The sequence below is a fragment of the Ixodes scapularis genome, unplaced genomic scaffold, assembly GCF_016920785.2.
Source record: "Ixodes scapularis isolate PalLabHiFi unplaced genomic scaffold, ASM1692078v2 PGA_scaffold2__306_contigs__length_199485367, whole genome shotgun sequence".
In the NCBI taxonomy this organism is placed as follows: Eukaryota; Metazoa; Arthropoda; class Arachnida; order Ixodida; family Ixodidae; genus Ixodes; species Ixodes scapularis.
Genome location: NW_024609857.1, coordinates 91447498 through 91519586, shown reverse-complemented (window position 1 = coordinate 91519586; position 72089 = coordinate 91447498).

Genomic DNA, 72089 nt, shown 5'->3' with positions numbered 1-72089 from the left:
TTTTCTGGGACGTCCTCCAGCGAACTATTACAAAAGACTTGCACTTAACCCCATACGGCATTAGGTTTCTTCCAGTGGAGAAGGAAGTTGAAATCCCTGTCGATCTAGGCATGCTCCTGGGCCTGCATGCCATATGGAGAAGTAAAATGGCGGTGAGGCATGCTGATGGGGACGCCCGGCTAGTACGTATGCATTTCATAGATTCTGTCTGCAGACTGAAATTTGTATACGCCCCTTCGGATTGTGCGCCAGATTGGGTGTCAATTCTAAACGTACTTGAGACCTTGAAATAATATTATATTTTATTACCGCGCATTGGTAATCTCCACGAAGTGAATTTGACGGTGTGAACGTTTTGTTTTGTACATGTCCAAACCATAACAAAAAAGGTAAACGGCAGTTTAGCTTAATGGTAAGGTCACGGTGTCTGCCTAACATCCACCTGACCCCGGTTCGATCCATAGTGTGGGCTTACTTTTTTAATTTTTATTCTCGAACATTTTTTTTTTTGTCGAGGCATTTGGCGATATTTTTTCCTTTATTTTTTATGATTAACACTGATAAAAACGAATGTTGTCGACGAAACTTCGCTGAACTAAATGGTATGGGACTCCCCTTCGGAGGTGCATGGGGGTCAGTGGGGCTTCGGTTGCCGGCTGGACGCCGCGAAGCGGAGTGTACGGGGGAGCGAAGTGGGTTAATAGTTCTGTAATGAGCAGCCGCAGACTGTCGCCGCGAAGCAGCCTGAACGCAGGCGGGGGGCTGGGTTACCACGCTCTCCAGTGGGCGCGTTAAGTCCGTGCTCCGGAGCGCGAGAATTTGGCGCTCCTTTCACTAAACGGACAGGAGTGCCACCGAAAACTGACACTCGAGCCCGCTCTTCGTGCACCGAGAATTTCTCGGAGCGCGAGTAACTTGTTCGCGCTCCGTGACGTCATGTAAACAAACAAGATGGCTGCGCTGCTGTTGAGCCCGTCGAGACGAAAGGCGCAGCCGGACCGCTGCCCCTTTTCAGTTGATTAGTGCTTAATCCAGCAGGTAAAAGCGATTTGATTTGAAAGCCAAGACAGCAATTAGTGTTCCGAAAAAGGTTTGTTCGTGCAATCTCGCCTGAAAAAGAAATTCATCTATAGAGCGGTAGCGTGCCGATAGCACAGCGACAGAAAAGTTGTCGAAATGAGGAGACATTGGGACCGCTGCCCCTTTTATAATGCTTAGCCCAGCGAATAAATATACTTCGATTGGAAAGCCGAAACATGAGTTAGCGTCGAGTAAAAGGTTTGTCCGGGCGTCTTGCCTGAAAACGAATTGATCTACCGAACGAGCGTGCCGATAGCTCGGCGACTGAAAAGTTCTGATGAAAAGACAGTCAGATCACTGCCCTGCTCACAGTGCTTAGCCCAGCCCCAGAGCGAATAAAGATACTTAGATTGGAAAGCCGAAACACCATTTATAGCGTTTCGGGAAAGGTTTGTTCACGCATACCACCGAAAAACGAATTGACGTGATATCGAACGACGTTGTGCCGGTATCCGCGTAGCTTCCGTCTCGCTGCGAGACAGAGCCAACGCCACGGAATCGTGGTTCCGTTGGCCGAATTCGAGGGTTTTTTGAGTCGACAAGCGGGTTCACGAATGTTGTCTTTAATTAATTTCGGAACAGCATGCATGGTCAATAAATCGCTCGGCCAAGGTAACCTTCCACATGTGTGCATGAAGCAAGTCTTCAAACCTTTAAGGAATATTAAAACGTTCGTAGAAACTTCATAACGTCACTGTCCTTTTTGCTTTAGACTCTGCCGTTCCATATGGACCTAATTATATATCTTCGAAATATTTTCGGCTTCTGCCATCCGTATTCACGGTTGGAAGGAGCTCGTGTGGCTCGTCGATAGTTTCTGGCCGTGTTTCAAAACTTACTCGATCTAACTCTAGGGTAAATGTGGTTTTCGAAAACCCACCCGCGTCCAGCGTTTCTCTATTTTTGTTGTCACGTGACATAATCCGCCAGGGTAACTCGGATCCATTCAAGTAGGTTTGGAAAGGAGCCTCGGTGTGTCGCGCTTCTGAACGCTATGCGTCGTTTAGTTGCTGCGCTCGGAGTATGAAGCTCGGAGCGTCGGAGTAGGAGCAAAGGAGTGCGGACTTAACGCGCCGTCCGAATCGAAGTCCGAATTCCCGCGCGTTGCCGCGCAGCCAATCCGGAGTGAGCGCCGTTGCTAGGGTGTGTATCGTTGCTGGGGTGTCTTTCTCTCCCTCTTTTTTTTTTTCCTCGCCGCGTTGGGGTTCGAGCAAGTTCCAGGAGACCTTTGCAAAAAGAGCTCTCTGGCCGCCGCCTTTTTGCGAATCGAGCGACCCCTATCCGCCAGAAATTTCCGCCACCCGCCTGAGCTGTGGAAACCCGGTCAGCGTGACTCCCCGTTTGCATTGTGCATTCGGAGTTCGCCGGCTCTTCTTGGAAGTTTTTACACTATTTGCCTGCTTAGGATGCTTACCTATCAGGCACGTAGTCAGGATTTTGTTTAACATCACAAAATCTGTATAAGGGGGAGGGGGGAGAGCCGGTCCCAGCAAAATGGAAGATTTCGGTGGGGGCCCGGGCCCCAAGCCGTGGCAATCTACGAAGGTTAAGACCTTCGTAGATTGACACGGCTAAGTGTATGGTGCCAAAAAGAAAAAAAGGATCAACATAATATGAAACAAACATTCCAGTTGCATTTGTTCTGTCGCGCACAGACTAACAAAACAGTCTTAATTTCTTTGTTTTTGTTCCCAAAAATATTACAATGCATTCTTAAAAACCCAGAGAAATTATATTCGCCATAGAAAACCAAATAAAAAACATAACGCGGCAATGTAGACTCCACCAGCGTCCGGAAGTGCGTCTACGTAGGCTGCCACAGCCCACTGAGTAGAAATCTCACAGCCCAGCGCAGTCGGGCAACACTGACGTACCCTCTCAAAACCAGGGACGCGCGCTGTAAATCGGTTCGTTCGAGACTGCTGCTGGAAAGGTCTATACGCGTCGCTGCAGGCTACCAGGCTCCGGAGGGTGGGTTACCCAGTGGCAGGGCCGTATATGTACAGAGTTTGGCCATTCATGGGGAAGTATAGGAGACAAATGAGGAGGCGCCATTGGCCGAACGCGTGATGAGCGTGTTCCAGGGCGTCTTTACAAATTCGAATGTGGCCAACCAGAAGCCGGAAATAATACCCTGGCGGTGGTCGCGAGAAACGAAATTAATAAGCGCGTCGGAGTAACTCTCGGTGACTGAAAATATGGTGCACGTGATCTTCCAATCACGGTCATCTAAAATCATGGTGGAAGAGCGCTACTAGCGGCACGATCGACATAATCTGTACGTCAGGCGCCGAGGGCCGAAATTCTGCCGTCCGAACGGTCACACTCTGTCCGAGCAATACAGTTCGAGCGGCATAATCGTTTCCTACATCTTTCTGCATGATCATAATAGAAACATCACATGCACACTATTTTCAACCATGAAGGGTCACTACATTTAAAGGGGCACTCAGGTATTTTTTGGGGAAGCTACTTTTTGGTGCATGCGATGGCTTTAAGGAAGTGTCAGTGAATGAGTATCTTCAGTTTTAGAAGGCAGAACCGCCTATTAATCACGGAAGAATAAAATACGTGCGGACTCTTTTCTGTTCCTGCACCGTCCAATGAAATTATTGTATGCTTGAAAATTTTGGCGGCCTTTGTAAAGTTTCGCTAAAGAAACAATCTTCAGTTCATTTCGATATGTTGTGCATGATAATTTCACAAGACGTAAAATAGTTCTAGTTTAGAATACGCGATACTGCAATTATCGTTTCACAAACAAGGGACTACGTTTTCTCCTTGCCTTCCTCCGCGGGGGGTGAATTTCCCGTTCCCTCGGGTTGCGCGGAAGCGCACGTATCATGAACTCTTTCCCTCCGGGTTTTTCGGCAAGTGCGTTCGTGTCTCCCCGTCCTCCCGAGGCGAAAGTCAACGCGGTGACATCGTTTGACATCACGTACCAGAGGTTACGCTGCGATGCCAAACGTTTGTGGGGTTACGACTTTTCCCAACCGAAAATCGAAGAACGCCCGAAAAGGTCTGCGTTTCGTCGTCCTGCCGAAAGATGAACGTCGTAGAAGCACTAGCTAATGTGTCGCGCGGGCCGCCAAGACGACACACAGAACTTGGCTATGACGCCCCGTTTTTATCACGACCACTTCGACCAAATTGAGTTCTGCGCGGGGGACACGGGTCGTTCACAGCTTCGATGGAACGCGATGCCGACGCTTCTGCTTCCAGTCGAGGACGGGATCGAGACATCTTCACCGAAACGCCAGAAAGTCGTGGTAAGTTAGTTTTCGTTTTTGGCGGCATAGCTTTTGTGGGGAGTTCGGAAAATCTTAGAAGCCACGTGTTCGGAACCATGCAGTTGCAAGACAAATTGCGCGTGCACGCGAAGCTTATGAGCAGGAGCTGTCCACGTAAAGGGATTTATTTGGACAGTGAACGAACACGGAAGTACCGATACCCACGAAAAGCGCAATCGATACGTAATGTATAATAATAGATAATCCCAGTGCCAGGAGTGTCTTCAAGATCAGTCATTCCCTGTTTGATGGAGGGTTGGTCTCAGTATTTCGAACCCCGGAAGGGCGCAGCGTAATTTTGTTTTCACAAACAACAGTGTAATGTCGTTACTGTGCACACTGTGTGATCCGTCGGCACCAGATGAAATAGAACAGAGGAACGCGTGAGCGTCTTTTCACGGCAGTCTTTGGCGAAATAAGGGTGGGTAAAATATATGCGGCGTTCAAGTGCGTCTACTGTTTGCGCATCTCATGCGTTTGTTTACAGCCGACATGCGGCCACGTGCTTTTTTGCCACCTGAGGCCAAGGCGCCGCCACAGCCACAGGACACACTGCCTGTAGGCGGCGTAGCGGTAGCGCCTGAAAGAATAACCACAATAAGTTTCTGTAAGACGCAATATTCCAACCTTTTAAAACAGGCAAGAACACTACTCTTTACAACAAAAGATTGGGCAAAAGAAAACAACTACCACTACGCATGGCACAGGAACGGGAAGTATTTTTTTTTTATTTTTTTTAACGAAAGGAGTAAGGCGCGAGCACTGTTATAGTGAACACAAAAAGTTACCTCAGAGGCTTGAGTAACTGGGACTCGCCAAAAGAACGACCCAGGAGGAACCGACAGGGAGAAAGGACCCCACAGAGCCGACACCAGCCCAAGCCCGCGAAGGGGCACAAAAGGGCGACACCAGTGGGTCAATCATGTCGTATTACACCTGAGACTGCGGTGGAAGAAATCGGAAGAACTTTCAGTAGAAGGAACAGACACAGAGAACGGAAATCGGAAGAACTCTCAGTAGAAGGAACAGACACAGAGAACGTCTTGAGACGTTCTCTGTGTCTGCTCCTTCTACTGAAAGTTCTTCCGATTTCTTCCACCGCAGTCTCAGGTGTAATACGACATGATTAGCTACCACCAGCTAGCCTGCACTCTCACCGTCTTTTCAGCAGTGGGTCGACTATTGTCGAGGACAACAAGTGAGCCGAACAACCACCGCCGTAGTGATATTTGCCTTTCCCCTCCTCCCACGGAGAAACCCCAATGAAGGGCTTCCTTCGTGGGAGGTAGACATGGTGCCCCCTCAGCAGAGGGGGAGACCATGTCTACAGAAAGAAATAGGCGCTAAAATTTAGCTTCCGTATCCTTTTAATGACAGTTAACATCGGCCTGACTGCTTAATTCATGATATACGCTGATGACACGACAATATCTCTTTCAGGAGATGATTGCAACAGGATTATTAGTGCGGCTAATAACACTGTAAATAGGTTTATTGATTGGACTGAAGGTAACAATCTAGAAATTAACACAAATAAAGCGAAATCATCATTGTTCCGCTCTAGAAATAAAAATGCTAACGTATGCACTGAGCTTTTGATAGGTAACTTCCCGATGAGATTGTTTCGGAATTCAAAACCTTAGGAGTGATCTTCGGTGAACATATGTCTTGGCATTCCCACATCAAAAATATAATTAATTAAGTAGAGTTATTGGACTAACTTATACAGATCGCTTTGTGCTTCCGCCGTTCGTCGAAAAGGTTGTGTGTAGATAGTTATTTTGTGCGTATCTCAACTACTGCTATCTCATCTGGAGCACGACCACAGTGACCAACTTAAACAAAATTAATTTACTTAAAAAATAATGATACGTGTTATTTACAATGCCCCGTACGACTCGCATGCAAGAGAATTTGTAGACGGCTAGACATAATAACAGCTCATACCCTGTAAAATTACAGACCCATTTCTACCAACAAAAACATAGTACAACAATTTTGGAGTTATCAATGTTGACGAAAAATAACCCCGGGTACGAAACTCGGAGTGGGAATATTGGCAGATGACTACGAACAAAACTATGTACGAAAACCAAATGATAAGACACACTTTGCCTAAACTACCAAACTATCAGGCATCTAACTCCATAGATGTACATAGCACATCTCTTAAACAATTTAGAAAATTCATTGAGCCATAGCGTCGACGTGAAAGAAAGTTGTGCTCACCGCAGGGTGAGTACATTGGACACAAAGCTTATTTTGTATATTATGTGCTGCAGTTACTTTTTCAGTGTAGTTTAGCAAACAGTGTGTACTTGGATCATTTGTCAAACTACGTTCGTGATTTTATGTGATATACTACGTTGGCAAGTTTTTTCATATCTTGGAATGTGTCTTTTTGGCACTGTTTTTGGGGGTTGTTTGTCCATGTTTTGTTTATCTACTAAACACATCCAAGCATAAGCGCTTAGAACTGCGCTAACCTTTTTTTTTTTTTCTTGTATTGTTACCACTGCCTTGTAGGGGGCCGAGGGCCTCGACAAGCTGATCGATCAGCATTTTTCTTCGGCCGCCTCCATTTACACGTTGAATGGGAAATCAAATTTGATTAAACTTGATTTGTATTTCAGGATACAAACCCCCGGTTCAGATTTGATACAGTGTCTGCTTTGTTGGGACGATGAAAGGCGACCCAATATCCCAAGGGATTGAATACAAGCATTATTTATTGAACATATTTTTTAATTATATGAAACGGTGTACAGGCTCGTTTGGTTCGCTAAAAGGAACATCACGTTTACCGAACGCAAACAAACTACAAACCCGCATCCCGCCCCCTCCCCCTAAAAGTGCGCATTTTTATATTTTACGTAGATCCCGAAGAATATACTTTTTCACTCCCCCAAACTCTCTCTCCCCCCCCCCCCCCCCTGATTAAAAACAAGAAGAATAAAGAAGCTCGTGAGAACTTTGCGATAGAGCAAGTTTTTAAACGTGTGCGGAAAAGAGAAACTGAAAGTTTACCGTTTGTTCTTGAGTGGTAACAAAAACAAGATCCTGTCATGCTTATAATGCAATTAATGCAAAGGTGCATGCGAGCTGGTCAAGGATTACGATCATAATCCCCGGAGAGGAGAAACAAGGGGGACAAAAAACAAACACAAATCTCCAAACACTACTAGGGGACTGCACCATGCGGATTTTTTCAGTCGCGCACAGGTCACCTAGTTGTGTTTGGGGATTTTTTTGCCCTTTGTACCTTTTGTTCCCACTCTCCATGGATTATTTTTGTTATTCCTCTCATGCGCTCCAAGATTCAGTCATTCCCAATAAAATTGCAATTTACATTTTATCAAGCAGCTCATTTTGTCGAAGATAGCATAAACTATGTAAGTTAAATAAATGTCCAATATTATATTGACGTTTCGTTTTTGTAAGCTGTACCTACGTTTCTTCACAAGGCACCTGATTGAAAGCTCGTAAGAGAAACGTCGCCTTGTTCACTACCATCTTCCGATCGGTCTCTGAAACATCAATGCTTGTAAGACTACAAGTCCTTTTTTTGATCTCGTGAAGAGGGCGGCTCGGGTGACTTAGTTGACGAGCTCGGTTTGGTTGGTGAGCTGGATTTGGGTGATTTAGGTGGTGACTTCGATTTAAGAGATGAGCTCGCTTTAGGTGGCGAGCTCGATTTAGTTGACGAGATTGATTTGGGTGGCGAACCCAATTTGGGTGGTGAGTTCGATTTGGGAGGTGCGTTCAAATTAGGTGGCGATTGCGATTTAGGCGACAAGTTTGATTTAGGGGGCGAACCCGATTTTGGTGGTGAGCGCAACTTGGGTGGCGAATCGGATCTGGGTGGCGAGCTTGTTTTCGGTGGTGAGTCGTCGTTGGATGGCGAGGCAGACTCGGGCATCGAGGATAGTTGAGGCAGGGGCGGGTTTGAGATTTCTGACGTGTCCTTAATAGGATTCAAGAGGCCTGTATCCAAATTCTTAACCGACCCTTCTACTCCCTTTTTCCGAGAGGGTGCCGCCACTTGGCGTTTATTTCTTGATGATTGCAGTGGCGCAAACCTTCATGAAAAGAAAGTAAAAAAAAAGCACTTAGGTGATTGCAAAAACTAATGAAACAATTAGGTTTATTTTGGAGTCCCCCAGACTACACACATTTTTGAAATAACCGGGCTTTACATTTTCCGGGATGCTAATTGTAATCTCTAAAATTCAAAATAGCTGTTGAAAAACGGCACATGAAAGTTGTTTCAAAATCAACATTAAACGTTTCCCGCGCCTTCCAGTGAGGTGACGGCCCATGTTGTGCAACTTGCAAATCGAACAGGCCGTCTGTAAAATACAATGCGTTAGCCTGCAATTATTTCGTTTTGCTGGTGTGAGCTTCCTGGCATTCTTTTAACAACAGCATATTTGCTGTGAACCGTCGGTAACAATCTACACTGACCCAAACTACAACATTTGACGTCACGCTTTTGGTGCTGCCGGTAGGATCTCTCAGTCTCCAGATCAAAGTTAAAAATATAATACCTTCGAGAGAAAAACAAATTGTTGTGACTTCTTATTTGAGTTACTAGCTCAGATGTATTTATTAATTTGCTGAACTAATTCTGATTCAAATCAGAAACAAGTTAAAGAGGTTTTCGAAAAAAGCAAAACAAAAATACAACGAGTTAGATATGACTTCTGTCTTATCTTTATCCCGTGAATCTGAATATTACGTTCGTTTTCCCCGAAGATGTAACTAAACGCGAGAAAACATAAGAATCCTCTGACCAGTCGTTACTTCATGCTCAGGACTTTTTGGCCGCCAAGCGCGTGTCGGTTGTATGGGCAGCGCGTGCAACTGGAAGCTTGCCAGGTCTCCGCACTGACCCCAGTCGGGACGTCTTTTTCTGACCTTTTTTGAAATCAGCAAGAGTGCGCTTGCATAGCTTTGATAATTATGGAAGATTTAGGATCCGGAGATTCCGAAAACTCTGAAGCCTCTCCTTCTCGGGGCGGTACGTAATCTAACGCCCTGGGAAGGAGGGGCTTGTGGGGTACATTGAAAATGATTTTCTGCAGCCTCCGTGCACCAAATTAAAAAAAAAAAAAAAATAATCTCAAAATTTGTGATCCTGGAGGTAAAATTAAGACGATTGAAGTGTTTTTCTTCAAATACAAATTCCCTTCAGTTCCTCACCAAGGTTGAGGTGTGACGCAGTAAGACAGTTCAGAGCGACTGAAATAGCTCGAAAAGCAGCAACATAAATCCTTCTGCGTGAGGGAAAAAAGAAATGTTTCTCGGATGGTGGTAGCTCACACGTGCTAAAAAAATTCACTCGAATGGAATAGAGCCTGCTGACTTAGTGTCTCGATGACAATGATCCGACTCATCCTGGTTTCTCCATAGCGGTGCATCAATTATGGTCCCAACAAAAATTCACTACCACTATGGTAGTGATGCTACAGCCAGTAAAAAAGCAGCGGAGGATCATCCACTCTGGGCGGATCGTTGATGTATCCCCTGCCAACGTCTTGAATTGGCATTCAGACTGCGCCGGAGGTTTTAAATAGTTCCGTCTCAAGCTTCCTTCCTTGGTTTTTTCTGCACACAGCGTATGTTCTCTGTTACAAATCTGTTTTCATACAGGAGGACATTAAATCATATTGTCCTAAAATGTTACTGACTTCGTGCTAAATAATAATTGGACGAGGACAATTTGTTTAGTTATCTACGTGCTAGGCCACCTCTGGTTTTATTTTGTTTTAGGATATTCATAGATTGCCTGCACAATGACTTCACTTTAGGTCCCGGTAAAAAGAACGTTCGCAAAGTGTGCAGTGTCATCCGCGGCGCTGACAGGAGTGCCCGGAATGGCCTGTACCAGAGTCACTAAATGTTCCTGGAGTACCGAAACTCCCAAGTTTCTGTTCAGAACTGGGTTGCGGAGCAGCGATCCGGCAATACGCCCCTGCCCTGTGCGGTCGAAGCGAAGCGCGTAGCATTCGTTCTCATGTGAGCTCTTCAATCTACTTTCCTAGGCCTGGGGCGACACTGGTTTTATTTTTATTAAAGTTCTTCCCTTCGTTCCCAGCGGTGCGTGACTTGCTCCTCGTTGTGTCGTCTCTCTCTTGCTTCGAAACACATCGAAGTCAAGTGTTAGGATTAGCGCCTGAGGCGTAGAGCTTGAAACACAGCACCAGCCCAATCGGAGTGAGCAAACGAGCCGGGAATCTTTTTGAGCGAACCAAAATAGCGGCTACTTCATATTAAAAAGAAGAAAGACGTTTGAAAGTCTCTGAAAAAACAGTTAGGGCGCAGGCGAGCTGGTGTAAGTTTACCATTTTTTTAGACCACCTGAGAGACTGGGTGGAAGAAACACGACGACGTCTCAAACACAGCCAACCACTTTATTCAGTTCTCCCTCCTTTTATACATCCTGATCACAAAATCGTCACCATAAAAAAACACTCCAAACAAAGGCACCAAGCGGACACGTCTTAACTTCGCAGCCACAACAGTGCTAAAAAAAAAAATTTATTTTGCACACGCTTTTATATTGTGACTCGGTGTGAAAATACGGCATCACTGCGATCCTGTTTCTCGATCTTTCCTCCGCCTTTTCCTTTTCCCGGTTCATTAATATCATTTGCCTCCTGATGAAATCTCCAGATGAAATCTCCGAATGAAATCTCCAGATGAAATCCGGAAGAAGGCAAATGAGGCGTTGGATTTCCTGTTTGTGGAATGGACCGGGAATATTGGAAAGTTGAGAAAAGAAATTTGTGGGGTTCTTAGGGAAGAGGAATTTGAAGGGACGGCGAAAGGGATATGGAGCTCAAGACACTCAACATTGAGCCTGAAGTTTTTTCTAAAAGACCATAAACCTTAGCTTCCTTTCCGCACAGTGATAAATGAGAACGGAAATTGGCAGAAGGTGGTGTCTAAATTCCTGCAACAAGGATTAGAGTATGTAAGGCTTGAAGATTCGCTCTCACTGAGAAACTCAAACGAATTAATTGACATCCTGGAGGTCCATCATGGCAGGAAGTGTTCGATATTTTCTATGGACATAAAAGACCTTTATTATTCGTTGGAGAAGAGCAGACTGTTGAAGCGTGTAAAAGAGGCCCTGGAGCGTAATCTCGTAAAATTTGAGTCATGTTCGGGCATTTCGGTAGACTGTTTCCTGTCGGTGTTGGATTTGTATCTTCGTTCAACGGTGGCAGAATACGATGGGAAAAAATTTGTGCAGAAAGATGGAGTGTGCATAGGCTCATCGGTAGCACCAGCTTTGGCGGAGATATATTTGAACTCACTTGATTCTGCAGTGGTAGAAGGACTAGGAAAAATGCCGTCGGGTAGCTGTATAGTCTGGAGATATGTCGACGACATTGTGGTATGCACCTTTCAGAGTGGAATTGCGGAGAAGCTAGAGTCACTAATAGTGTCATCAGCTCCTGAACTGAAGTTCACAGTGGAAAAACCAACGAATAATAGGTTACAGTTTTTGGATCTAAAACTTCATGTGGGTGAAACCCTATGCTGGGAGTATGGAAAAGATGCCCCGAAACCAGTACTCCCGAAGGAGAGCTGCCATTCGGAGACGGTAAAGGCGAGTGTCATTAGATCGCTATTCACTAATGCTTTGAACAGGTCATGTGTTCATTTCGGTAACCGGACAAAAGCTCACCGGACAAAAGCTCACCGGACAGAAGCTCACCGGACAAAAGCTCACCGGACAAAAGCTCACCCAATTTTTGACAGACCCGAACAAAAGCTCACCCCTTTTTTTGACAGACCCGGGCAAAAGCTCACCTCGATTTCTTTTTTTTTCCTACCCGGGCGAAACACGGGCTCAAATAAAGTGCGGACGCAATGGACATTGGACCATTTTTAGGAGAACTTGTACCTCATCCACCATTGAGTTGCGAATTTTTTAAAAATACTTTGAAAAAGCGGGAGTTCGGCCTTCTGGAAAAGTACAAGAAGATGACCAATTTAAAAAAAAAAATTTGTGCGGGATTTTAGATAGGCTCGGGTTCCTTCCACCACAGCTTGTTCCACAAGAACAAACTACCAGGGAAAAGTCTACCGGTGACATCGGCTACCTGCTGGACTATTTTGATTGCACGTATTTCAACGGCCGCTTCCGTTATGCTTCTGTTCCATCTGCGGCGGCACCCAGAGCGATTTCTTCCCTTCGCCTGACTCTCCGCCGACGGCGACCGGAGTTTCCCCCGGTACGGTGGAATATGTGCGACACTTTTCTTCAAGATAAAGACCGGATGAGCAACACCTGCGAAAGATAGAGTACCGGGTTCCAGAAGCTCGTCGGCCACGCCCATCCAAGCTTCTTGAGGCTGATTGAATGCCTACAGCAAAACCAGGCGCTCGTTGCCACGGCGTTGACAAAAGCCCGGAGAGGTGAGCCCACCGTAAAGCGGGTGCGAAAAATTACACGGCGCCTGCAGAATCGTCTTAGAAATATTTGCGAGGGCTTGCATGTACATCGAGATCTACCAAGACTGCTGGAGCTAGTGGGGGACTGCATTTGCATCTAACCAATCGATAAATAAACTTGTTTCTACAAAAAATCAACAAATCATGCGCCTGTCAGATTTAATTTATCGTTGCCTTTTTGTGTCGCACGCATGCACCTAAGTTGTCCGCACTCGTGTTAAGACCAACATGAAATTTTCTTGTGGTGAGCTTTTGTCCGGGTCTGTGAAAATATGGGTGAGCTTTTGTCCGGGTCTGTGAAAAAATGGGTGAGCTTTTGTCCGGTGAGCTTTTGTCCGGTGAGCTTTTGTCCGGTGAGCTTTTGTCCGGGATTCGTTCATTTCATGGCTAAGGCAGTGAGGGGCAGTGGCAACGATTGATGAACGCAGGCTACGAGGAAGATTTCATCGGGAGGCAAATGACATTAATGAACCGGGAAAAGGAAAAGGTGGAGGAAAGATCGAGAAAGAGGATCGCAGTGATGCCGTATTTTCACACCGTGTCACACAATATAAAAGCGTCTGCAAAAAAATTTGGCGCTAATGTAGTTTTCAGCTCGGACTTCAAGTTGGGCAACCTCACTCCGTTCCAAAGAGAGCAAAACGGGTGTCAAAAGGGCCACAGGGATAAGTCTGTGCCTTGTGAAACTGGCGTGGTTTACGACATACCGATGCCGTGCGGTTTTAAGTATATAGGGCAGACCTCAAGATGCTTGAACGATCGTCTGACAGAGCCCAAAAGGAACGTAAAGATAAAATCGACTAATTACGAAATTGCGACACATGTACAAGAATGCAGAAACTGCTCAGCCGAGTGGTCCGGTACAACGGTAGTATGCAAAGAAATCAATGACGCTAAAAGGGTTGTAAAAGAGACAGTAAAAATTAGGTCGATCGGAAATTGCATAAGCCAGGCGTCTATGCTTCTTAGTGATAGGGCGAAAGCTTTTCTGCGAGTATGAATTGAACAGGTTTGGTCTGTACCATGATGGAACTTAACCCGAGACTGGGGTAGAGACAGAAACTTAAAAGTAGAAGGGACAGAGACAAGTGAAGAAGAGAACGTCTCAAACGCAGCTAAAAGATTTATTTAGTCCCAGATCCTTATATACTCACAACCACAAGGTCACCCAAACACTCAACGTGCCCCTTTCAAAGACACAACACACCAGGAAAAAAAAAAAAAAAACCTTAAGAGGGGGCACACCTCAGAGCCCCATAGAGAATACATGAGGTTTTTCACCAAATTAAAAAAATTCTCACATAATAACGGCTGCGCGGATCTTCTTGAAAATTTCGGCTTTAAAGACATTGAGTCATTATCGAGACACTGAGCGCAACAAATGTTTCATCATAAATTTAATTATATTCTTCAAAAATTAATGAAAATTGTCAAAACCGGCTAATTCGGCACTCTTGCGTTCGGAGCGAATTTACAAAATTATCTAAATTCAAACATAAGAAGTATTGCACTTAATGTCTTCTAAATTTATTACGAAATCGAATAATATTCAAATTATTCATGTAAGTCGATTTGTTCCGTAACTACAGCAAATATAAAGAACCAAGGTGTCGGTGCTTGTTTTCGTCGTTTTTAAGGTACCTCTCTCTCCCGTGCGGTGGCGCTCGCTGTCCACGAAATGCGAAATCGTCCGTTCGGAGATCGGCCGGATCGGCACTGTGCGAGGTGTTCTTCCGCGGCCGTATTCCGCGCCCGTATCCTGTTTTATTCTGCACGCCGAGGCGTCAGTGTGCGTGTCTTGCTTTCCTGGTTCTCGCTGGGTAGGTCTCCGTGTTTTCGCAAGTGGCAAATTCACCTTGGAGCTATGGGTCGAAGACAACCGTCCTGTGGCAAGCGGACCGCGAGGTGTTCCACAACCTCGCGGTCCGTCAACGCGTTGTGCTTGTTTCTACTTTTTTTTTTTCTTTTAAAAACGGGCTTTTTTTTGACGCAAAGTTTTAATTTATCGTTATCCTTTACACAAACGTCCTTCGGCCTTGGGGTCGTGGAAATCGGGGATGAAGCGTGCACAGAGTAGATCGTTGTTTGCCTCCTTTTTATTTTTCACGAACGTCCTGTGACCTCCGTACGGTTCGTGGTCACCGCAATCTAACGCGGGGAAAAACGGGTCGCCTGCTCTGTAGTCAGGGTATTCCTAGGGGAGGGTGATAACTCGCTGTTCTTCTGGAAATTCACATATCACCCAAAAAGGTGACATGGGTAATGATTACGGTATGTTTTTTCCGGTGTTTATTTTTGAGTGAAAATTGGTGCATGTTTTTCGGTGCTTATTTTTTAATCACCAGTGTATTATGGGTTGAACGTCTTGTGATGACGCTAAAAAGCGTTGATAACCAAAGAAAAAGTCGATTGGACAAGAAAATTTCAAATTTCCAATTCTATTCACATATCCATTACGCTCTTCTCGTGGGAGCATCTATCCTGACGAAAAATGCCTAAGTCATTGGGCTGTGAACGCATACTCAGTGTACAATCATTCGGCCTAGAGAGGTATTGCGCACGCTCGAACGCGCTTCACAGCCCAGTAGACGAAGTTGGTGGCACCCAGAAGGCGAGTTTTTGAATGGTCTGTAGTAGGCAAAAGAAACAAATAACAATCAACGCATATCAGCTCTTCAAGCGAAGAGGCGCGTTTCTAAGGTCAATGGTTCCGGACGGCACTAATGTTGTTGGCGTTGTCGTAAGATGACGTCAGTTTATACGAACTGACATCTTACGTGATCACGTGACACAAACACGTCATCTTACATGATCTCGTTACACGAAATGACGTCATCTTACGTGGTCACGCTGCACGAAATGGCGCCATCTTACGTGACCACGTAACACGTCATCTTGTAAGTCAACCTCTCCCCACAGCAGCGCGCTCCGCGCTTTCCGGGCCCGTGCAGTGCTGTAGTCGAAATCAAGCTCCCTATGGCAAGCGAAAGCTTCTGAAGTCTCACATTGAGAATACTCGCAAGCGACCGTCTGTGGAAGCTTCGCACGTTGAGGTTTTTGTTGAGATCGAGCCATTGTGTTCCATTAACTATAGTTGAAGTTATCGGTCAATAAGGCCCTAAAAAATATGAATTTAGTTGGTGTAGACATCAAGATCTAATCAAAAATGCGGTTTGACGTCGTTTAATTAACGTGTATATACAAGTGTAGAACAAAATGAGTTATTTGTGCATAGATGTTTAAAAAAGTGTTTATTATTCGACATAGGACTTTGGGAGAAGGATGTGTTCAGATTTTTCTCCATGAGCGCAAATATACCTGACGCAATAAATAGTGACGATTTCATCGTCCCAGTGGTGAGCAGGTGATTTCTTGCTTGAAACAATGATGCCATTTCATAAACCAAGTTCTGTGACATATGCTTTTCCAATGTCTGGTCACTATTTTGTAAACCTTTCAGTCCAAACGAGTATACTTCTGTTTGTTTTTGTTAGCTTAGGAGGGGGTCACAGAACCTATCTTTTTGTCTTCCTCTAGGACAGACGTACAGAGTTATACCGCAACACGCATCTGTGGAGCACACAGAGCTATCGCTGTCCTGTTGGCGGTACAGTAGCAGACGACACAACGCAGCTCCGTGGTCTATCGAGGGCACGGCTAGCCGCGGCCCGTAGCGCGACCGTTGAGACTAGGGAAATGGTTTTGAAGAACCGAGAAATGGTATCTTGTATACAATAATCACATGTCGTTAGTATATTCTACTTGCTAAGCCAAATAAATATTTGCAGCTTGTGAGAATATGTTTGCGTGACGATTTACCGTTCACACTCCTGACGGATGTTAGCGAATCCTTCATGTTCGTGGCTCGCAGTTATCGGTACCCCCCTCGGAGTGACTTCACAATATATATTTTTTTCTTGCTTGCAGGACATCATAAAAATCACAAACACGCGAGAAAAAAAATCTTATGAGTACGTGTGATTTTGAGCTTCGCAGCTCTAAAGATGCCCGGTAAATGTCGTCCAGCTTGGGAAGAAACTAATCCTTTTTGTTGGAGTTTGACTATCGTATGCTGTCAGCTCGTTTCCGGTCTGTTTTGTCTATACTCCGTTTCACCGTAATTTGGCAACCCTCAGTCAGAGCTGCTGTGAGGGAATCACAGTCGCGGAGCAAAGCACGTGACAGCTACTTTTAGGAGCAGTACTATTGCGCCTGCAGCGCGTCTCCGACTGGTGTGTTTAGCGTCCTATGCTGGCCATACATCAAAAGTGGTCCCGAAGTGCAACAAATGACGTCACAGAAGACGGAGTGTCACGCTGTTGCACCTCGCGATCCTGGCAATTCATCGTAGAAATGCTGGCGAAAACCACGAGGGAACACGAGTGTCGCTGTCGTCATGGGGTTTAACAAAAAGCAATTATACAATTGACCTTTTTCGGAGAATTTTGTGCGCATGCCCGAACTTGAGGAGAGAGTAGGAAAGGGAAAGGCGCCATCTTTGCGGGCTCTCCTCGTACGCTGCCTGGCTTCGCTCGCATTGCTAGGCGCGTCTGTCCGGCACTGTCGCGATGCCTCACCGCTGCTCGGCTGTTGGATGTACAAACAGCAAGAAAAACACGCCGAACGTGAGCTTCTTTAGATTCCCGAAAGCTACCGCGCACCTCAAAAAGAGAGAAAATGGATTCAAGCGCTGCGACGCCAGAACTCCGACGGGACGCCTTGGCAGCCATCTGCGAACTCGCGTGTTTGCAGCGTCCACTTCATTAGAGGTTAGTTTATTCATATTTGTTTGATTGAACTCAGAATATACCCGTCATACTCCGTGCAGGCTAGTCCTTCATAGCAAGGTTTTTGTTCCTGATTTTTACGACGCAGGGGTATCTTCACGAGACCATATTCACCCAGACTTCGCTCCCTCCTTGCTTACATAGAAGCCGACACCTGCCTCCGCACCGAGTTTGTTTGCACGGTACAGCAGGGCAGCGAAGAGGCGGGTCGCCAAGCCGTTGTCACGGAAAACAGATCTTTACACTGTCGCATAGTGTAAAGAGCAGGCCAGCTATGTGCTGGCATGTTCCGCTCAACCTGCAAAGTATATATTTACGCTTGAAACTCAATAAAATATTGAATAAAAAAATGTCCTACTACAGAATTTTATATCAACACGTCACCTAGTTCGATAAGTAGATCGATGACATAGCTTGGCCCTTTTTAGTTGCATGCTGAAGTACCACAAAAAAGACTAAGACGACAAATCTTGTTTTTTTTTTTTTTTTTTTTTTTTTTTTTAGATAATTTATCGCGTCACGCATAAAATATGATCAAAGGTCTGGCACACACGGATCTTGATACAAATCTGCCGAAAGGATAGCGACTATGCGGCTCACGCCTTACAAATATTGACACATCTTGTAATCCTTAAGACACATTATCACATCGCCACGGGTTTTACCAAAGAAATAAACTCACACTGCAACGCAGTCGCAAGACGCTTGAACGATATCGGCGCTCTTGGAAAGCGACATCAGTTGCCTGTAATGTCCCGGCTTCATAGACGGTGCACACGTGCTCCTTACGAGGTGAACGGTGTGGTCGGGATCAAATTTGGTTCACCATGACCTTCTTGACGTAGGCTTCTTTGAAGGCCCATCCTTTCCGGAGTTGTCTGCAGTCCTTCGCCAAGTACCGATCGACGTACGCTGTGTTGACGACCGGTACCGATGCAGCATCGGCACTCCATCCGTCTTGAAAAGTGTACAGACGGATAAAGTCCGAAGTATCGATGACGGTTGCTTTACTCGATCCCCCGGGATCGTCATCAGCCATTTGTAGAGAACGACCGCCGGAAAACAGCGAGAAAAACTTTCCACAACGAACGCACCAAAACGATCGCGTCTAGCAAGCGAACGGGGTGACGGGAGGACGGACTGAGCCCGCAAACGTTTTGAAGTATCTCCACGAGGGTGCGCCACGTTCGCTTCAACGAACTCTGAAAAGGTCAATTTCGACGTTTTTGTAATTCGGTAATTTAAATTACTGTATACAATTTTTAAGAAAATAAAGACATCATAACCAAATAGGAACTTCCGTGCTAAAACATGCAGTGCGAAGTGAAGACAACTACTATCTTTTTTTTTTTTCTTGATGTCCACAAAAAAAAGGCTATGCAGCATCGATCCTACCGTTTTTTTGTTTTTTTTTCGCACATTATGTGATGTCCTCTAACACGAGAGTACCGACGTAAAAGCGCTGTAGAGACGATATAAAAACAAAAATTTAAGTGAATCGAGCGTTGTACTGAAACGGAAAAAAATAAATAATTAACGACTTTTTACGGTAAACACTTCACCTCTAAGTAGAACTTCAAAAAAGTGACGGTTACGCGCTTTCATGCCCATTTCAACAAAGTTGGGAGAACGATGTATTGCATCTTGTGAATAGACATGTGGAGCAGCATATTTATGTTAGAGGCATTGTGTGTAATCGCTGCGCACTACCTGCCAAAAGAAGATATTATTTGGGCACAGTCTCAACCGTTTCCGTCTGTGTGTGCTACGAATACAGCAACTCTTTTCGTAGAAGAAGTGGTGAGGAAATGACGTGCCCTTGATGATACGATTGTGATTATGAAATAAAATTTTTAATCAGCCAATAATTGCGACCTGTCCGGTCGCCTGGAACCCCGACAACAACTATCGTTCTCTGGAAAGTTCATTCTAATATTTACACGTTTTGTGGAGTTCATTGAGCGAATAAGAATGTTCCAACAATGAGCTAAACCCACACGAGTTCCCGAATCCAACACGGCGCTTTTGAATTTTAGCGCCGTAGATAGTCCTGCGAACAGTGTATACTTCTGTGCAAATATTCGTCTAACAGTTTTGCAACGTTGGAAAGCATCGGAATGATTCAGAATCACTGCGGAGTTGATACTCGGGAAGATAAGACGGGCCTTGGGAGGAACGGACCGTGGCATTTGAGACAGGGGCACAACCGGGGGACAAACGTGCTACAATCGCTTACCCTTCCAAGGTCATCGCTTGGGCGACCGCGCGGGCGCCCAAGAAACCTTTTTTTCCTTCTTTTTAGGGGTGCTGGGGGGGGGGGGGGGGGGGGGGGGGAGGGGAGTGGAGTGGAGTGGTGGCGCTGATTGTCTTCCTCCTTTGTGGCTTTTGAGTCTTGACAGACGCACAACGTGACTGGCACAACAAGCGCATGATTCATTTCTTTGGATGGAGGCGTTCTGTCTGTGTATGCGAACATGATTTTTTTCCCCTTTTAGTAGTTAGTTGTTCTTGCCTTGACTGGGGTCCCAGTGGGTGCGTTGTCGTTGTATGCCCACTATTTTTTTTTTTTTTTTAGTTTATGGTAGTTTTAGCGCTGATGGGGTATCAAGGTAGACAAAAAGAAAAAAAAATTAAATAGCGCCTCGACAAAAAAGAAGAAAAAGTTGTTGCGATCAGGAACGTTTTCAAAGCGATTTTAGTAGCCTGCAGTGTTACCACAGGTGCAGATTGAGAGCGTAACCCACGCACTTGAAGAGAAGGGGAAGCTCTCGTCTTATTGGAACTCTCTTTTATGGGTTTCCACGTCGCGATTGTCCTTCAAAATCAACTGTCATTTATTTCTAGCTCGTGGCTTCCAAGTACTGGAAGCCACGACTCGAGCCACAATAGTTTTGTGAAATCAAGGTTTCGCTGAAATGGATAACTCTCACGTACAGTTCGACGCGCAATACCTTTGCCGTATGGACTCGCGAGAGATGCCCCCAACACGGCTGAGTATGGCGGTGCTCCAGACATAACATCTAAATTTTGTTGCCTTACCTGTTACTATTTCGCGCCCATTTTGAGCCATATCAAAATGAAAGCGCATGATGAAATAAAAATGACACTCGTTTTCCGCTCGATGGAAATTTCACGCCAGCTCGCTGTCTTTGCTGGTACCTTGAGCGTTTCCCAGCGATGCGGAGAGCTAAAAAAAAAAAAAAAAACACGTACGATGGCATCCTTTGCACACTCATTACTTCTATAACACTGAGCCACCTCGTATCCTTTTGTTTTTCTTTCATGGTACTAATTTCTTTCTGCGCATTACGGCTGTTACGACGCTAAGTCTGTCTGCCCTTCGAATTTGAACTTAGGCTCAGATCAGGGACGAACCAGTTAGAATCAGGAAAATATAATTAACACTCTAGCAAAGTAAATCTATCATATCGATCGGAAATACGATTTGGCACATTCCATCTGAACACATATTGTGCACAGCGAATGCAATAGCGAGTCAGCGTGCAAAACGCCGCCACACTGAGCTACTATAACATCTCAGCGATTTTTGCATAGCACCGAGCACGGAAAAGAGAAAACAGTTATTCATTCACATAAGCGAAGCAAATTTATTTAAAGCCCGGACACTCCGTACGTCCAATCTAGCTAAGGTTATCAATAGACTCGACCATGTCATTTGTCGAAACAGATAAAAGACGTTGGCAAAAATGATTAGACTGAATAAGTGAATCTAACGCACGTATTTTACCAACCGACGGTCGCGCGCCTTCAATACCCTTTCCAATTGTCATTGCGCCCCTTGGACACACTTTGGGGAGCAATGCATATTTACATCGCCGCCCGAGGTCTCCATTGAACGTGTTGTGCTGACCCAAATAAAATGCTAACCTGACTCTCAATCGCTCACCGCAAAGGACGATTTCGAACAGGCGGTACTGTAGGTCACTTGAGATAAAAAAAAAAGAAAAACAAGCTATAGAAATGAGCGTCGTAAAAAAAAGAACCGGCATTTTTATTCCTACCTTCGAACAGAAACGAGCGCCACCCACTGCATCACACAGCGCAGAGGCCGGACTCGGCCACCGCGCGTACATAGTACATACCAAGCGCGCGCGAGGGAGGGAGAAACTTCCTCCGCCGGGAGAACACGGCACATTTCGGGATCTATTTCACGCAGCGGATAACGCGGGCCTTTTCACACCTCGATACTGGCGCCATCTAGAAGTTGCGCGTTCAACCACGTTTCGAGCCGCGCGCCATCTGGTGGCTGAAACGGACGAATAAATAGAGGTACCGCGCCCTCTTAAAGACAACAATGCAAAGGGACGCCCCCTCAAGCAATACTACGAACAGGGGCAAACCATCCACTTGTCCGGAAAGAAAAACTTTTCATTTTTCCTTTCCTTCTCTTTTCTCTCTGTGTGTCACTGACACTACACCCACAAACCAACAAGACCCAAAACTTGAGTACAAAGACCAACGATGTCCGCGAACACAAAGAGAACTGGGAAGAATATCTCCAAACCGGAACGACAACCACAACAGACAGATACAGAAGGACTCACTCTAAAAAGCGCAAAACCACTTCACCCTTAAAAAAAAGAAGGAAAAGAAATTTGTTTACAGTCCTAAAAATGCTTTAGCATTGTTTCCCAACTGCAATGAAGCCTGACTTATACAATTACCGAATGATTTAATCCGAATGGTTTCCCTTACCAGTCTCTTACTGTCATTCACTTCTTTATGTATTATTTCCGTCTCTGACCACAAAGCCGTGCAATTGTTACATTCATTTATGTGATTAGCTATTTCAGAATTAGTAGCGTTAATCCTTACATTTTTCTTATGTTCTGTTAGTCTGTCATTAACACACCTCGAAGTTTGCCCTACATAAGCAAAGCCACACGCCATCGGAATTTCATACACTACACTGTTTCTGCACGAGATCGATTTTTCACGGTGACCTTTCCTGCACTCTTGCATTTCAGTTTCAAAAGGAGTTAATCTATCTAACCTGAAATCAGAACTAAAAACTGTTTCAACTCCAAACTGCTTAGCACACGCCTTCAGCTAATGTGAAATTCCATGAAAATACGGGATCACAGCCATCCGTCTTTTCGACGTGTCTTCTCTTTCCTTTTTCTCCTTGATGTGTACATCTAAATTCCTTCTGATGAACTCTTCTTTATACCCTGCCCCTCTTAGTCTCTTCCATTGACCTTCCACCGAATTTGTGATAAAATGTATGCATGATCGGTCTAGAGCTTTTCTGATCAAAGACTTTACCACTCCCGCTTGGTGTTTTTTCGCCAGAGGTGCCTCCTTTGTCATGATTTTGTTCCGTTTGTATACATACGTAAATGATAAAAAAAAAATGTATAACAGGTTGATGGGTTCGAACTGCAGTCGGTTCCGTGTGGTTCGTTTCTTTGTTTTTTGTAAAGATAAGAGTGGCTGCGAGGTCAAAGAATCTTACCTTCGGCCGACGTTTTGATGTGTGTGTAGCTTTTGTTAGTTCAAAGTGATTCGTTGTTGTTTTTTTTTTTTGTTTTTTTTTTTTAGCACTGTTGTGGCTGCGAAGTCAAGACGTGTCCACTTGGTGCCTTTGTTTGGAGTGTTTTTTTTAAGGTGACGATTTTGGGATCAGGATTTATAAAAGGAGGGAGAACTGAATAAAGTGGTTAGCTGTGTTTGAGACGTCGTCGTGTTTCTTCCACCCAGTCTCAGGTGGTCTAAAAAAATTAAAATCTCTGTAATGCGAAATTAGAGCGCGGCTCTTGTGGTGTTCTGATTTTGCGATATACCGTGCTAAAGAATTTGGGAAACAAATATTTATATATATATATAGAGAGAGAGATAACTCTCCTCACCATACTGGTACTCCACCCTCCTCTTCTTTCTTGTCCTCTTCCTCCTTTGTACCCTCCTCCTCCTTATCCTCCCCTCCGCGTCTTCTGAACCCTCCCCTTCTACTTATCCGTACCCTCACCTCCTCCTCCTCCGCACCCTCCCCTCCTCCTCCTCCTCTGAATCCTCCCCTCCTCTTCCTCCGTACCCTCTCCTTTTCCTCCACCATACCCTACCCTGCTCCTACAGCTTCCCCGCTAAATTTAGCCGGAAAATTGACGCCACGCGACCTCAACACCAATTCAATTTCCCCGCTAAATTTAGCGGGAAAAAGGACGTCATATGACTACGTACAACGTCACCTACGAACAATTGAAGTTTCTCCGTTAGATTTAGCCGCAAAATTGACGTCACGTGACCACAACAACTGAAACTGAATTGGTTTGTTTCTCTGTAACGTCCCATAATGCATCACTGCACATTCAGTTTCGCCGCTAAATTTAGCGATAAAACCGGCCTCACATGACCTCAACACCAATTAAGTTTCCTCACTGAGATTGGCGGGGAAACTGTGACGTCCCATAACGCAACGCCCGTGGTTACGCCGACGGCGACGGCGATGCGGGCGCGTATATGCGATCCAAACCATCGCTTCTTTTTGCGCCTGTAGGTCGTGCGGCTGCGGATGTGACGTATTTTAGTGACGTCGCGCCGCTTCTTCGCTCCTTCCGGGCGCGCACGAAGAAGTTGGATGATTTCAACTTCTCTCTGGACGCGCACAAAAACGCGCGGTGACGTAGCAGGGCGCGCCTGTGTCCCGGCCAATCGGTGGAGGGCAAGCTAGTTCCGGCTCCGCGTTTCTCGCCGTCTGGCTGCCCTCTCCTCCCCCCTTTTATTCTCTTCCAACATGACAACGCGATCTCTCTCTCTCTCTCTCTTTCTCTCGCCGTCTTGCCGGCCAGTCTGTCGCAGTTGCACCTTGCTTGTGCGCTCGTGCCTGCGTGCGCGCGTGCGCGCTCGCCCGAAGTTTCGCCCGTCCAAACCAAAGCGCACGGTTCTGACTCAGAAAGCGCGCCCGGAAACAGCAAAAACGCCACGATATGCGTCACATCCGCAGCCGCACGACCTACAGGCGCAAAAAGAAGCGTTGGTTTGGATCGCGCTTAAACTGGCGTCAAAGAGCTGCGTTCTAAAAAAAACACAAAGAAAATAAACGCACCTTCTTTTCGCTCCTAGCTCATCGATGCCCAGAGCTTCCGCCCTAGAGTGCCTTCATGTTCGCTTTTTTGAAGCGGGACATGAAGGCACCCTATCCCGCCCGTGCGAGCCCGCCTTAGCCGTGGTAACGCGGAAACGTTTTATATACTTTTTTGTTGCTTTGGGCCGATACACAAAGTGGCCGGCTGTTAACTTCCGCCACTGGTTGATACAGCCAATCGGGACTGGATTCTGCGGGATTGACTCCTGGTAAGCGGACTGAGTGAAATTCTGTACTCTGCGAACATTCACTGACTCCAGCCTGTAAAGAAACGGTTGTAGAAAACGACAGAGACGACCTTCGATGTGACGAATTAAGGATACGTGACCGAGGGAAGGTGAGCAACTGCGTTACCGTGCAGTCCTCTCCCTCTCTATCGCTATCTTTGCTATCACGTGATAGTTGCTGCGGGGGCAACGAGTAGCGTACGGGGTCTTTTCTCATTTTTAGGAAAGGTGTATTAAAAAAAAATAAAGAATAACATGACGGAGTTTTGAGGACGTGGACGTATAGGGCTAAATTTCAGGAGACAGACATATCACGTGCTGCCTACCATATTAGAGCGAGACACTAGGGCACTTGGTTTTGAACTGCACGGAGCTTTGCCCTGCCCTCCCTGAAGGGGTAACAGATTTAACCGGGCCCTAAATTTTGCTGGCGACGATGGAAGGACGGAAGAGAAAAGCATTGCAGTCACAAAGAGGCGATTAGAAGATTCGTGGAATTTACCTAGGGAAAATTGAATAATGCACAACTAACTAGCACAGCTAAGGACTGGCTGAACAGAGAAAAATTGGGACTTCTTCCTTCGTGGCTCCGGCCCAATGTCTCAACCCTGTCTCCCAATGGGTCCGGGGCTAGGGTAACACCGACAAAGTTTTGACCAGAGGAAAATTGGTGACTCCCTCGCCGGGGGGAAGAGACGGGTGGTGGTGTTTTTTAAAATTCTTGTTTTTGCCCGATCGCCCAAAGTTGATTCTGGTGATGTCCCACACCCGCTTGTGATAGTTAGGCGGAGATAATTGGCTGAGAAAGGCGGAAGGAATCATATGTTTGTCTTTTTAGACTTAGGCTAGGTGGCTCAAGCTGCCGCCCGGTACAAAAGGTATAGCCATTAACATCCATATCAACATCCACCAATCCATCCATCTCTCCGAGAGCCAAGGCGATATACTCCTTATCAGCCTTTATGACCCAGGCAAGAAATCCCGAATCTGAGAACAAAACAGTATTGATACAACTGGGCTCTGGACGCGTCGCGGAATGTCATTCCATGCCAAAGGAGACGCGGCAATTTTTTTCATGTCTAGGATATGTACGAAAGAGTTAATAAAAGAAGCCCCTGAGATCTAAATAACGTATTTTTGTGTGAAAAAGATTAATTTTATTTTTGCAGATGTTATGCTCTAAATTTCTGGAATTTGCCTAAAACCCGCGTAGTTAAGAAAAAAACATTGCGATAAAACGGTTGGGTACCACACGGATTTAGGTGGGCTCGTAATTACTTAATAACATGCCCCCATCTTATAGTAAAATAAAAACACTGAAAGAAGCCCGTTAGAGCCCAAACAGGAGCTCGAAAAAAAAAAAGACTATGAGATTTTTAACAATTTTTTTAGTCAACTTGGATTGGGGTGTTAGTTACAATACTATTTTTTTGTTCTAATTCAACGAATAATTGAATTGCGCTTGTTCAATTTTGAAAGCCTCGTTTTGTTGAGGTGTAATTAAATGACAAAGTCTTCAGTTTATGCAGAAACGGCTTTATTGAGAGCCAGAAAAAGCAATGTGGGCATCGGTGACTGCAACTTTCGGAATATCCAAAAGTTCAGTCCGCCTGATCTCTTTAACATAAAAAAAGAAAAAAATCAGAAAAGTACCTTTTGTTTTTGCTGAGAAAGTATTCTTTCTTTTTTTTTAATGAGCCCCTCCGACCGCGAGTCCAGGCGCCCACCTCGTTGGCGACGCACGCTGGCGTTCGGCTACGAAGCGTCAACGGAGTAAGACGTCAACGCTCTCCTGAAAACACTTTTTATTAAGACAAAAACTTTATATATCTCATCGTCCAGTCGACCTTCAAAGTCCTTGAGCGAAAACACGTCGGCGACACGAAAAGTACAAAAACACGTCGGCGACACGAAAAGCAAAAAAACACGTCGGCGACACGAAAAGTACAAAAACACGTCGGCGACACGAAAAGTAGAAAAACACGTCGGCGACACGAAAAGTACAAAAACACGTCGGCGACACGAAAAGTACAAAAACACGTCGGCGACACGAAAAGTACAAAAACACGTCGGCGACTCGAAAAGTACAAAAACACGTCGGCGACACGAAAGGTACCAATAAAACGGCGCCAAAAGCGCGTTGTCAGAGAGCGCGCTGTCTTCGCAGGTTCGCTACCATGTATAGATCGGAGCTTGGGATTTCGCCTGAATTTCGACACCGAATTTTTCAGTTGAAGCGGAGGTTACACTGACATTCCCGCATCCATATCCTCTTAATTTTACTTAGTGATACTCCGCCTTAACATTCACTCTACTACCCAGGTAACTGCCGACGAGTGCAGGCCTTCATCGTCTGCTTCTCGAGTTGGGGAATGCATACTGCGAGTCGGCCTCATCTCTCGTATATCCAGATGTTAACATAATTTAGACCGGATAGCTCTTCACCGATGCAATATAATAACAATGATGTCGCTTCCCTATTGAACTTAAATGTATTTTTATACAACTAAGATGTATTGAAGTTCGTTGGCGCATGCACCAAGGACGTACTGCCGAGATAGTGGCGACGTCAGGCAAATGGCTACACCACTCTTCTAAGTGTCATTGTGGGCAGGGCTTATGGTTATCTTTGCGAGCAATATTAAAATCTGGAGTAAAAACGGCGAAAACCGATCGATGAATTTATAAGAAACTGTTATCTTTTTCGCAAATTTTGTAAATTGGTCAAGCCTCTGATAGTAGTTGGCGTCACTACTGGAATTGCAACATCAGCCATGGAACAATTATTTACAAAAGTTAATCAACAATTTGTTTAATAAGACGACTTACCCTGACAATTATTGCCTCATATAATGTCTGCCGAGCATGACGCTCAAATGACGAAGACGGCACCCGTGTAACTCCCATCTCTTATCAAACACACTTGCTAAAACAATAATAGTGATTCAGAACTTGTGACATGTTTTGTTGTCCTCCAGTGTATTCTAAAGCCTAAAATGCGGCACATGTACGGGACTTCAGGGGTGTGAGGCGCACGCCGGAAAGAGTGAAATGCTTTTTTCCATCATGACACTGCTTTTATGTAGCACTAGAGGTTTTATCAACTTCCATTTAAGTTCAATAGAGAAGCGACATCACCGTTACCATATCGCATCGGTGAAGAGCTATCCGGCTTGAATTGTTTTTATATATGGATATACGAAAGGCGAGGCCGACGCGCAGTGTGCATTCCCAAACTCGGGAAGCAGGCGATGTAGGCCTGCGTTCGTGGGACGTTAACTGGGTAGAAGTAGCGTGAACTGTAGACGCCAGTATTATTAGGTAACGTAAAGAGGATACGGATGCATGGAAGTCAGGATAACGTCTACTTCAACTGAATAAAACGTGTTTTCAGGAGAGCGACGAAGAACTTGCGGCGGCGTCTCACACCGTTGACGCTTCGCTGGCGAACGCCAGTGTGCGTCGCCTACGAGGTGTGCGCCTGGACTCATTGTCGGAAAGGCTCCCCTTGAAAAAATAACTCCTCAGCAACAACAAAAATAACTTTTATATCTTTTTTTTTATATGTTGAAGAGATGAGGTTGATTGAACTTTTGACTATTTCGAAAGTTGCGGGCACCAATGGCCACATTGCTTTTTCTGGCTCTCAGTAGGACCTTTTCGGCATAAAACGGAGAATTTGTCATTTTTTTAAAACGCAACAAAACGAGGCTTTAAAAATTTAACAAGTGCAATGCAATTATATGTTCTATGAGAACAAACGAAAAATGTAATGTAGCTAACACCGAACTCCAAGTTCACAAGAAAAAAAAAATCTGATAAAGTCTCTTTTTCTTTTTTAAGCTCCTATTTCGACACAAAATGGCGGCTTTCAATATTTATATTTTACTGTCAGATACGGCATGTTATTAAGTAAATACATGCCCCGTTAAACTTGTGTATACCCAACCATTTTATTTAGAATTTTTGCTTAGCTACGCGGGTTTTATGCAACTTCTAGAAATTTAAAGCATAATATTAGCAAAAATAAATTTTGTTTTCGCAAAAAATACCTTTTTTTTTATTTCAGAGGCTTCCTTATCCAAATTAATATTTTTAGTACATATCCTAGACACGAAAAAATTGCCGCGTCTCCTTTGGCATGAAATGACCCCGACAGGTTAAAAAAAGGGGGAAGCCCCTCCCCCCTCCCTCCCCTTTGGCAGAGTGAGCGCTGGAGATGCGGCGACCTCCTCACCAGCGTTCGCTCTGCAAAAGCAGAAAAAGGTGCGAGGAGCTTCCCTTTTACTCTTCACCTGTCGTCGACTACAGCGCGTAGGGCCCAGAGCGCGTAGGCCCAGAGCGCGTTCCACAGCCCAGCAGACAAAGATGGCAGCGCAGCGAAGGTAGTTATTGGAATAATCTATATAAAAAGCGGAAGGGAGAAAATGAAGGAGAGCAATAAGAAAGTATGAGTAATTTGTGGGCATTTTGCTCCACCTTCGCAGTTTGGGAGCGAAGGCCTGGGAAAGGAGAGTTTCGCTCTGAACAGGATACCCCGATTTTACTCCGACTTTTAAGCTAGGGTCACACTGGTTCTACATCGTAGGACATGCAGTCTGCAAACAGATTCGAACGCGAGTCTCCGCGAGATCCATGCTTCGAATGCCGTAGGGCAATCAGTTCAAGGAGGAAACTTGCCAGGCGGCATTCGAACCACTTATATTGCGGTGACTCGTGTATGCAAACTGTCGTTTGCATGATGTATGAGCAGTGTGAACCCGGCTTTAGAGAGATACCTGGGTCGCTAAACTCGTGGAGCAAAACATTCTTCGCTTTTTGACGTAGCGGGGGGAGTGACCAAAAGAACGCCGCAAAGTTTCCTCCTCCCTGCGCGCGCTCAACTTCGCAACTTTTGACGAAAAATCCCCCGCGATCCCTAGGGGGTGCACGAGAGCACGAGACAGCGCGGGGAGGCGAGCGTTCACGCCGCTCGCTGTGCGTTGTCTTGGGGTTCTGTAGCGCCGTTCGGCCGAAATTCGATCACGTCATGCCTCGCTCAGACGAGGAGTGAGAGCAGACGACGGGAATTCGTCTGCTACGATGAGGCATTCGCACAGCGGAACCGAAAGAAAAAGTAGATTTTCTGCTGGAAATCGCGTCCCGCGGGCCACAGACTCAAACGCGAGCTTGAATTGTAAGCGTCTGATATTTCACGAAGGGAGGAATCGACGAGCCGTGCTTTATTTGCACAATTTGAGTCGCTATGTTGCCGTACAGACGCTGAAACCTACCAGTGTGTAATGAAAGGCTCAAGACAAACACAGATGCCGCGAGATCTCACATCATCCGTGTGCGGGTGAAAAGTGAAACATTTGTCGACAAAGCTCCCACAGCAGAAACCTGTGATGCATTCACTCAGCGTCCTGGAAAGCTAAACATGGAGACGTTGCCCGAGGCTTGAGCAAAGTCATATTTGAACGGCTTGCCCCGTCGTATATTGTTAGAGAAAGCTCTTGTTCTCAACGCCCTCACCAGAGAAATAAAAAGTCTTACGAAACGTATTGCTAGGTATTCAAACGACCTAGATTTAAGCCGTATCCTTTTAGTGGTTCGCTCATAATACCATGCTTAAAGCGAAGCAAGCTCTTGCGCGTACAGTGCCATCAATTGTCTCAAGTGTATGCTGTTTTGTATGCCAGCTGATTTCGGAAACTTACGCCGGCCGTCTGTAGATATCTCTGACATCACGTCGAACAAAAAGGCGCTGGTTTCGGTTTGAGGTCGGTACTTTTTTACAACATCTATGGCGCCAGCATCAGTCTGCACTCGGTGCATTCGGCAAGTTCGTTCGGGGCCGGTTCTCCGTGCAGCACTCCGCGGATGCAATGCATTATAATTGTCACAGTGCAAGTCTGGATCGCGGATCGCGAGCCCGCCACTGGCACCACTGGCGGCCATTGCTTGACAACAGGAAATACACGCAAGTCTAAGGGAGTAACACGCAAAAGTAGGAAGCTTCTACGCGGTGCTCGACGGCGAGGATTTTATGACGTGCTGCGATCATTATATCGGATGCTTGGAGATAAAATAGACATTCGTCAAGCGTTCGAACGTCGATTTAACAAAAAAAAAAAAAAATTCGGTCGGAGCATTATCGATTTTACCGACGTCGCTCTCTTCGGTTGTTAAATAAATGACGTTCAGCGGCTGAACGGTACGCTCTGAGTTTCAGTTTGCCACGGAAGCCCTCACAGCAGTTCAAAGAAAAAGCTTTCACCAGAAGTACTATGTACAAGCGGTTAAAACGATGCGAATGTCCCCAGTAAAGGCCTTCGAACTTATTGTTTGCTGAGCTCTGATGACTCCGAGATCACGTATGACTCCACAATAACTCTCGGTAGCCCTTGCCTCGTTAAACACATCTTAGTTAACGCCCAAGAAAGTCGCCCTCAACCACACAACATTTATTGAAAAAAAGATTGGTATTCTATCGCGTTTTATATTCGTGCCCACAATATTAACAGTTATTTGCGGAAAACACGATAGAAGTTTAATGGTCGAGAACAACCTACTAGCGTAATAAAATTGAATTTTCCCGTTTCTCCTATAGCATGCATTACCTAATGTCGAGCGATGACTGCCAGTGGTGCCGCTCGACCCCAGCAATACAGGCCTCTATTCCCGATCCAGCCTACTGAGAGATCAGTGGTGCCAGTGCTATTAGACATAAATCGTTTATTTGCATAGGTACGCCCATACCTGCTGGATGTCGGGACGAGGCGCAAAACCGTACATCCGACCAATATTGGAGACGGTTTTTGGCCGAAATCGCCTCGACGCTGGCCAAGTACCGACGTGCTGTTTCGGCGACTCGTTTGTGTAATTTATCTGTTCAGTCATTTTATTGGGTCCCGAGCCACTTTGTACACCCCCCCCCAAAAAGTGTACTGTTGTAATTACACCTTTACGGGAAGGATTATTGTAGTCTTACATCTTTATAAAAAGGTGTAGTGCATTATCACACGTTTTAAGAAAGGTGTTTAAAAATCGCACATTTTTAAGGGTGTGAGGTTTACATTTTTTTTATAAGGCCTATCGCTACAATTATTAGGGTGTTCGTTATGGGACACCTCACTTACATGTATAAAGGTGCGAAAATGTTTAATGTGTATATACCTCTAACTGAAGGAAATCTCCCTCATGTGATTATATCGCATGCCGATTAAACGATTTGTCGATGGCCTGTCGTTCGATGATATGATTTGACCGCCAATGAGTGACGACTGCCAGTAGAATATCGGGGAAATAATTCTGCCGGCTACCGGGAGACTCGACCCTACCCAAGAATTACCCCGGTTTTTGTTTGTTTTCCAACATTCTGAATTGAATACCAGCTTAGTAGTACCTCTTCGGATATTACAGAAAAAAACGATGGCAGCCGCAAAAACTCTGACAGCCCGGCTCACAGTCATGTGGGAGACTGACAGGTTCTCGTCAGTCGCCACCATGCCTTGAAAGCTACCGGTTCCGAAGAACCGGGGCGCGCAGAGAACGTGTTGTTCCACGGTCATGGTAGACGCGATTGTCCGCCGCCTCGAAGTCCGGGCGCCGAACGAAGCTCGTCGCAGAGTCAGCGCACAAGGGCTTTCGATAGCCGGTACTGTCGCCGAAAGTCGTCGTCGGGGAGTTGAAAGGCGTCCCGGTGGTCTCGGTAGCGACGCCGACGGTTGCGGAAGATAAGCTCGGCTGCAGCGTACGGCACCGCCATGTTGACAAAGTTGAGCTTCGCCTCGATCCGAAGCGATGATTTCGAGCTCAAACCACAGCTCTCGCAAAGTTCGGAAACGTCGCTTTGACGTCAGCGACAATTTCGACAAACGAGGTTTCTAATCACTTTTTTTTTTTTTTTTTTTTTTTTACGCAAATTTTGGAGGGATTTGGGGCGTCAACAGGTCGCCTAGGGACAATCTGCAAAGCATTAATTTTAGCTTGGCGTAGGGATGTAGGGAAAAACGGGCGCTACGTCATCGGCGAAGCCGTTCAATCAGCGGGCTCTTCGCGTCCCTAACGCGCTGCACGCGCGCCCCCATGAACTTTGCTACATTCTGCCGCTCTCAAAGAAATGAGCGTTCTAATAATTGACACCTCGCTCGGCGCGACGTCATCGTCGCGAGAGTCCAATTAGCGCCTTCCGCAAACTTCGGGCACAAAGTTTTGCTCGACGAGTTTAGCGACCCTGGAGGAATGGAAACTTTTTTGTTGAGATATCAGAAACGTGCTTTCGATTTTTTCCACAAAAATCTAAAAAGCAAAACAAACAATGGCCGAGGTGATTTTTTTCTTTAGCACAGTTTCGAATGCTTTTAAAACATTGACAAGACGCTGACGACGAAGCGGATGTTTTTTTTTAGAAATGCTCTTTGGCAGTAGAGCACTAGTGGGTCTGCACGTGCGACCGAAGCGTTCGAGTTATCCATTTCCTTCCGCCTCAAACTTTGACTCTGTCGCCACATCACCTTTCCGGTAGCGTCACCTCCGGCACTATAATTATCGGATTATTTTCACTATTATCTGACGTTGTATGTGATCACGCGCCCCAGATGCGCTCAGATGCGTATATTTATCAGCAGCTCTCGCAATATAGATCACTAAAATGTTCATCTTTAACTACGAGCTCGAGTTCGGTGTCTCAAAGTAACAAATCGACGACGCAGAAAACATGAAATTTAAGCTGTATTCACGTGAGGGAGAATTACTGGGAATTTCACCTCGGAGCGCGTATCACACGACGAAAACATTAGTCCTTCGTGGTGCGGAGCTTCGATGTAATTAACCCACGCGGTGGATGGAGAAACGGACGCTCGAGCAATACAAACAATAGCGCTTTTGCGGTGAATCAGTTTATTTTTAACAATATTGTGTCCTCAAACTTTTTTTTTTTTTTTTTGTCAAGTGTAGTTGTAACCGTTTAGTTTGTCTGTGGTGTTCTCAAGAGTGGAAACCGCTAAATTGGGCGGAAAACGCTGACATCCTTCCCATGTAGCACCTCGCTGGGGATGAAATTGCACTCGCGGTCGACGTCGCGCACACCCCTTCGCGGATTTTTCCACCGCGTGAAAACGACTTGAAGTCGCAGACAGACGGCCGACCAAACGTCCGACGGGTCTTACGATACATCGGAAAGAGTACCGAATCCGACAAGACCAGGCGCCGGCCAATCGCGTGCGTCACACGTGCGCTCACACCCAAGTACGCGGCGTCACGTGTGTTCACCTGACGCCTCGATTGGCCGGGTCCTGATCGAATTCGGCCATCTTTCCGAAGCGATCCATCGGACGTTTTCGTTCGCGCACCGCCTCTGCATTGTGTACAGCCAGTTTTATGCGTTTATTTTCTTCTAACACTACGACGGGAGTCCACTTGGGAACATTCTTAGCGACTGGCGGCAAGTTAGTACGAACATTAGCATGACTCTACACTTACTCAAAGAGGTCGCGCTTTTCATTTTTGAGAACCTCGGAAAGCCGAGCGCAGGCCGTTTCCGGTAGATATCCAGCAAGGATTCCGCTCAGAAAGCACAAAGAAGCAAGAGACAGGTAGCCCACAAGTTTGCCGACGCTTTTCACCTGACATAGGAAAGGAACACAATGCATAGTCACTTAAAATGTACGTCACTATTGTGACAAGAAAGCAAGATGACTCATGACATCTATTTTTTTTTTTATTCTGTACTGACCACTCTTATTTCGGGCGGTATCACGTTTTTTTGTTATAGGCTCGAAATTCTTTTGTCCATTTCTACGGTTACGTCATAGATGGCGCCAGCGTATTCTCTCGTCGTAAGGGAGCACAAGGTTGCTCAGCACACTCGGCTGCTGCCAAACGCAAGTGTGTGAACCAGCCTTAAAATGTCAAACATTTCCAACACTTCCACACGGCCTTTGGGGTGAATAATGTAAGTTCCAATACTGTTATCTCTGGTGTGAAATGTCGAAGTGTCTCACATACACCAGCGGTGCAGATTCAAAGGTGTTGAACACTCAATACTTGTGTGATTTGAGTTTCTTACAAACTCGAGGTGAAATGGAGAAAGCAGCAGACTTAGTTGCCCAGCAGAGACTCCCACGGAGAAGCTGAAGCTTCTGATTGATGTAGGAAAAATCTCCATGGAGTAGAAGAACAATATATGAATTGCCATTATTATGCAGAATGATCCAATGCCAAGCACGACCTCTGTTGCCACGGGAAAATCTGAATTAAAAAAAAGAAAACAAAGAGAAAATAGCAAAAAACAAAGTGAGAGACAAAATCGGCTGTTCTTGAATTCTGAAACGTGACGCTTAAGTTAAGTCACGAGTTAATTTTTTAATGTTGGGTCTTTCTCATTAGGTTGGAAGTATAACAAAGCGCAGCGCAGAAACGTCAATTTCAATGTAGATGACTTGCACTGATGTCATATCAGCGGCAATTCAGAAGTACCTCGGAGCGCGCATACTTTTTTTGTATATAATACGCAAAGTTGAGTTTGTTTTTCTCGGCAGAAATTATGTAGGAAGCACCATTTTTAGGGTGTAATTACATCACATGCAAGCCATGTACATAATTAATTTTTTTTTTTTTACGACAAAAAGAAGTTACGCATTACCAAACGCGAATTTCCCACCTAGCGTTCCGAACCTGAGTTTAATGTTTCAGAACTAACCATTATCTTATTCAAAATTTACGAGTAATTTTCTAGAATTTTCAATGGGAAAATGGCAGCTGACTGAGCTCTCGTATACATGGAGCTGAATTGTGCCAGTTACCGAAAAAGAGCGAAAACGGGACCCATTTTCTCATTAAAATGTTTAGAAAATCACTTATAAACTTTGATTGAAAAAAACGGTTAGTTATGAAACTTTGGTATCTACTTCGAACCGCTAGCGCTACATTTGGACGGAGAATTAGCGTTCAGCAATGTGTAGTTTCTTTTCGCAATAAAAAAACAATAACTTTTTTTTTAGGGGGAGGGGGGGAGGGGAGGAGTGCACGCGTTGTATGTGACATTTCAGAAGCTGTGTGCAGTGTCAAAAAGGTTTCAGCGTAGCTTAAAAAAAATTGATTACTTGCACGTACACATCGCGACACTGTTAGCGTGAACATCGGCGCATTTTCGCATTTTACTTCTAAATCGCATTAGCGAGCACAAAATGTTATCGCTTACATTATAGAACTAAATGAGCTCTTTCCGTAGCAATAATAACTTGGATGACATCTCTTGGTTTCAAAGAGAAAAACTGAAAGAACCGGTGATCGCTTGTTCGCGCTAACAGTGTCGCACTCTGTACACTTTCTGAAATGAAGCGCGTTCTAATAACTACACGCTTGCGCTTCTCTCTTCTTTTACACCGTACAAAAGCTCTCGAGATGTGGTTTGTGCCTCGATACGCTTTTTACCCCGTTTGTGCACTATCTATTACTGGATTGGCACCCTCTGTTGAGCGGAGTATAAATATACCTTTTGCCAAGTTATCTAAGTACCATGGAGAATGCGAAACGTACTTAGGTACACGCACTGCTCGCGTTTGCCCTTTTAGTGCAAATATTTGCAGTAAATATTTCAAATGAGGCTTTGACGAACGCACCTGTAAAGGGATCTTTGTTAAAGGTTTCCTTTAGAATAGTTACTGCTCCAGACGCCACCACATGCGGCACGTGTAGTCCCTGGGAAGATCATGGCGGCACAGCGCAGCACAGAGCTAGATTTCAGACGCCATGTTCTTCCCACAAGTGGCGCGCGGCACGTGTCTCGAGCATTTCAACAACAAGGAATAGCGCCACTTTTCTCAGGATAGAGGGGCTTTAGATTCACAACGATAGCTGCGACATGTCTCGGCGAATTTGTTGGGAATCGGCGTCGCGAGAAGGACGACGACGACGAGCCTGGTCAGAGGCCTGATTTCTCGCCTATGCAAGGTTTCAACCCAGAATCGTGAAAATAACGGTTTCTTCGAAGAAAGGAGACTACGATCTGAGAGACAACGTCACCGCTACCACGGGGACACGAACATCCCCACTGTGAGTCGACTTTTCACAATTATATAACCGTTTGAACTCCTGAAGCGGCGGCCGCCACGCTAAGCCTAGCGCCAAGCTTGGCGCGGCTTCGAGATGCCACTACCAGATACGAACTCGCGCGCTTCGCCTGATGAAAGATCCACGTCGCCGAGCCGGAACAATAACATGGATTTCCAAGATTTGGAGCACGAAGACTCAGACGGGGTGGACACCCAAGGGGACTGGATTGATGTCGTCAGTAAACACTCAAAGAAGAAGAACAAGAGGATGTACGAGGGCAATGACAAAGTCAAGCCTACCCCCCTCTCTGTCGATACGAAAACCACGGTCGTCAAGCCAGTGTCACTTCCAAGACCGCCAGCACTTCCGATGGACGACTATAAGATGGTTATCCGGCCCAAGGACGGTCTAGACTTGAAAAAGTACCACGTATCAACTCTTTCGGACAGCATTCTCGCTGCAGCAAAACTGATGTGGAAACAAGCTGAACTACGAATCCGAGTCGACGAAGAACAAAACATCATCACCATTAGCACATCACATGAGGAAGCTGCAAGAGCACTTTCCACGGTCACCCAAATTGACATCCAAGGAAAAAAGTATGGAATTAACCTTTACGGGCTCTCGCCACACGACTCCTGTAAAGGCGTCATTCATGAAATTCCAGCTCACCACACCTCAAAGGACATCCTCGAAAGCCTTTGGCTGCCAGGATACGATTTCATCGCATGTAGGAGACTCGGAAAGACTAACTCTGTAGCAATCACGGTACTCGGAACGAAGGTACCGTTTTACATATATTACAGGGGAGCCGAAATTCGCTGCTACATTTACAAAAAAACGGTTCCATACTGCCACACGTGCCACAAGCTAGGACATCGCGCGGACGTGTGTCCCACCCCAACCGTGGTGACTTGTGACAAGTGCGGAACACACAATCCCCAACAAGAACACTCATGCAATCCTGCATGTGCTTTGTGTCAAGGCAGCCACCTGACTGCTTCTAAGGACTGCAAGCAACGGTACAAAGAGCCCTACATTCTCAGAAAAAAGAAATGGGAGAAAGAGAACAATCAACAGCAGTACGAAGATACCACCCGAAGACCTAGGAGCAGAGGGAGACACGACGACGACCACTACAGGCCCCGTTCCAGATCCCAATCTTTCCCGCGCCTCCGCGGCGGCACTAGCCGGAGCCACTCGAGGCCCAGGGTGTCTGTGGATCGGAGGGACTGCGACTCGGGCCGGGCTCGCTCGGGACCCGGTGCATCTGCGGACCGGGACGTCAGAGCAGAAAACTACGCAGAATGCACTGTCAACCAGGTGAACTGGGCTAAAGTTCTTTCCTCCAGTGCTCCACTCCCCAACGCACCTTGTAGGGAATGTCAGGCACTGCAACAGGAAATTAAGACATTACGAAGCGAACTACAAGCCATAAAGACTTTACTGACACAGCACCAAACTCCAAGCCCAGAAAGACCGGAAACACCAGCCAATGAGAAAAAACGGAAACTACAGTCAATTTCCACAGAGGATGTACCCTCTCCAAGCCCAAACGCACAAGGCAGGTCTCAATACGTAACCAAAGTCGAGCTCCAACAAACTCTAAGTCTCTTTGCTAGCCAAATGAACGAGAAATTCGCCAGCCTAACTGCACAACTCACACAAATTTCCACGCATCAACAACAGACTTTCACAATATTACAGGTCCGAATGGACAAAATTGAAACTAGCCAACAGACAACAATCCCCGGTCGCCTAAGCAGGAATGAGAAACCTTACCAGCGCCCTGAACTAGTTCCAGTAATTCAAGACATAGAACATGCAGCTAGCAATGACTAAACCAACTCAGCAATGCTTAGATACGCTCCGCATCTGGCAATGGAATTGCAGAGGATACAAACATAAACAAGGAACCTTACAACAATACATCACCTCAATCGACCAACCGCCAGATATTATCACCCTCCAAGAAACTAACGCCTTAGCTAGATTGCCCGGCTAAACTACACATACAACACACGAAGGACGCGACGTCTGCAGCTTGATCAGGAAAGACATCGTTGCAATTCAACGTACTCTCCCAGCATCCGAGCACGACCACATCTTTACAGAGTTGATTCCCCCCAAAACCTCTAAAGGCCACAACTGTTTTATACTCAATATCTACTGCCGCCCGAAAAACCGACACAGTGAACTGGCCACACTGCTCCACCAGGCCACAAAAAAAGCGGGGGCCAGTCGCCTCCTCATTGCAGGCGACTTTAATGCAGCACACCCTGCCTGGGGGTACCCCTACTATAACAAACGGGGCAAAGAACTAATGGAATGCATCGACAACGAAACGCTCACGCTCCTCATCGACCCGGCCAAACCAACCAGAGTAGGAAACAGCGTTTCGCGAGACACCTGCCCCGACCTCACTCTTGCCAAGAATGCCCCCCACACTTCATGGATGAACTTGGAAGAAAACTTTTCGAGCGACCACATGCTCGTTCCAGACCGAAATACAAGGGACCACCTATCGAAGGCAACTTGGCGAAGCCCGAATCACAGATTGGCAAACTTTAAGGAAAAACCGGGAAACCGCTCCAGATGATCCCATCATGAATATAGAGCTCTGGGTAAAAGAACTGAGCCGTGATGTCCAACGCCACACTAGAACTCTTCAAACCACAACGCAAATCCCGGCCATAGACAATTATCTTCTACACCTGTGGGAAGCCCGGCGCAGCCTCACGAAGAGGTGGAGAAAACAAAAGCTCAACAGTACACTGAAACTCAGAATAACCAAATTAGCTGCAGAGGCAGATGTGTATGCAGCGGTACTCTGCCGACAAAACTGGCTTGGCCAATGCGATGACCTCAGAGGCACTCTGAGCCTTACAAAAACCTGGAACCTGCTCAGGTACCTAATAGACCCGATGCAAAGCAGAGGAGAAACCAACAAAACCCTCAAAAGGACACTACACCAATATCCAGGCACTACAGAAGATCTCTTCAAAGTCCTTCAAGCCAAATACATAGCCAGCACACAACCCCTCCAGCCAACACCCTACACCGGCCCACATAACTCACCGCTGGACCAGCCTTTCATTGAGGCAGAGTTCAGAGCAGCGTTAACAAAAATTAGGAAAAACACTTCCCCGGGCATGGATCAAATCACCAACAGCGCCCTTGCGAACCTTGACGACAAATCAGTCACTTTGCTCACGGCATACATGAATCAATGCTGGGAAAAGGGCAGCATACCTCCAGCGTGGAAAGCAGCAGAGATCAGACTGATCCCCAAGCCTGGCAAGGAGCCAAGCATAGAGAACCTCAGACCGATCTCTCTTACCTCTTGCGTCGGCAAACTGATGGAACATATGGTCCTAAACAGACTCCAAAATTACTTAGAGGATTCCCAACTCATGCCGCACACAATGTTTGGATTCCGTCCTCACCTCTCAACACAAGACATACTACTTCAGCTGAGAGAGGACATCCTTAGCCAAGCCAGCAAGCACACACCGAAGGCCATCCTTGCCCTCGACCTCAAGGGTGCTTTCGACAACGTTAACCACGAAACAATCCTCCAGAATCTTAATAACCTTGGATGTGGAGAACGGATGTATTCATATATCCGTGACTTCCTCACAGATCGAACAGCGGTCATCAAGATTGAAGATAAAAGATCACAGCTAGCCCATCAACATTGGAAGCAAAGGAACGCCACAGGGAGCAGTACTCTCTCCGCTTCTCTTTAACATAGCCCTTATCAACCTCCCAAAAGAGCTGAATCAAATACCGGGACTGCACCATGGACTCTACGCGGATGACATTACAATTTGGATAAGAGAGGGATCTGAGGGAGAGATGCAAGACAAACTACAACAGGCCACCGACATCGTCCGAACATACGCCGAGAGCTGCGGACTGAAGTGCGCACCACAGAAGTCGGAACTTCTTCTTGTGCGGAAAAGGTACCACCTTAAAAACACCGCTGCATCCATCGAGATAGAACTGGGCGGGGTCTGCATCAGGCCCTCCCCCTCCATCAAAGTTCTAGGCATGACCTTACAGGAAGACTGCAGCAACAACCAAATGGTACGAAAACTAGATACCACAGTGGGTCAGATCACTCACACGATAAGGCGCATCACCAACAAGAAGCACGGAATGAAAGAACAAGATACTTTACGCCTCGTGCAAGCCTTTGTCATTTCCAGGATAACTTATGCCACACCGTACGCGACGCTCAAGTCATGCGAACACAAGAAATTAGACGTGCTAATCAGGAAATCATACAAACAAGCATTAGGCCTACCGCCCAACACATCCAACGAGAAGCTGCTAGCCCTGGGACTACACAACACCTTGGACGAACTCATAGAAGCCCATCTCACGTCCCAACAACAAAGGCTTGCAATCACCCAAACCGGTCGCAAACTCCTACATCACCTTGGGTACCCGCCCCGGCAACCCGAAACCTCCACAGAAGATATCCCCAAGGAAATTAGAAGTAACATGGAAGTAGCCCCAATCCCTCGCAACATGCACCCAGAACATCATGAGGGACGGAGAACAGCCAGAGTTCGATGGCTGGAGAAAATATACGGCCAAAATGACGAAACAGTCTACACTGACGCGGCCGACTATGCTCAGGGACCCGCTATGACAGCGGTGGTCACTAACTCCTCGAAGATCCTCACAAGCCTCACACTTAGACAGGCTACTACGCTACATGCGTAAGAGGTGGCCATCGCTCTCGCTGTCGCCCAAACCCCAGCCACAACAATTATCACAGATTCACAATCTGCCTGCAGAACCTACGCGAACGGAAGAATCTCTAGAAGGAACCGCCTTGACAATTCTACTTCAAGCACCCCCCACAAGAACCGTGACTATCGTTTGGACACCTGCGCACTCGACCCTCCGTGGAAACCTCGCTGCTCATGCGAGCGCCCGAGAACTGGCCGGCCGGGCTCCACAAGAGGACCAGAAGTGGGTCAGCCAACCACTGGTAACATTCAGAGACATCACACAACACTATAAACTTCCCCGGCTTACCTACCCGCCGAGCCACAAATCAACTACGAAAGAACAAGAAACAATGCTCAGGCAATTACAGACTAACACCTTTCCCCACCCTACAAGACTCCACGCCATTTTCCCAAACTTACACAAACCAAACTGTCCCCATTGTAACGAACCATCCACACTCTACCACATGATCTGGGCCTGTCAATGCAATAAGGATATCACAGCAATACCCCATCCAACCATCGAGCAGTGGGAGGAAGAGCTGTGCAGCTCTGACCCGGACCGAGAGCTACGGCTGATCGAGAGGGCTAGGACGGCAGCGAGGTCCATTGGAGTCCTGGACTGAGGATTCCACTCACGGCGCTCAATTTTTTTTTTTCCTTATTGAATAAAGTTTTTCCTCCTCCTCCTCGGCGTCGCGCTCACGCACCGTGGAGTCCGCGAACAAAAGCGTCGTGAACAAAGTAGACATCTGATTTGTTCCGAACGCTTTTGGTTTGTTTCGTTTTGTTCCGAACGTTTTTGTTTCTTTGTTTTGTTTTTCTTGTTCTGGAGCGCGTGAAAGAGCGTCCCCCGGCACGAGCACTTCGCAAGGAGAGTGCTGCGATGGCATTTTGTTATCGCCTATTTTACAGCGAGAGCTCTTATGAACTCGTCCCGCCATTTGAAATGACGTTGTTGGTGTAGCAGTTGTATTAGTAGGCTGTTGATGCAGTAGATGTTGATGTAGAAGTTGTTTTTGTCAATGTTGTAGTTGACAATCTGGAGCACAGCCTCCTGCATACTGATAATGCCTTTCCGATCACCTGTTGCCAGTTATCACCACAAGGGTGCCCCACTTTCCCATACAAGACAGAAAATGTTAACAACGTGAACGACGTGAACAAGCCTTTCTCGTGCGTTCTTGTACGATTGGTGCTCTTTTTGGCATTTGTCGTGGTACCTGTGTGCAAGAACGTGCCGGTCCTTTAATTTCCCGAGACCTCAAGCAACATCCGCGACCATGGAAAGTCACTGAAGCTCATTTAGAGGAAAGACGGCATCCCAAATTCTATTTCATGCTACCCAAGAGTATGCGGTAGGCATCTTTTTGCGACGGACATTAAGGAAGGCCTGTCTGGTCCCCATTCATTCATCCTGTTGAGGCTTCACTCAAAGCCCAGCTTTTCTCAGGCCTCCCTGGCGTCAAAGCTGGATCAGGCCATGTACCTTTCCAGGTCCTCTTTCGGCGCTGCTTGAGTGTTTCTCAGTGTTTACCTGCCCACATCTTTCTCGTCCACCTCGAGGTACGGAAGGGCTCCTGACGACATGCACAGTCCATAATTGCTAAACGTGAGCCGCGGCGCAGCTAACACCTTCTACGCTGCTTAGGTTACTTCGTAGTGGTTGAAACTCCAGAGGAACCTCACCGTTGCAATTCCATTCACCTTCTGAACTTAAAAGCCAAACCAATTATTCAGCAAAACTAAGTATGCACAACGTTTCAACATTTTAGCAACGTTTCTCTGCATCACTGTCATTGTACGCAATGCTCTCTTTGTTCGTACTTGATATGGTGATATCACAACGTCGTCCATGCACTCATGGGGCTTGCAGTAACGTCGCAGAACTGATGAATGCTCCAACTGCATACAGCTGACACTGCGGTGGAATGACACAAAATACGCCGTTGCCATTTTAGCTTGTATGTCGCGTGCAGTGGTGCTTGTTGCGAGACCTTTTCTGCGTCGGCCAGGTCATCGCAAGTCGAGATCAGATAGTGTCATTTCACAGTTTCATAGGGACACCAGCTACGATTAATGTCAAAACCATCATAAAATGCCTGTCTTCATCGTGCATGTGTTTCCCGCTTACTTTGACACCCGAATAAAAAAGTTTTTATTGGGGGCTATCGAGGTTGCGACCGCCTTGACATTTAGCAAATTGGTGTTTTCACTTGGCTACCCATTTCAGTGGAATGTATAATTTTGATTGTTTGTTTATAAACTATTCATTGGCTGGTTTGTTAGAAAGTAACTCAGTTGGTCTATCTAAGGATGCCTCAAAAGAAAGCTTTGCCAAGGCTAGACTAGGGCATCTACTTTTTTTTGTTGTTGTTGTTTGAAACCGAAATGAGGCCACGTGATTTATTTTGGGCAAGCCGACATGCTGCAGTAGAAGAATGTCTCATACCCAGGTCAGACGGGCTAATTTAGTGCAATTCAACGGAGTGCACTTCGCCTTTAGTGTCATTTGAGTAGTGTGCCACACGGCTTCTTCCTGGAGAAACCCATTCGGCTTCAAGTAAGTTGGCTTCTTGTTCTTGGTCTTCTTTTTCTTTATCTTGCCTTGTGAGGCTCGTTTATAATCATACAATTGGCATCAATATTGCCAGTTAACTAACGTGGTCTTGTAACGTGTCTTTATTAAGAAAAATGATTAAATACTGCTGGGTGTGTTCAGATAAGGACGATCATGGTGGTGTCATGCCAATTTTTTGTTTTCAATTAAAGTGTTCTATGAGGTAGCGAAACCTGTCCACACAACGGGACAGACCTTACTTTAGCAAGATACTTCATTGTATTCATGAAAAAAATCGCATTCGAGAGGAGGTTGAAAAAAACATTTTCCGAACTGCGCGATGATGCAAATTTGAAGGCCGTTGAAATGAAGAATACAGCTTTCTACACCGTCGAAGTTTTTATGTTTAATGCACAAATACTTTTTTGCCAGAATTAGCTAAAGTTAACTTATACGAGCATATATTTCAAGCGGAATAAAATGCCAAACTTGACTTCTGGAGCAAATTTTGCATAATGAGGCATTTTTCGGCGAAGTTTTAAGACGCTTTGAATTTATATTATAAAGCTGAAACTTTTTGTGTCGAGTGTTTTATGCATTGTGAACGTTTAATAAATTAATTAACTTCTTACTGTTGAAAGTGTTTTCTGCATTGCGCCCGGAAATTTTGTCAAAATCGAAAAGGTCCAACTTTTGCGATTCTTGTGCGGCAATTAAAAAAAAAGGTCATTCTCGATTTTTTTTAAATTTTACCCAATGTCCTTGATGGCCGGTTATTACAAATCTGCAAAGACATGCGGCATTATTTTGTTAAAAAATAAATAAATGTGTAACCAGGTCGTGGTCGCTTTAGTTACCGCTGGGGCGTTTCTGTCTTAAGAGGGCGCGGTACCTCTATTTATTCGTCCGTTTCAGCCACCAGATGGCGCGCGGCTCGAAACGTGGTTGAACGCACAACTTCTAGATGGCGCCAGTATCGAGGTGTGAAAAGGCCCGCGTTATCCGCTGCGTGAAATAGATCCCGAAATCTGCCGTGTTCTCCCGGCGGAGGAAGTTTCTGCATCCCTCGCGCGCGCTTGGTATGTACGCGCGGTGACCGAGTCCAGCCTCTGCGCTGTGTGATGCAGTGGGTGGCGCTCGTTTCTGTTCGGAGGTAGGAATAAAAATGCCGGTCCCCTTTTTTACGACGCTCGTTTCTATAGCTTGTTTTTCTTTTTTTTTTTTTATCTCAAGTGACCTACAGTACCGCCTGTTCGAAATCGTCCTTTGCGGTGAGCGATTGAGAGTCAGGTTAGCATTTTATTTGGGTCAGCACTACACGTTTAATGGAGACCTCGGGCGGCGATGTAAATATGCATTGCTTCCCAAAGTGTGTCCAAGGTGCGCAATGACAATTGGAAAGGGTATTGAAGGCGCGCGACCGTCGGTTGGTAAAATACGTGCGTTAGATTGACTTATTCAGTCTAATCATTTTTGCCAACGTCTTTTATCTGTTTCGACAAATGACATGGTCGAGTCTATTGATAACCTTAGCTAGATTGGACGTACGGAGTGTCCGGGCTTTAAATAAATTTGCTTCGTTTATGTGAATGAATAACTGTTTTCTCTTTTCCGTGCTCGGTGCTATGCAAAAATTGCTGAGATGTTATGGTAGCTCAGTGTGGCGGCGTTTTGCACGCTGACTCGCTATTGCATTCGCTGTGCACAATATGTGTTCAGATGGAATGTGCCAAATCGTATTTCCGATCGATATGATAGATTTACTTTGCTCCAGTGTTAATTATATTTTCTTGATTTAAACTGGTTCGTCCCTGATCTGAGCCTAAGTTTAAATTCGAAGGGCAGACAGACTTAGCGTCGTAACAGCCGTAATGCGCAGAAAGAAATTAGTACCATGAAAGAAAAACAAAAGGATACGAGGTGGCTCAGTGTTATAGAAGTAATGAGTGTGCAAAGGATGGGATACGGTCCATTCGTCACATGCACACTCGTCACAGGGCGATTGGTCACAGGACGATTCGTCACACAGGAACATTCGTCATAGGATGACTCGTCACGCGGCCAACCGGTCTCACAATAGTTCGTCCCCCCAAAAATGTATTGTTCAATTTGGTTCGGGCGGACAAAGGCGAAGAATTTGTAAGGAACGTTTTAGCTTCTGATTCGGTCCCGAACATTGAATGTTGGTTGGGCCTCAGAAAGTCGGTCACCTCTTATCTTAGCATGTCTTTCGCTTCTCGAGGTCAAAGAATTTGTAACAGACGTTCTAGCTATCTGGGTCCGTCCTGAACGGTGAATGCGGAGGCCATAGAAGAGCGACTATTTTTGAACTACATTCAAAAGGATGGAGGTGATCGCAACAGGGAGAGCCATGATGCTGCACGAGGGGTACTCGTACACATTCGGCAGAAGGAATTCCGATACTTGTTGGTTTTGTCGAATAGGTGTATGCAAGGCAAAACTAAAAACTAATTTGGCTGCCAGTCGGATTATTGCTCGTTCAAGTCTGCAACTGAGATCAACCTGCTGAAGACCCGTAATATAATGAAAGGAAAAGCGGATGAGTATTGTAATATTAGTTTATATAACCATTGGTTTACGTGACAGTGGAAAATTGTGAAACTGCTCATCAGGGTATGTAGGCAGATGTTGAAATTTACAATTTACTATCGTCCCCTGCTCGATCAATGAGACCAGTTGCCCGCATGACGAGTCATCCTGTGACAAATGTTCCTATGTGACGAATCATCCTGTGACCAATCGTCCTGTGACGAATGCGCATGTGACGAATCGTCCTCATCCCGCAAAGGATGCCATCGTACGTTTTTTTTTTTCTTTTTTTGTTTTTTTAACTTTCCGCATTGCTGGGAAACGCTCAAGGTACCAGCAAAGACAGCGAGCTGGCGTGAAATTTCCATCGAGCGGAAAACGAGTGTGACTTTTATTTCATCATGCGCTTTCATTTTGATATGGCTCAAAATGGGCGCGAAATAGTAACAGGTAAGGCAACAAAATTTAGATGTTAGGTCTGGAGCACCGCCATACTCAGCCGTGTTGGGGGCATCTCTCGCGAGTCAATACGGCAAAGGTATTGCGCGTCGAACTGTACGTGAGAGTTATCCATTTCAGCGAAACCTTGATTTCGCAAAACTATTGTGGCTCGAGTCGTGGCTTCCAGTACTTGAAAGCCACGAGCGAGAAATAAATGACAGTTGATTTTGAAGGACAATCGCGACGTGGAAACCCATAAAAGAGAGTTCCAATAAGACGAGAGCTTCCCCTTCTCTTCAAGTGCGTGGGTTACGCTCTCAATCCTGCACCTGTGGTAACACCGCAGGCTCCTAAAATGGCTTTGAAAACGTTCCTGATCGCAACAACTTTTTTTTTTTTTTTTTTTGTCGAGGCGCTATTTCATTTTGTTACTTTTTGTCTACCTTGATACCCCATCAGCGCAAAAACTACCATAAACTAAAAAAAAAAATAGTGGGCATACAACGACAACGCACCCACTGGGACCCGAGTCAAGGCAAGAACAACTAACTACTAAAAGGGGAAAAAAATCATGTTCGCATACACAGACAGAACGCCTCCATCGAAAGAAATGAATCATGCGCTTGTTCTGCCAGTCTCGTTGTGCGTCTGTCAAAAGCCACAAAGGAGGAAGACAATCAGCGCCTACACCACTCCCCTCCACTTCCCCCCCCCCCCCCCCCCCCCACCACCCCTAAAAAGAAGAAAAGAAAGGTTTCTTGGGCGCGCGCGCGGTCGCCCAAGCGATGACCTTGGAAGGGTATGCGATTGTAGCACGTTTGTCCCCCGGTTGTGCCCCTGTCTCAGATGCCACGGTCCGTTTCTCCCAAGTGCCCGTCCTATCTTCCCGAGTATCAACTCCGCAGTGATTCTGAATCATTCCGATGCTTTCCAACGTTGCAAAACTGTTAGACGAATATTTGCACAGAAGTATACTCTGTTCGCAGAACTATCTACGGCGCTAAAATTCGAAAGCGCCGAGTTGGATTGGGGAACTCGTGTAGGTTTAGCTCATCGTTGGAACATTCTTATTCGCTCGATGAACTCCACAAAACGTGTAAATATTAGAATGAACTTTCCAGAGAACGAGAGTTGTTGTCGGGGTTCCAGGCGACCGGACAGGTCGCAATTATTGGCTGATTAAAAATTTTATTTCATAATCACAATCGTATCATCAAGGGCACGCCATTTCCTCATCACTTCTTCTACGAAAAGAGTTGCTGTATTCGTAGCACACACAGACGGAAACGGTTGAGACTGCCCAAATAATATCTTCTTTTGGCAGGTACTGCGCAGCGATTACACACAATGCCTCTAACATAAACATGCTGCTCCACATGTCTATTCACAAGATGCAATACATCGTTCTCCCAACTTTGTTGAAATGGGCATGAAAGCGCGTAACCGTCACTTTTTTGAAGTTCTACTTAGAGGTGAAGTGTTTACCGTAAAAAGTCGTTAATTATTTATTTTCTTCCGTTTACTACAAAGCTCGATTCCCTTAAATTTTTGTTTTTATATCGTCTCTACGGCGCTTTTACGTCGGTACTTTCGTGTTAGAGGACATCACATAATGTGCGAAAAAAACAACAAAAAAACGGTAGGATCGATGCTGCATAGCCTTTTTTTTTTTTTTTTGTGGACATCAAGAAAAAAAATAAAAGATAGTAGTTGTCTTCACTTCGCACTGCATGTTTTGGCACGGAAGTTCCTATTTGGTTATGATGTCTTTACTTTCTTAAAAATTATATACAGTAATTTAAATTACCGAATTACAAAAACGTCGAAATTGTATGATTGCTTTTCGTTGGGACGCCATGACGACAGCGACACTCGTGTTCCCTCGTGGTTTTCGCCAGCATTTCTACGATGAATTGCCAGGATCGCGAGATGCAACAGCGTGACACTCCGTCTTCTGTGACGTCATTTGTTGCACTTCGGGACAACTTTTGATGTATGGCCAGCATAAGACGCTAACCACACCAGTCGGAGACGCGCTGCAGGTGCCATAGTACTGCTCGTAAAAGTAGCTGTCACGTGCTTTGCTCCGCGACTGAGGGTTGCCAAATTACGGTGAAACGGAGTATAGACAAAACAGACTGGACGACATTTACCGGGCATCTTTAGAGCTGCGAAGCTCAAAATCACGCGTACTCATAAGATTTTTTTTTCTCGCGTGTTTGTGATATTTATGATGTCCTGCAAGCAAGAAAAAAATATATATGGTGAAGTCACTCCGAGGGGGTAGCGATAACTGCGAGCCACGAACATGAAGGACTCGCTAACATCCGTCAGGAGTGTGAACGGTAAATCGTCACGCAAACATATTCTCACAAGCTGCAAATATTTATTTGGCTTAGCAAGTAGAATACTAGTATACTAACGACATGTGATTATTGTACACAAGATACCATTTCTCGGTTCTTCAAAACCATTTCCCAAGTCTGAACGGTCGCGCTACGGGCCGCGGCTAGCCGTGCCCTCGATAGACTACGGAGCTGCGTTGTGTCGTCTGCTACTGTACCGCCAACAGGAGAGCGATAGCTCTGTGTGTCCCACAGATGCGTGTTGCGGTATAACTCTGTACGTCTGTCCTAGAGGAAGACAAAGAGATAGGCTCTGTGACCCCCTCCTAAGCTAACAAAAACAAACAGAAGTATACTCGTTTGGACTGAAAGGTTTACAAAATAGTGACCAGACATTGGAAAAGCATATGTCACAGAACTTGGTTTATGAAATGGCATCATTGTTTCGAGCAAGAAATCACCTGCTCACCACTGGGACGATGAAATCGTCACTATTTATTGCGTCAGGTATATTTGCGCTCATGAAGAAAAATCTGAACACATCCTTCTCCCAAAGTCCTATGTCGAATAATAAACACTTTTTTAAACATCTATGCACAAATAACTCATTTTTTTCTACACTTGTATATGCACGTTAATTGACGTCAAACCGCATTTTTGATTAGATCTTGATATCTACACCAACTACATTCATATTTTTTAGGGCTTTATTGAACGATAACTTCAACTATAGTTAATGGAACACGATGGCTCGATCTCGACAAAAACCTCAACGTGCGAAGCTTCCACAGACGGTCGCTAGCGAGTATTCTCAATGTGAGACTTCAGAAGCTTTCGCTTGCCATAGGGAGCTTGCTTTCGACTACAGCACTGCACGGGCCCGGAAAGCGCTGCTGTGTGGAGAGGTTGACTTACAAGATGACGTGTTACGTGGTCACGTAAGATGGCGTCATTTCGTGCAGCGTGATCACGTAAGATGACGTCATTTCGTGTAACGAGATCATGTAAGATGACGTGTTTGTGTCACGTCATCACGTAAGATGACGTCAGTTCGTATGAACTGACGTCATCTTACGACAACGCCAACAACATTAGTGCCGTCCGGAACCATTGACCTTAGAAACGCGCTTCTTCGCTTGAAGAGCTGATATGCGTTGATTGTTATTTGTTTCTTTTGCCTACTACAGACCATTCAAGAACTCGCCTTCTGGGTGCCACCAACTTCGTCTACTGGGCTGTGAAGCGCGTTCGAGCGTGCGCAATACCTCTCTAGGCCGAAAGATTGTACACTGAGTATGCGTTCACAGCTCAATGACTTTGGCACTTTTCGTCAGGATAGATGCTCCCACGAGAAGAGCGTAATGGATATGTGAATAGAATTGGAAATTTGAAATGTTCTTGTCCAATCGCATTTTTCTTTGGTTATCAACGCTTTTTAGCGTCATCACAAGACGTTCAACCCATAATACACTGGTGATTAAAAAATAAGCACCGAAAAACATGCACCAATTTTCGCTCAAAAATAAACACCGGAAAAAAACATACCGTAATCATTACCCATGTCACCTTTTTGGGTGATATGTGAATTTCCAGAAGAACAGCGAGTTATCACCCTCCCCTAGGAATACCCTGACTACAGAGCAGGCGACCCGTTTTTCCCCGCGTTATATTGTGGTGACCACGAACCGTACGGAGGTCACAGGACGTCCGTGAAAAATAAAAAGGAGGCAAACAACGATCTACTCTGTGCACGCTTCATCCCCAATTTCCACTACCCCAAGGCCGAAGGACGTTTGTGTGAAGGATAACGATAAAATAAAACTTTGCGTCAAAAAAAAAAAAAAAAAAAAAGCCCGTTTTTAAAAGAAAAAAAAAAGTAGAAACAAGCACAACGCGTTGACGGACCGCGAGGTTGTGGAACACCTCGCGGTCCGCTTGCCACAGGACGGTTGTCTTCGACCCATAGCTCCAAGGTGAATTTGCCACTTGCGAAAACACGGAGACCTACCCAGCGAGAACCAGGAAAGCAAGACACGCACACTGACGCCTCGGCGTGCAGAATGAAACAGGATACGGGCGCGGAACACGGCCGCGGAAGAACACCTCGCACAGTGCCGATCCGGCCGATCTCCGAACGGACGATTTCGCATTTCGTGGACAGCGAGCGCCACCGCACGGGTGAGAGAGGTACCTTAAAAACGACGAAAACAAGCACCGACACCTTGGTTCTTTATATTTGCTGTAGTTACGGAACAAATCGACTTACATGAATAATTTGAATATTATTCGATTCCGTAATAAATTTAGAAGACATTAAACGCAATTCTTCTTATGTTTGAATTTAGATAATTTTGTAAATTCGCTCCGAACGCAAGAGTGCCGAATTAGCCGATTTTGACCATTTTCATGATTTTTTTAAAGAATATAATTAAATTTATGACGAAACATCTGTTGCGTTTAGTGTCTCGATAATGACTCAATGTCTTTAAAGCCGAAATTTTCAAGAAGATCCGCGCAGCCATTATTATGTGAGAATTTTTTTAATTTGGTGAAAAACCTCATGTATTCTCTATGGGGCTCTGAGGTGCGCCCCCTCTTAACGACTAGTGGTACAGGAGCGACGCACGCCACAGTATCCGTATTTGGTCATATTAATGCCCAGGCGCCATAAAGCATTAAAAAAATAACACGTGAACATGTTTTCACCGCTGATGTGGATGGTATTGCCCATAAATAATGAAATTTACGGCGAATCCGATCCTTATCAGTGTGTTATTCTTGGATGGTTAGATGCTGATCGTGCTACCTTTTCAAATTAGTCATTTATTAGCAGTAATTGGCTGACTAAATAATTTGATTCGTCGGTCCAGGCAACGCTAGGACCGAGCGATGTTACGGAAGCTTTTGGCCCGACCGATGGAGGGCGTGGAGTGAAAGTAAGGTTAAGCCAGTGGTATATTATGGCATTAATACGCGTGTAACTGGACTCCAAGCCGGAGCATAATTGAAGACGGCGCCGGAGGAAAGCGAGTGTTTCTTGATGCAGACTTTCCACAAAGAATGACTAACAGCCGCCCTCCTCCCCCCCCCTTATGGCAAAAAGTGAGGCCGAAGGTTACAACCGCGCGCCGCGCGCAAAGACGATCGTATCTCACCAACTCGCGGCGAGGCGGCGAGGCGGCGATACGCGACCCCGGCGGCGTCCTTGCGAGGTGTGCACATAACCGGCCGGACATGTGGCGATGGAAAACAAGCACCACAGTAATTCCTCGTGCGGTAGCACAACAGCCCCTCCCTACGGAAGAACAAACACAGGGAACAGAGGGGGGGCAAGGACTTTTAGAGAGTTTTGCCGGCGCTATAGTAGACTGCACGAATGTACGGAACATGCTTGATGCATGGGTCTGTAGCTGTGTCCGCTCCAGAGAGCTTTGAGGATTTTCCGCCTATGGTCCAAAATAGCATCTTTACGTACGTTGCAACGTCAAAGAAGTCGACGCGGAGCTATGCCGCTATTTGCGACAATCTATTCGCGACTCCAGCAAAACGGACGCCGCCAAGCGGGAAAACCAGGAACCAGTCGGTCCAGGTCGCTCCCCGCCCCGCCGCGTCTCTGGTGGCTTTCGCGGACACGTGCTGTCGGCGCGGGGGCGAGCAATGTAATTTGACGAAGGTCCGAAAATTTCTTAAGTTTGCCTCAGTGTTCTTTAGTGTGGTGAAGCCTCAGTAGATTGTTTCTTTCCATCACGTGTTTGAAAGCCCGTTTACTCCACAACACACGGTCGCGTGCTTTCAATCTTTCGGATGAGGAGGAATCACGAAAAAAACGTTTTGATTTCTCGTCTGTCTCTAATCACATTCAAAGTGACGACTGCTTGGTAAATGATAAGTGGTTTCTTTATAAGGATGTAGAACACTGGACTGAGGTCGACAGACGAAGTGTTTCACTGGAGGGAACACCAATGTTGCAGTCAAGTGAATGGGAAGGTTCGATAGCTGCTTTCCTTGAGTTTAGTTGTGCTCGATTAGCTTCAAGTTTATTTGAGCCACTAACGCCGGCCGGTGCGTTGGCTATTCATCTTGGCGGCTTTTCGCCGAAAAAGACCAGATTAAAAAAGTTGGGCTAATTTCGCAATTACTTGATTCAGAAAACCTGCTCACCTATGATTAATGAGGGAAATTATCTGCTTTCAAAAGGTGGGGGACACGTCTCGCAAAGTTAGAAGCTGTCACGTCATTAGGATCTATCGCGCCTCCAATATTTATATTATAAACCCTGTCGAAGCCAGCAACAATATACGTCAACATTGCTCAGGTTGACCGGCCACAAACGTTACTCATTTTATCCGTTCAGGATTCCATGTCAAGTTCAATGCAGAGAGGTCTGAGTGAATCTCCGATGAAGACTCTCCTCAGCTTGTCCGCATTCGTCTCCGTTCTACCGGCTAAAACCATTTGGCTAAGTTTAAGTAGTATCTCGCTGTCTGTCAAATATACTTCTATTCAGCAGTTCACCTAATAGTAAGTTAACTAAGTTCATATTTCAACCCGAAGAATATACTAATATCGCTTTAGTGGGACCATAGTACGTATTATAATACACATTCCGCATATTCGTCAAAATGACTTCTCGATTGCTACTAAAACCTGAATTGAAATACGAGTATCAGCTGCTTAGTGAAGCGCCAGCGAGTGGACATGCTCCTTGGCTCAAGAAGCGCTTGCTTAATTTTCGTAATTTTCCTGCAGCCTGTGTTCTTGACCGAGCACACGACTGGAGCTGTTTCTTGAAACGCGGACAGGCACAAAAGCTCAATTTCGCGGACAGGTAAGTCGCATGGTCGAGGCATGCGAGTTAGCTAAAAAATACTCTCGGTGGAACAATTTTGTAGCCCTCGCCGCTTTCCTTAGATGATCAAAACTAATTAGAGTCTATTACCGTTTCTCCGGAAGCCATAGTTTCGCGGTTTTGATCGAAGAGTCCGAAACGAAAGTTTGACATCAAAAGAACAAAAAACACCGGCAAAACAAAACTATGCTCGGCAAGTTTATGCGCACCGGCTACACTTAACTGTCTCAGTTCAAATACCCATAAAATTGGGCACTCAACAAAAGAAAATTTGTTAAATTGAATGCGCCACCTAGCTGTTCAGGCGGCCCGGCCGAGCCGACGCGACCTCGACTCAGCCGCCATGTTTGTTTGGTGGTGGCGCCCCCTATAGGTCGCTGGAGTCGCGAATAGTCGGATGCAACCTAAGAACAATCTTTTAGCTCCACCCACAAGCGCATTGCGCCCATCTGAAGTGCGTCCGCCGTCGAGAAAGTAGTTCGCTAGCAACGTTGCTTGTTCTTCCTCCGGGAAACGTGTCTTAAACTACTACAATATTTATTTAATTCATTCAGGACATTTAAATAATTTAGAATACGTTTTTGTCAACGAAATAGCTGTTTAGTAAAGAAAGAAAGTCATGTCCAATGTACCGTCTTCCCAATTGATTTTCTGTCCAAGATACTGTCTAACATACCGTCTAACATACCTCTCAGCAGTGCTAAGCCTCGCGCCCGCTTCGAAATTTTCGTTGGCGATAGCGTCGCTGGATTCTCACGTTGTCACGCAAGAACTGCTGCAAACGCAAGCCGATACCATTAAGATTTCGCGGCGTAACCTCGGGCACGTAAAACAAGGTGCAAAAAAGCAGAATAATTGTCACGAGAAACTAGCGTCGCGTTGCTAAGGCCAGCAGCCATGTTGGGCTTTTCTTTTTTTTTTTTTTTTTCAAAAGGATCGCGATTGGTTTACGGAATCGTGACGTCATGAAAACGATTGGCTGGCGTTTCTCGGCGTAGGATTACATTTTCCTCTGAGAGGCATTTCCGGTTTTTTCTTAGCTTGCAACCGACTATAACTCATGACTTGGCGCATGCATGCATGGCCTTGTCAAATTCCGCTCCTCTCAAATACTATAGCCTCGTTACGGACAGGTTTTCTGGGCTTGGCGAGAGCCATCTATCGTCGGGGAGGTCACGGCTATCGGGCGGTAACTGATGATGATGATGATGGTTGTTCTAGATACAAAATTCAAATTGTTGTGGAAATTCGCGAAACACGTGCCGCGCGCCACTTCTAAGAATAACATGACGTCTAAACTCTAGCTCAGTGGTGCGCTAAATACTTTGCTGCGGTGTGCCGCTATGATCTTCCCAAGGGCTGCACGTTGTACGTGCCTCGTGCATCGCCGCACCTTGCGCTACTTTTAAAACATGAAGGGAGTTCAGTTTGCTCAAGGTTGATATGCCACGTATCGTGAGAATCGGGAACTAAAACAGCGTGTCCCAGAAAGCTGGCAGTGGGAAGTGTAGTGAGAAAAAGAAAAGAAGAGCAGTAGCCACTTATCGTGCGTACCCCTCTGACAAGACGAATTGCACGTGCACCGACCTCAGCCACCTATTCTTAATTAAGCACACAATTTAAAGGAAAAATAGCTAATCGAACAGCACAATACTAACTATGATTCAACTAGGAATGCAGAAACTGTTGTAACTTGTGCTGCTATTACACGTGAAGAACGATCATGGTGCAACATGGCTTGAGTAAGCTCCTGCATGAATCCCAAACCGAGACTAATCTGAAGCATGCTGTACGGTATTACTTTGGTCGATTACTGACTAGGAATGGAGGGATTGTTGTAACTTGTGTTGCTATTAGAAGCGCGGAAGGAGCATGTGACAACATGGCTTGTGTGAGCTGCGTGAATCTCAACCCGAAGCTGATCGGGAGCATGCCCTGCGGTATTACTTCAGCCGACTACATTCATATAATGTTGCCCTTCGAAGCGCTAGGTTAAGAAAGGTTTCCAGCCTGCCAATTTAAATACACAGAACACTTTTGTACCAATAATATAAATAAATACTCATTGTATTTATCTATTAAACAGTGGCACTCACTTGCCTAATAATTGTCAGAAAATGGTAGGGCATATATACGAACCGGGCCGCGGAGCTGTTGTACTGCTGATATGCGATTGCCTGTACCAATGTCCGGTGTGCTGTGCGGTGTTCGTGCGGTGTATGTATGCTGCATGCTCTGGTGTACGACTCTTATGCCTCGGAACACCCCGAATGCAGAACAAAATTTGTTGTTTTCGCGCCATTTAGCGGTTACTACACTTTCTAGGCGGCGCAAGCTACCGCCTAATCTAAGAAGCTGAGCGCTGAGCGGTCCATGTATCTATTGATTTACAAACTCGTATCCAACTGTCCTCCCTACCCTGCTTTCCTCTCAATTCGATAACAATCGTAACAATTGTGCCATCCGGCTAACTAAATGTTCGTTTTGTGTCCAAGAGCTGCGAAGTGCAGGCACACATGTGCACGAATACGTAACCACATCGGTAGAGGTAAAAGCAAACAAAGAGCGATAGAAAAAAAAAGTAATAGAGGTAGCGTTGATGCGAGCTCGATCAACGCATCTGGAAGGTGTCGAGGAAGGTGCCCTGCTATTCGTCGCCGCATACAACAAGCATACGTTGTGTTCAATAAAGCCAGCATGCTCATTCCCCGCGTAGCATTTTTTTTTTTTTTTTTTTTTTTTTTTTTTTTTTTTTTTAGCGTTTTACGCCGGCGGTGAAAATACAGAAATCTAGCGAGACGCCGTCGGGGGCAATCGCAGTTTTTCCGACACCACACACACTGTCGTCCTTACTCGATGCAAGTACGTTGCTGGTGTTTGAGGACGGGGGTTTAGAGTGCCTGACGGCTCTTGGAAAACATGGAATAGGCATATGCGCTATATTCTTTCATACGGCCGAAAAGCCGTGTTCGCTAGCCTTTAACAAGGAATTCGACCGTCGCTAACCGGCCGCCATGTGGTTTCGGGGTTATTAAATTTTTACCACCAGCATTTGACTACGTGTGGGGTTATCATTTTTACACTAAGTGCCGTTATATTTGTGGCACATTTTTACCACAGCAAAGTTCATCACACATGACTACCTTTTTTTATTAGAGTGTTCGTCTGCCGGCACCCTCTGGTTTCTGCTCCGAATCGCAGAAAAACGGGTGTGTCGCGATCTTTGATCCCATTTTTAATACAAATATATCAATGAATTTTTTTTTAATGCTTATAGAGGCCGTAAATTGAGTTATTCCCATATATAGACAATCTCAGGAACCACTTTGGTGCCCTTTTAAGACAGACGAATCGCATAAGCGCCCAGCGTCTACAGATCCCATCGGAAGGAAGAAGGAAAGAAGCGCATTTTTCATACCATCGGCAGTGAAGGCAGAAAGTGAGCAGGCGACGCCGCACAAAAGAAACGACGACGCGCAAGGCTTCCGACGACCGAACTTCACCACTGATACATATCCCAGAGGGACTGCTGCCATTAGTAATACCATGGTGAAGTAGTCGACGCCGCTTATTTGTACCCTCGTTGAAAAATGGACAGAGAAGTAGAATAGTGCGGCAGTGAACCTAAGGAAACAAAAGTTGAGCAATTGCGAGCCCGATTACATTATTTTAGAGGTAAGAAAAGTGCGGAAGGATAAACATTACTTTCTCTAAAAAAAAAAAAAAAAAAAAGAGCAATGGAAAATTTCCTTACTGTCGCCTACAAGCTTCATTTTAACCATCGTCAGCACTTCTCTGTCATCTTACACTCTGTCGTGGTGTCATCGTTATAATTCGCTTCACATTAGAGAGTGCTAGGGAACCGGAGCAGAATACGAACAATAGACAAAAACAATCGATACCTTGGAGCAGGCGTGTGGACCGATTGTGTTCCTTGAAACAACTTTGGGGGAACCGTATTCGTAGACGGTTGCAGACGATCGGTACAGGTCGCGCCCCCTGGCAACGGAAACCTGCCTCGACCTCTTTGAGAAAAGACAGATTTGCGTGTGTGAGTATGGCAACAAGGTAGAGGGCCTTAGAGCGATAAACTGACAGCTGAAAGTGACCCCCGATTAGCCGCCGCCATTTTGGACATTTTTGACCACTATACTCCGTTTCACCTTATGTTGTACCGCAGCGAAGGCTAGAAGCGCGAGCTCGTAGCGTTGGCAGCTGCCGTTGGTGCACGAGAGATTGTGCCGCCGAGATGTGCCCCAGAGCAAGGAGCTCGCGCTTGTAGCCTTTCCTGTGGTGCATCATAGGGTGAAACAGAGTATTAGCGGCGAGATGTTTTAGTGGCGCCCTCATACATTCCCTCTCGTGACGTCATTACCTTGCGTACAACAAGTTCAATGGTGTTAGTAAGGAGCACGGTGGAAGCCTGAAATCATTGCGCTTTTAAAGCAACACTACCAACACTGTCGAAATTGAAGTTCTTCCATTCCTGTTATTTCCTTCGATGAGAAATCCTTTGCTGACGTCATAGTCAGCATTCGGCCAATCGTAGAAGGCCGACAACAGCGACGCTTTCGATCGCGCACGTCGCCAATAGACACGTAACCGCTCATTCACACTGGAAGCGGATCCGCGTTCGCAAAGCGAACGCGGATCCGCTTCCAGTACAATTGCACGCGCACTTGATGTCATCGAGTGCGCGTGCAATTGCACTGGGTCTTTATACAACCGCGTTCGCAACAGCTTTGCGAACGCGGATCCGCTTCCAGTGTGAATGAGCGGTAACAGTACCAAATCCAGAGGCTTTTACGTAAAACTGATCCGAGATTTGTATCGTGATCGCCGTAAAAATATTAATAAGCTATTTTTATTGTTTTTAATATTTTTATTAAAATATGATAAGCTGTTTTTTTTTAGATCTAGACATTGATCTCTGTCTAGCTCTGATTAAAGTCACTGGATCCTGGGAAAGTAGCGCCATTGCCTTCCCTACCTGCTAGCCGGGCACAAACGCACAAACATACACACGACCCAAACCTCGCAAGGCGATTGGCTAATCGTCCTAAGTTCCCATGGAAATCGCCATCATGGTCCATTTGAATCTTCGAAGCTTCCAGGGGGTCGTTCTAAACCAGTCGCGCCAAGATCACCATGGAGCATCGTACTGGAAGCGTTCCTCGCCAATATAAGAGTCCTTAGCACTTCGTATGCGATCAACTTATTAATCATGCCCATCTCCATGGATCTCTTACACTTATATTCTTCTTCTTGCGCATTTCAAGACAGTAAACTTATTTTTCAGTGCCTCCAAGCACCGACACAGCATCTGGTGGTGGTACGAACGTGTACGCTTGTTTCGCCGGTGTGTGGCTAGCAAAATCTCGGTATCCAAAAAACGACTCAATAAAGCTACGCGTCACCTGCGAATCTAGATCGGCTCACCATGGAACGGAGGGGTCAAGGAAAAATTGCTCATTCCACGGACCAAGATGGCGACCACGCGGGGACCTTGGCGTTACTTTCCCAGGATCCAGTGACTTTAGCTCTGATAAAAGCCCAAAATACAGCGCCGCGGCTGACGGCATCTAGCGGAGGCATTGCGAAGCTGCCCGAGAGTTTGTTGTGCAAGCACCATTTTGTACTTGAAACAAACGAAACATAACTTATCTCGCCGGTAGTGTTATTAAATATCAATGAGCAATTATTCGTGCGCGGTACTTCGTTAAAATCTAGACGTAAAACTCTAAAGTCCTGTCTAGTGGTAACGAATGTGCAACATGGCGGTGGCCAATCGGGGGTCACTTACCTGGTGAACGGATACCAGTTTATGGCTCTAAGGCCCTCTACCTCGTTGGTGTATGGGGAGGCTCACGAATCGCACAAACTGAAGTAAATAAAATTCGCATATAGGGAACCTAACTTTGTATATCTACTTATGATTCGTGTCGTTTTTTTACTAAAATTGATGCGCTTTTGTGATACAAATCTTGGCGCCCCACGGCGTGTCGCAACTGGCACTGCAAAGTTAGAAAATGTCCGTCTGCCAAAGAAGCAGACGAGCTTTCTGACAACGCTGGCGTTCGATCTTTTTGACGGCGACTTGGAGTTGGCTGTATTTGGCGAAATCAATTTCGAAAAAGGTATTTCAAATGACTGTCTGAGCACCGAGAGAAGGCGCTTGTTGGCGGCTGGACATGAGACGTTCGATCTGGTGTCGATGGACGAGGAGACGTCGTATGGCAGTTCGGGTTCACGGAGAAGGAACTGCCCCATCTCCGATCGGCGCTGCTGACTGAGAGTATTGGAAAAGGGAAGACAAAGGAGGTGTTTCGTATTCTTAGTTGAATTGTAACCTTTGCTTGATCGGCGCTGAGCATCCCTGAGGCGCCGACAACCAACGGCTTGTTCCGTGTGTAAGCCGGTGAGGGAACGAGGCCCTCGCGATCGGGCTGAGGAGGCTGGCTTACCCCAACCGTATCGGCGCTCATGTTGCTCTCGCGATCGTGTACGGTGCAGATAGCAGACGATCACTGTCGTACGTCTGCAAACCGATCGTCACGCCGTGTACGTTATGGCCACGAAGTAAAAAGAAAAAAAAAACTTGTTGTGACTTTACTGCTGTATATATTTTTTTAATTATCACCCAATATTCAAAGAGCTCGCTTTATAGAATATATTTGATTAGCATTAGTACAGAAATTTTTAAATTCATGAAGCAGTTTTAATGCAAATATCGAGAGTCTTGATGCAAAAAGACTGTTGCTCACTGTGTTGCCAATACAGATACCCGTCATAGCCATAATGGCAGTTGTAAAAACGGGTAATAAGTGCCCGAAAGGCGCATCCCAATATTTGTAACTAAACAATAAAAAGTAAAAATGTAATAACATAAGTTAAAAAAAAAAAACATTTTGCAGGTCAGTCGGATTTGAATCCTTCATCTTCGCTCACCTAAGAGCCAGAAACTAGGGCCTTTAAAGTGTACGGAAACGAAATGTTTGCACTCATTTCTCTGCTTAGATGTGGTCCATGTTCTGCCGGTAGCCCAGGAAAAGTAGCCTAATGTTTCTGGGCTGCAGACAGAGAAATAAAAAAAAAAAAAAAAACGCATTTTAAAACGAATTAACAGATGTCAAAATTTGCTTCTGGTGGCGGTTTGTGTCATGAAGCCCTAAAAAGCGGCGCCAGTTCGCGGCAGTATGGCTCTCTCGTGGAAATACTTAGTCCTGAATGTGACTTGGCGTAGAAAGCTAACGCGTATGCTATAGACGCTTTGCACACGCGCCAATTTACAGCCGCCATTGGTGACCTTCTCTTGTCTTACCGAGATGCCGAGCAATTAAAACGGTACTTGACGATCCTCTACAAAGGCCGATGCTTTAGAAAAGGACACAGTTGGATCTAAGGTGGCAATAACCTGGCCTTCTATGGTAATGATGAAGTGAAATAAACGGAATAGGAGGAAACAAAAACTGAAGGTCAGTTATGGCGGCGTTGATGCACAGCTGCTGCAAAGCGTCTATATTCCGTTTACCCATAAGCTGAGATTGCAGCCAAAGCTACAAGCGCGAGTTAGCTCGCGCTCATGGCTTTGAGACATGCTTTTCTTGCGCGAGCGCTCGTTTTGCGGAAGAACGCTTCAAAACAGCGACCTCGAGCTCTAGTGGTTATGGCATTAGCCGCAGTCTCGGATAAACGAAGTATGCAGTTTGTATGTTAAAGCTTCCACAATGTTTCACGCAACGCGTATTTAATACCATCCAGATCGCCGTTCTTCGCAGACTTTAGGTATAAGCTTGATCTGAGGATGCAAGGACCTCTACCAGCCCCCCCCCCCCCCTCCCCTCCCCATGGATGCACTGTGAATAGCGCGCTGAAATATGGAGCCCAGTGGATACCCTATATAGACCATCGTCCGAAATCCTAGCCGCCAGCGATAAAAAGGAAAAGAAATTACAATTTCAAACGCAGGCTCTTGCGAAGAGAGGGGCTGCGCATAAAGCAATATTTTAGAGCACAGCTTTGAGACACCTATTTCCGGCTTGATTGGCGTCGGCTTAACCGCGGGCGTTGCATTATGGGAATAATGCAAGTGGGCGTAACTGCGCGTTGCATTATGGGAAAATTTCCCCGCTAAATCTAGAGGAAAAAATTATCCGCTAAATGTAGCAAAAAAAAAAAAAAAAAATTCCTCGCGAAATTTAGCGATAAAAATTCCCCGCTACGTTTAGCGGGAAAAAAACCTCGCTAAATTTAGCGTAAAAATTTCCGCACTGAATTTAGCGAAACTTTTCCCCTCTAAATTTAGCGGCAAAAATTCTCATCAAGATTTTCTTGAAAAAATTTTCTGTTAAATTTGGTGGGAACATTCCCCCGCTAAATATAACGGAAAAATTTTCCCGCTAGATTTTGTGGAAACATTTACCCGCTAAATTTAGCGGAAAAATTTCCCTGCTAAATCTAGCGGAAATATTTCCCCGCTAAACTTAGCGGAAAAAATTCACCACTATATTTTGAAGAAAGAATTCCGCTCTAAGTCTAGCGGAAAAATTTCCCCGCTAGATTTAGCGGAAAAAATTGCCCGCTATATTCAGTGAAAAAATTTCCCCGCTAAATTGAACGGAAAAAATTTTAGCAGAAAACTTCCTCGCTAGATTTAGCGGAAAAATGTCCCCGCTAAATTTAGCGGGAAATTTAGCGAACATTTCCCGCCAAATGGGAGGAGACCGGAAGAGGAAGAGGGGCATACGCTCCCCTCCGTACCCTAGCTCCCCTCCTCTTCCTCAAGAGCTGCGCTCTAATTCGGCATTACGGAGAATTGTTAACGTATTTCAGGTTTTGTTTTTTCCAACGCTCTCGGCATCGGTCTTGTTTTTGGAGCTTCGTGACTATGCATTTCTGACGTTTTTGCGCTACGATACCGGCGAAGGTTTTTTTTAAAAAAATAGTCTCGCAAAAAGCGCGGCCCCCCTACTGTGTCATGACGGCATCTAAACAAACATGGCGGCGCCCATAGAACAGGGCAGACACTGGGGTGCTATGTTGCGCTTTTTGCACTCCCAGGAGACTTGGAAGAAAGAAGTGACATCAACGACTAGAGCAAACGCAGATTGGATGTTGCCAGAAAAAAACAAAATCAACATCCAATCTGCATTTGCTGCGTTGTTGACGTCACTTCCTTCTCCCTAGTCTCCTGGGAGTGCAAAAAGCGCAACATAGCCCCCCTAATCTATACGTAGCTCGCAGGTGTCGCCAATGCTGGGTACTGACGGTTATTTCTACTTACTAGTTTCCTCGGGCTACGACCTCTGCGGTGTCAACCTAACACATTGAATCAAACGCGCGTGGCACATAAAATACCGGCATAATCGCGAATGACGTCATGGGCAAGCTATCTATAGGTCATGGTGGTACAGTCCTCAGATATTACTACGGGAGGTTGTCACGCGTCAACACTCCCAAATGGCAAGGCTCGCCACTGCAGTACCCTTGACCGTCCGTGAACTATTGACGTCACGAGCGCGATACGCATTGCGCTTCACGTCATTTCGTTTCCGTAACCCTTTAACCAACTGAGGTACTGCGCAGGCGTGGCTGCCGTCTACTAAATAACATTTTTTTCTAAAGAGGAAGTTCTATCGCGTTTCGTTCTGAACTTTCTTTTTTATTTGCTGACTAAACCTTTATACCCTTCCTGTCAAGTCTGGTGCCCCGGCCAGGCGCTACCACGGGTTATTTTATTCACGCATGAAGCCTCGGCACGCTCCTCGGAATGCGAAATAGCTGTTTTAGTAACGAAGAGAGACCGTCGATGTCGGCCATACGTCGTGCCTTGCGGTTTGAGAGGCGCATTACAGTAAGACCGCAGAAGACTAGCACGTGATCAGTTCGTCCTGGAGGGCCCCTCGTATGCTGTATCCGATGTGGAAAAGCGTTCACTAAAACTCTCTATTAGAGAGTTTTGGGGAACCGTATTTGCACAAACAATAGTATTCGATCGGCTCTCCGGTATGGACTGCGGATGCGCGAGTTCACTGCTGCCTTACGGTAGTGCAGTGTCCGACCCGTAAGCTGCGATGTGTGTCGATACGGCTGAAATCAGAAGCATCTAGACCCGTTTATAGAACGGCTGTTTCGCTGAGGGAAGAGGTTCGCCGAAGCTTCAAACGTGATTGGAAGCATTCGTGGTTGTGCCTGGAAGAAATATCATAGGGGCGGTTAAAGAGTCAATTCGAATTCACGACAAACAAAACAGAAAACAAACGAAACGTGGACAAGACACCAACACTTTCATATAATTATATTGTTCGTTTGTGTAAGTTTTCGAGGAAGTGGCATATAGCTCAGTTTGTTGAAGCGTTGCTCTCCCATTTTGATGATGTCGCCTACGACACGGGTTCAGGCCTTGTCCGATGACCCAGCCGTTAGTGGTGAGGGTGTCCGGGGTTTGGGGCACGGAGCAAAGATAAGCTACGTCGGCTTCGTGAAAGCGAAGTTGGCGTAGCACACCCACTTCATCCACCAACGGGAGGTCGAACATCCCCAATCCTGCCCTCAACAGTCGCCTCCTTTTCAATGGCAGCCAAGTAAAATAAAGGGACGTTTTCTAGGTTTTTCTTGCCGAATGAAGGCCATTCAAAATCATCGTCAAAACGTTTTAACATCACGATCGCCGCGAGGATCGCCTGCTCCTTTAGCAGACGAACCGCTCAGTCACGGTGGTGACGCCAAGCCACATTTAACTCTCCCATCCTAATAAAACAAGACAAAATAGGGTTAGTTCTACGAATTTAGCTTCAGGCTGTTTTGGTTAAGGGAAATGTTTTCCCTTCGGTTCTGTGAAATTGCCAAACACTCATCCCTCCAAAAAACGTGCCCCCTCTATACCCTCTTTACGAAGCCATTGCTAATTTCTGTTGCCAGAGAGCGCGACCTGCATGGATCGTCTGCAAACGCGGTTCTCTAAAAGCCGTTTCACAGAAAACGACTGAGGTGCCGATCGTTTGGTCAATCGACCGTGTTATATACCGGTTTTCTAAAACTCTCTAATATAGAGTTTTAGGGAACCGTTTTTGCATATCCGATACGGTACGTTGGGCACTCCGGTACGAACTGCACACGCGCGAGTCTTCTGCGGTTGCGTATGCGCAGTGCATACCGAAGGGCCCATCGTGCCGCATCAGATGTGCAAAAACGGTTTCCTAAAACTCTCTTTTAAGTCTGACCGCAGCCAACGGTACGATCGGACGGAGTCAATCAAGTAGCGCCGAAACGCATCGTCGCGGAGCTCGTCGTCTTAGCGCCTTTGATATCGCCGACCAGACCAGTCACGCACAGGCAAAAAGCACAGGATCACTCCCCACTTGCTGCGCGTAATTGGTTTGGCCGGTGCGGGCAAATGCACAAAGGCGACAATGACGACGCTCTTTTGTCGCTAGTTGATTGGCTCCATCGAATCGTTAGGTTGGGTGCGGTCGAGCCTAACGCGAAACTGCCTATAGACCAACTCTCTGATGTCACGCCGCTGCGGTGGCGCTGCTGTCGGCAGGGCGCATGCGCAGATGTTTCACTCCTCGTGAATTCGGTTTTTGCGCACGCGCAGTGCCCACACCTGCTGTGTGCAGAGCGGGCTTGTTTGTAAACACTGTATGCCGCCATGGTAGGAGAAAAGACGACTTTGAAGAAGGCCCCTCAAGCCGGCAAAGGTTTGCTCGGGCTTCGCACATCTTGCCACGGAGTCATTGTCGGGGGCGCGACCACGCCACCCCTCGCTGTAGTGCCTGAATAAACCAAGCTGATTATCTGCTCCGACCACCATGATAGACAACGCGAAACAATGTTTTTATATAGTGTAAGGTGCAGTGCGCTGAGTGAAATACTTTTGGCTTACGACAGATAAAGGGTTGTTCATACAAAATAGTTTTTCTCTATTTTAGAAGGCGAAGAGGAAGATGTGTTCTGCCTAAGTTCCTGGAGAGAGGCGGCCTCAAGGCCTGTGGATCTAATTAGTACGAAAATTCCCACAATTCGACCCTGGAACGAGTTGGTCAAGACGGTTAGATTGGGGTACCTCCTTAGAAGGAGTTAAAGCGCTGCAGGAGGGGTGAGGTCGCAGCGACCCCATCGAGCTGCAATAGGAGGGAGAAACCGTTCCTCACGTGAAGGCCGTAAGGGTGGGCGCTTCTTCACTCTAGCCCAGCCGTGGGGTGACAAAGAAGCTGGTGATCCGATTCCCTTCCAGTCGTAGTCTAAACCCTGAGACACGGAGGAATAAAATAACGGACAAGGCGACATAAAATCTCAAACCTAACCGGGTCGGCTGCACTCTTTCGCTTCTTGCAATTTCTTCCAGAATAGCCGATGGTGGGTGCTTGGCGACAACTTGGCTACTTTCGAGCAGGTCTGGCGACCAAAAATTGAGGCTGGCTTCCTGACCTTCCTGGCTAGTTGTTGGCTACTTCTGGCTAAAGTTGCAGCTACGGCTACCAAATTTTTCGTCCGCACTTCAAAGTCTCGATGCCATAAACTCAAAAACCATGGGAAGCGCCAAGTGCAGCGCAGATATCACAAGAGTGTCACCTCACTTTTCTGAATGTTGTTTTCATGAGCTAGGTTCAGAAATCCAGAAACTACAGGAGTCAGTTTCTATCAGAATGAACAATGCGAAAAACAAGTTGTCTGCCTCTTGCGCAGGAATCGCTCTGTCGTCAGAACGATGCCAAGCTCTGATTGGCTTTCATTGAAAGGATAGTGGGCAGACTTCAATGCTAGATGCCTCGAGGTCTACATCATCGCAACCCCTGTGTAAGAAGGGGACGAATTCGCGCTCCACATAGAACCTGCCAACACTTCTGGTGCGGAAGAGCCGCCTACAAGAGCGTTTCCGGCGTATGCCATTTTTTCCACTTAGTTGAAGGTGCTCCGAAAATCCCACCACGTCCACAATAAAATGGGGATTTTTAAAGTGTCTTTTTTTAAGTTTCGTAACAAGAACCGAACTATGAAGTGAAATGAAGCTGGACGTCTTGGCGGAAATTCTGAGACTGAAGATCGGGCTGCGGCTGGAAGAGAAAACATCCTCGACATTGGACTTGCTCATCAAGCTTCTAATGCTCAAAAAAAAAAAATAATAAGGGAGAGGAGGAGACGAAAGCTCGCAGGGACGAGTTGGTAGGGGGGAAAGCCGAACTCTGATTGGATAAATTATTAGGTAGACGTAAAGCTAACTGCTTCTGTCTCCATTGCACTCCTCGAACGTGTTCGAATGAGAAAGCCAAAATGTCGGACGCCGGCGTTCCGTGTTTTATGGTGTTTGACGAGTGTAGTGGCGACAAAGGCAGTCTTTGTCTTCATTGCATTGGTCAAACGCATTCGAATGCGTAAAAATAGACCTCAATTATTCTCGCTCTTTGTGGCAGAGTATATTCACGTGAATAAGGGTGTGTAGAGCTTCACTTCTCTCACCTTTTATGACTTTTTTTTTTTAATACGGTGGCGACAAATTTTACGCGGAAATAAATAAAACGGCGGCTAACTTTGGATATTTTGACTTGGGTTTTGGCTACTCTAATGAACTGCCCAACGGCAGCACTTATTATTTCGTAAAGTTCGTGATCTCCAGCTGCCCCGGTTTTTATAGGTCTTCGGTTGCAGGCAGATTGGCGGAAGCAGATGGCTTCATACAATGTGAATTTATTTTTTAAGTAAGTGTCGAGAGTCGAACAAGTATTTACGAGGACCTTCATAAACATACACATTTTTTTCGTGAATGTTGACGTTAACGTCAACATTATTATCTTGTCTTGACATTACCAAAATCATCGCGAAAATACATATATTTTTAAGTATTACAATTGAAAAAGCACGAACATGCAAAATATACTTTTCGATCGAATAAATAAACAAATAATATTAAACCATCGGTGTCCCTTCCCATCTGCAGACCGAATTGTTCCTAAATTCTTGGTGAAAATGGCGTGGTTTAACAGCAAGCAAATTAGTTCACTAGGGGAATTACCACTAAAGCGAATAAATAACAAACGCTTTAGAGCAACAATCCTTGAGCCATCTTGATGCTAAAAATCGTTGTTGCCTGTCATCTGAAGACTTAACTAAACTCGCTGGTAACGATTTTGCTCTCCTGGAAAAGGCTGAAATCTTCCATGATAGAGCAAAACACGATCCCCTGAGATTTGATGGCACCGTATCCGAAGCCTCGGAAGTCCGATTTTCGAATCATAACTATGGGCAATTGTGCACTAAAACTTAAAAAAGCAACGGCCACAAAAAAAAAAAAAAAAAAGGAAGAAGTAAAATAGAATGCCGGTTCTATAAGCGTGGCTTATTTTTGCTGACTCTAATTCCCGCGTCAGACACTGCGGGAAGCACAGACGTGCGCGGCGCCCGTGAAGACTATTGTCCTTTGCTGAGCACCCGTTCAAATTCAAAGTCAAATGCCGAGTTGCGCCAAGGTCACCTAGACTATACTCAGTTAGAGGTTAAGAAAAGTATTCGAGGGAAAGGAGGGCTGGCGAAGAGAAAGCAAACGGAATGCTGGAGAGGAGAGAACGAAACCTCCTCCTCTCTCCAGCGTTCAGTTCCTCCTCCTCAGGCTTCCTTTCCCTCGAAAACTTTTCTTAACTATCACTGTAGTCAAGACCTGTTAGATTCCTCCCATCTTATGAATACAACGTCGTCACACTACGACGGCGCTGACGCAGCGGTTGGGCTTGAATTCGACGTTGATCGCCCATTGACGTAATGGTTAAGCACGAGTCCCTGCCGAACGGTAACCGAGCACTCTTGTGCCATCGGCGGCAGTGCTTGGTCGCAGTAGGATAAAATCAAAATAAGAATGCACAGGTTTTCCAAGATGTGGTGCTGACTCTGCGCTCACCTCCGCATTTAGGATTGTAGTGCACATACGTTCCAAACAAAGGTATAAGCTTAATTCGGAATACGCTTACCAGCATGTAGTAACTGCGAAGATAGAAAATCGCAATTCTTTCGTCATTAGAAGAAAGATAATGTCGATGAGTCTGGAATTGCTAACATCCACCTGGAAAAAAAAATACCCGGCGTTTATGTTACATTACCACATTTTACGTCATTAAAGGGATTGTCCGGTCGAAACCGGAAGTACTTAAGTTCTTGCGCTCGTTACGTCGAGGGAGCCTTCATATAGACAAACATCACTTTTATTTTGGTATATGGTCTCCCGTTATTAATTAAACCTTTCATGAGCCTATATACGAAACTGCACCCTGAATTTCGCCAGTGTCAATGGATGACATCCGAAGGTACTGCGTGACGTCACAAAACGCAAAGGTTTGTCCGATGTTGGGGATAACAAGCGTTGGTCGATGGATGCCTTGCATTTTGTTTCGAATTATATCGTCTCCTAAGCAGTACCCTACTGAAATACGGTTCTTTTAATGCAGTTCCCAAGAACGTGCAAAAAAAGTCACGCCTTTTAGCAGGATATTACTCGCAGACAGCCCTAAGCTTCGAGCAAACGCTTGCCGTTTCGCGCAAACACAACTGCGACGGACGCCGATCGAACTAGGGGCGCTTGCAAAGCAAAGGATGCAGATTTCGCATCTGAAGCGGCACCTAGGTACACGAAGCGGCATCTGGGTACACATTTCGGCGGATCCACTGGATCGATGATGAGGCCGCGGGTCATTCCCTCAGAGGCGATGTCCGCGGGTCGAAAGCAAACGGCGAACCGTTCAAATGCATGTCGTCACTTGACTTGAACGAGCTTGGTGAATCATAGTCACGCTCCATTTTCACACGCGGGTCAAACAGATATCGGGCTGCATGCGTGCTAAATACAACTTCTGGTATCACTTCAAGATGGCCTAGCTGTTGGTTTCGGTTTCACTGCATAATCAAGGTCTGTTCGATTCGGCCAGGAAGTTCTTAACTATAGTCGGTTATAAGTCAAGAAGGGAGCGGCAAATGCTTCTCAAAGGGAATCTTTGCATTTCAACGATAGGTTCGCGGCATCGGGATGATTTTGCGTCGGGAGTCACTGGCGGCAGCGCGCGGTCGGTATACCGGTCACCTCGAAGACGAAGGCCTGACGATAGCGTCTTGGCCAAGACAGTTATCGACCCTAACTTTGGCGTCCAAGTTAAAGCGAGAATCGGCAAAAATGCCGATTCTCGGCGTTTTTCCCAAGCCCGTTAATGGGCGTCCACAGATACCAGCGGACAAAGCACGCAGCATTATGCTCAGCTACGGGGATATGTGAGTGCCAACGCACTAAATCCCAGACCTCTGCATTGTATCGGAGTCGTCAATATGCATCCGAGAGCAACTGAAGGCGGGGACTTTTAAGAGGGCAATACCTTTCCCGTGTCTGTAAGTAAGAATATCAACACTGTGGATCCCCACATAGCATCAAAAAGAAACAATTTACGTAAGCCAATATTTCAACACTCACCACAAAGAGCCAAACCTACGCGAGCAGGTGCCTAAAACGCTTTCAGAATATCATAATCAAGTAAATTCCTACCTTCGGTTATGATCTCAATTCCGCGTCCACCACGGGTACGTTATTATCATAAATAAGAGCAAATGCAACCTCCGTATCGGCGTTATTGTTAAACATCGCAGACATTTGAGCAAGAGCTGCGAAAAATAGCACCGCGAGCAGAGACGGACGAGGAGTGTCGTCTGCTTCTGCACGGACGCAGAACTGAGTCCGGAGCCGGTGCAAGATTTTGAGGCACTGGGTCTGAACTCGTTCAGAACGGGGATGAGTCAAACGCGCCAGTGCAGCGGTCGGGCAACTTCCGGTTGAATCGAATGCACCAGTTCCTGCACTGCTGAACTAGTAGTTCAGCCAGTTCAGGCGAATCGAACAGACCTAAATTGACTGATCCGATTTGGGCGAGGAGTGGTTGGACGTTGTTTAATATCGTTGGCACAGCATCACACCTCAGCTTACAAGCCTTCTGTCCGCTTAGAGCTCAGCTCGTAGCTCTCTTCTGTGAGATATGATTGCTGCATAAGCGGGATGTCGACCTTGACGGAAACCCAGTCCCTGCGCACGACGACGATCCACTTTGCTCATCACTGCACGTCTCGCGGAAAAGTGTGGAACGTCATGTCTTGGCTCGCATGTGCTGCCCGGTGGTTGTGGCACCCAACCACGAAAAAAAGTCGACCACAACAACAAAAACGAAGCACGCTGAGGCGTTCACTCGCAGGCAAACAACGGACAAAAATGCTCGCTTTGTGTTTTGTGACGTCAGAGCTTCAATGTTGCCAACGAAAGCAGCGTTTACGCTAGAATGCGATTGGAGCAGCATAAATTCAATTACCCACGCAGAGGTGCATATAAAATTCATATATTGCACGTACGATGCGTCTCGAGGCAATAACAATGATATTCAGTTGTTTTCTCGAATACAAAATTTGACCGGACAATCCCTTTAAGGGGTTCATAAACTCTCAAGTGCTATTGTTTTTTTTTTCTTTCAGCTTAATCCAAAGGAACATTCGAAGTAAAGCGTCAGGAAGGCAGTCAATGTTTTTACTTTCATTTATGTATTTGCATACCCTCAGGTCCATCGGCATTATATAGAGAAATGGAAAC